The 60,948-nt window shown below is 40.9% G+C and overlaps 1 protein-coding gene and 1 long non-coding RNA gene across 2 annotated transcripts; one reads left to right on the top strand and one right to left on the bottom strand.

The window, feature by feature from the left end:
- The first annotated feature begins 19,430 nt into the window (after positions 1-19,430).
- On the top strand, positions 19,431-23,383 carry LOC116717720 (uncharacterized). The gene is made up of 2 exons (XR_004338794.1): positions 19,431-19,871; positions 22,195-23,383. It is a non-coding gene; the product is annotated as an uncharacterized LOC116717720 (long non-coding RNA).
- Positions 23,384-34,917: 11,534 nt separating this feature from the next.
- Positions 34,918-60,668, bottom strand: ube3d (ubiquitin protein ligase E3D). Its single transcript, XM_032559274.1, has 10 exons — positions 60,372-60,668; positions 57,352-57,563; positions 56,926-57,016; positions 54,043-54,265; positions 53,672-53,744; positions 53,492-53,570; positions 52,730-52,838; positions 52,061-52,227; positions 44,303-44,441; positions 34,918-35,283 (listed from the first exon to the last, which is right to left on the bottom strand). The coding sequence occupies exons 1-10, from the start codon at positions 60,446-60,448 to the stop codon at positions 35,263-35,265; spliced, it is 1,191 nt and encodes a 396-aa protein (XP_032415165.1). The 5' UTR covers positions 60,449-60,668; the 3' UTR covers positions 34,918-35,262.
- Positions 60,669-60,948: the final 280 nt, after the last annotated feature.

Here is a 60,948-nt window from a genome sequence, read left to right on the forward strand (position 1 = left end):
CCGTGTCCCCGAGTGCAGTTTATTTCCAATATTGCACTGTAAGGAGGAAATCCAATGACAAGAGAGGGAAATGTGTGATATACTGTACTTCAGTTCTGTTCATCATAGTTAGATCTGGGAACTTTACGCTATAGGGTATAAAAACTAAAGTGAGTTTTTGTTTGTTTGTTTTTTTTATTGCATACCCTGCGCATTTCTCTAAAGTTCCTCAGAGGAGGTGATCAATAACAAATCAACCAACGTGTCAAACCAAAGTTGCAAAGCAAAACTTGTGAAGCTTTTGCAGAAGGAGACCGGCAGTCAGTGAAGATTTCAGGGGAGGGGGGGAGGAAACGCGCACACAATCTTCATTATTCATCCTGCAGAGCCTGGGAGTTCCCCAGGTGGTTGATTTTTCTATTTGCAAGGCCACGCGGTCAGCAGGGAGTGATAATAAATGCTCGGTAATATGATGTAGATCAGCAGAGGGTGTCACGGTGAGTAATGACCTGCACTGGAAGCAGAGGCGGCCAGGAGGAGCTGGATCTCCACATCCTGCACTGCCTTCACGAGGTCGTGCAGTGTAAAACATCCTTTCAAAAACATGTAGCGTTTCTTCTTTTTGCCTCTAAATGAGAATGCCCAGCAGGCCTTGGGGGGGGGGAAAAAACAAAAAAAACACAGTGTAACAAGGTTCATGCTGAACATGACAGCAGGGTTCCTGCTATTAATCTGTTGGCATAAGAGGTGTTGAGGTGGACTGTGGGTTCCTCTCCTCAGGGAACGCCACATACACAGGAATTTAGATGAATTTATGGGGGGAGGGTTTCCATGGCCATTGAGCATTTTCGTAGATGTCTTCTCTGTTTAATTTTTCTGACATTCTCAGCACAGCATGTAAGAGGAGATATGAGCAGAGGCATCCCGCAGACTGAGACGGGCAGGGGACATACTTGATGTGGATTGTGAGCTATTTTAAGCACTCCTGATCATTTCCAACTTGGCATTCAGTCGGTACTTTAGGTTTATAAAAAGGTTATAAAACTCTGCAACAGTTGCATTTCAGGTACGACACTGACTCCAATCTGAGGCTAATCATTGTCCGTCTCTCCATGAATGGGCTTTGCTTCCCATTCATTTTAAGTCAGTGATAAGCATTGGCCACAATGACATTCTCCATTTGAGATAAGACTGAGCAAACACAAAAGCTGAGAGTCAGCTCCCCAGATCCTTGGCGCTAAGTTGTCATGAGCTTTATGCCAAGTGGTAGTTGTCGAAAGGTGTGAGAATATGATGAGAAATAAGTTGCGGTGGAGGGCAAGGTAACGTAAATGAGTGTTTTAATGCGGGCGAGAAGTCCAAAAACACACTCGAAAATAACAACAGAGCCCAACAGGAGCTAAACGGAGCACAACAACAACAACAAATAATCCAACAAAGAACTCAAGACACAAATGAGCTTAAATACATACAGGTGAAAACCAAGGAATGGGGAACAGGTGGATCCAATAACGGGCCATGACATGACACTTGGGGACTAAATTAACCAAAATACAGACATACTAACCAAGGATCATGACAGTAGTAGGATCTCCCATGACAAACAGATCCTAGGTGAAGGGTCAGGGTGTAGCCTGAAGACCCCTTATGATGAGCAACAATAATTAATGCAATGTTCCCTTGCCCAGATGTGAATCCTTCCTTGTAGACATGCCTGGTAGCCAGACTTTAACCAATGGAGCTCATCCCAAAGATAAAACATGAGTCCCCCTTCCTGTGGACTCACCACTTGTAGGCGGTGCCAAAGGAGTTGGTTTCCATGAAAGATGGGAGGTAACATAAGGCAGGGAACTTGACGGTTTGATCGTCATCTACAGAAGGAATGGAACGTCACTTCTCTGGTGGGGTAGAAGCCCGAGATGATGAGAGAGCTTGAGAGGTTAGAACAGTACAGAACAGGATACCCTTTATCGTCCCGTAATGGGAAAATTCAGGTACAACAGCAGAAAAAAAGGAAAAGAAATATTAAAAATAACATACTGTACAGTAGGGACAAAATTACAACATAAAATCCTCAGACGTTATCAAAAACAGGGCACTCTGATCAAAGGAATTACAACTGAGTTGGTAGGACTCGTTCTGCTGGGGGACTTCAATGCTCAGGAGAGCAAGGACAAATTGACTGTACTTCTACAGTGCAAAGTTACTTAAATTTATTGGGGTAGTATAATTGTTCACTGCACAATTGCTACAAATACCACTAATGGATCAAACGTTTGGAGATCACGTTCAGGTTGCATGTGTAAGTGCAAACGCTATGCTGGAGACCTCTCCTCGGAGTCAGAGTGATGGAAATGCACACGTTCACATTTCTCCAGTTACAATCTCGGCCTTCGGTTGTCAAGATCGTTGTTCCGCCCTTTTGCACTCCGGGCTGTCGTTTTTTATCCTCTGTATGAAACGAGATGAGCCTTTATGCCACCGAAGCACTCTGGCAGCAGCACTCGCGAGTAATGAAACAAGCCTCAGATACATGGTTAGACATTTCTCCGTGACAGATGACACTCGGCGCTCCTGAAGTGCTGTGTAACCTGAGCTTCATACGCAGATATCAGATAATAGTGGACAATACCTCAGTTACCCTTGTCAAGCCAGTGCTTTGAGCAATTAACATGTCTCCAGTTACCCTTCTGTACATAAGCCATTTGGAGATGAGAGGGATAAACAAAAACAAAACAAAAATCAATTAGCATATGGAAAGTCGTGGTCAGTCGGTACCAGCTCGCATATTCTGTACTTCTGAGTTAGCATCAGTTGCTAAGGCTTTTCTTGCTCTTCTTTGATTTTTTTTGAGTTAAAAATCCAGTCTTCGGATGAAACCTCGAGTTCTCACAGCCCAGTGAAGTATGCAGCAGAAACTGCTGCTTGAGAAGGATTATTTTACCCTGCTCTCCCCCAAATCCCTTCGACGGCGTTTGGGTAAACACAGACAGAGAACTTGATCTGACAACTGGTCCTGTGGTTTAGACATCCATGAGCGGGCAGTCAAAATAAGTGTCAGTCCAGTACCCTCACGGGTACGTTGTTAAGTCACAGCTTTCTCATCGTTCAGCATGCAGGAACTATAACAAAATGGACCGTTTCTTATGACGCCTTCTCTCAATACTCTACTCTCTGTTTTTTTTTAATCATTTCTTTGCCCTGCAGACATGCGATTCGTCGAAGAGACATTGATCTCAGATATACTGGTAGAAAACTGAAATATCTAGATAGGGACCAAAGCAGCAGCAGTTGTAAAATTATACCTGTGGGGCAACTGTAACGCCACAAATATCTCTTTCAAGATTTGATGGGTGGACTGTGAAGATTAAAGAAACGAGACCAGCCCGGTGTTGCTGTTTATTTTTTGTCCACTATGAAGCAACCAGGTTTCTCTGAGGGGACGCTATATCCACCAGTGGCCTCACAACGACCTTTGTCGACCTTTTCCTCCAAACATGGTGTTTCGCATGTGGACCCACAAATTCAGTTTTCATCTGAACAAATGGCATTTTGTGGTTGTCGTGTCTGTAGTTTAGGTTTCATTTGCGTTCCTGTTTTGATCATTTCTTTGTTCTTTACTTGCTTGTTTTATTCCATTGTGTTTATTCATTTATTCATCTGTGTTATCTTAGATTAGTATTTATCATTTCCCCGCTTTTGTTAGTTTCCCTTGTGCTCATTACTTCTCCCTTCGCCTTTCCATCAGTCTGCCAACTCACTTCCCCTCTCAGCTGTGTCAAGAAAATCCGAGCTCATCCCACTTCCCCATGCTGGAGATTTTAGTTTAACAGTAATAATAAATAAAGTTATCTTTAAAATGAATCACTCAAGTGACATCAAGGCCCAACAGTAGACTTAGGTGTCAATAAAATAAATCTGGTTGTGTGTGTTGTTTTTGTCTCCAGCAAACTTTGCTTTAATTCTACTTTTTTCTATCTAATCATAAGAAATCATAGTCAGACAGAGAGAGTCATGAAACAGGAAAAGCAGGTTTCCTGGAAAAAGAGGAAGTAAGTTTCCAGCCTGCAGATTTATAAAAATAGCTGAGACTATACCTTATTTCAAAGCATGAAAGTTTTAAAGAATGAAATCTAAACATTATTAGTAACTGGATAAGATTCAAAGTAAAATACTTATATTAATATTGGTTTACTTGTAATAATATTTACACGTACATTTGTGAGAACACTTACAAGAAAAACAAGTAACTGTAACTTTGGTATCAAATAATTAGAATCATGGATTATTCTTGGTTTCTTTTCAGAAAAACATCTGTAATAACTCACATTAAGATTATAATAAGTATAATTAATAAGTTATGGTTATAAAATCATAAATGAATGATAAATCAGAGAAGCTGAAGAAAATAAATGTGATATAAGTTATGGTTATAAAATTATAAATGAATGCTAGATCAGAGAAGCTAAAGAAAATAAATGTGATATAAATGTGATTTTGACATTGAACTTGAAATGGTGTAAAAGGTGTAACTGCAATTAAACATCACTGATATGTTGGAGGTAGAGAGTAGGTGAAAGGTGAAAGGCAAGGAACTAACAGGAGAGCAGAGATGATCAACGCCTTATTTAGGTGAAAGGTTGTGAAGACAATGGACATAGGAGGTTGAGCAACCCTGAGACATTAGCACAGACATCAGGACATAATGTCTGTAAGACAGTGATGGATATGAGATCATCTGTCTAAGCAGACAGCCAATGAAACAAGCCCAGCAACAGTGCTAGCCAAAGAAACCCTATAAAAGGTGAGTGCAAAAGAGGAACCGTTCGTTGGATCCTCCGGGCAGCTTCGAGCCAAGAGATGGACAAAGAACTCTGCAGCTGAAGAAGAGCCGGGGCCACAGAGCCGAAGACTGTCCTGCCATGAGGACCAACCCGTCAGGCCCACAACTTGTGGCTTCGAATCGCACTTCTCTCATCAGCTGGGTTCAGACCCCAAAGACAAAGATGAAGACAAAGGCAAAGACAAAGAAGAAGAACTGGTGCCTTTTTTCCTGCCAGCACCACATCCTGTGTGACCTCACCATCCATGCGGAGAGGAGGCTCATCAGACCTGCGGAGATCCCTGCCTTCATCGATCGGCGTCTTCCTCCTGCTGCAGCACCTTCTTCATCTTCAATCATCACAGAGATTCCTGCCTTCGCCGATCAACATCTTCCTCCTGCTGCAGCACCTTCTTCATCTTCAATCATCACAGAGATTCCTGCCTTCGCCGATCAACATCTTCCTCCTGCTGCAGCACCTTCTTCATCTTCAATCATCACAGAGATTCCTGCCTTCGCCGATCAACATCTTCCTCCTGCTGCAGCACCTTCTTCATCATCAAGCCAGGTCTGGGGTTCGAAACGTCAAACTCCGTCCGTCTCTCTCAAAGGTTCCTTTTTTTTAGTTTCAGTGTCAGCAGTAGGGAAAGACAGACTAGATGATTGATTTTACTTATTTGATTATTTCTGCTACTGAATTAAGCTGTACTGACCCTTGCAAAAATGCCTTACTAATAAAATATTTAGCATAAAGAAAATCTAAAAGATGTTGTGGACATTCAGTTAATGAGTCACCTTAAAGTTCTTTGATGGTTGTAAAATAGCTGTGATGTTTGATTCTGGAGAGGAAAAAGTTTAAAATGTTTTTAGGTTGCTGGTAGCCCAAATTTAAAACGTCATCCTTGGGACTCGCCCGAGTCACTAAAACCTACCTGGTTCAATAACAAATGCAAGTTGTAAAATAGAGAACGAGCGACCGTTAACAGGTGTGCTCTGTGAAACTAGTTGGCTGTAGGCTGCTCAGTCTGGCTAATTCACAGGGGGAAGAAGGGTGGGACACCTGGATGTAGGCCGTCAGAAAACCAGGCGAATCGTTTCTCGAAACCAGCTTAAACAGAGTTTACTTCAGTCCTGGACAGGGTAAATCCCGGCAGATTTAGGAAACTCAATTAACCCGTTAGAAGGAGAGCTGGTAGCACATCTCCCCTCTCAGAAGAGGAAGTAGAGAGTGAGACAGTAGAGACAGAAGGGGGGGGGGGGGGGGGTGTTGCGCAACAACAGCTGTTTTCCATCATTCAGGCTCATGATTGGCTCTTTTGTGAGGGAAATTTTGTCTCAGTTCTGCTCTTTTCCTGATGTTCCTCGTAATGCCGTTTCTGCTATTCACAGCTTTTTCCCCAGCCCAGAAAACGTTAGCTGGGGAACAGCTTTAGGGCTACAAATTACATTACAAGCAGAGCATAATTTAGCTAGGCTGTCATATTAGCGCTACCTCCCAACTGTTAAATGAGTTTGATGTTTAAACTTTAACAGAGACAGCTTTCACCATTTGGCACAGTTTTCTAAGGTCTTAAAGCACTTTGTATTGCCTTGCTGCTGAAAATGTGCTATATAAATAAAATTACCTTTACCTTAATTACATTTATGTGTCAAAATACTATTTAAAGATAGAGACAGCTCCCCTTTAAGCAGGAATTTGCACCTTTCTTTCACACCAGCCTTTTTGTAGGGTATGAGAGAGCTGCTTGTCTCTGCTGCCCTCATTTAAAGTTAATTAATGGTCTATTTATCTCTGCATTGAGGGCACTTTTGGAGGCTAGTGTAAAAGCAGCTGCTGAAAGCTGTGAAGAGTCAAAACAAAATGTTGGAACTTCTGACTGGAAATAACTACGTTAAAGAAGTTGGGGTCTAGACTTTTTAAAATAAATCCGTCCATTGAAAATGTTCTCATTTTCCACATATTACCTCCTTTTGTTGCTGAAAATGGCTATAACGGTCATCTATAGAAAATACAAGAACACACACACACCCATACAGCAACACGCGCACACACAACAGGCCAAGAAAGAAACACAACATTAAGGTGCACTGTTCTTTCAGCTGAACATTCTGGGTGTAATGTAAATGTGATCATGGGAATATTGTGTTCTTTACTTAAATTGAACCAAGGCCAATGAGTTGGAGTGGGAAGAAATAATTACTTCTATATATTTTATTACAATAAAAAGCAAAAACAGTGCCCACAGACCAAAACAGCTTATAAGGATTCAAAAAAATTCTGGTACTTAAAGGGGCAGTTTTACGTAAATGTGACTTTTTTTTGTTTTAATGTTATTCCTGCATCAAAGACATACGCGGAGTGTTGTTTTGATTCTGTCATGCATGTTTTAGACGTTCTTGAATTTCCCATGGCAACCATTCAGTGTTCAAAAACACGAGTTGTACATGATACTGTCCCTTTAATTCCCAGAGGCTGGTATGATTGCTGATTGTTGACGTTTCACTTCTGCAGCTATCCATTTCCTTTAAACACTTGGCAGCCATTTTGGATTTTCTTGAGAAGGAACGGCCATTGATTCTCAAAATTTAAAGTTGGCTAACTCCAACTCCTAAACAGATATGGAAGGTATGATTACTGTGAGGAGGATGAAAAATTCTTCTGAGTTTGAGAACATTGTGTTCTTCTCCCCGACGAATCTGAATAGATCAATTTCAGGCACAGTGTGATTATCTGCTCAATTGAGACACCTTTATGGGTTGAACGTTGCAATCTTTAGCCCTTCAGAAAGTTCCAGCAGTGTCCGATGGCGGACAAGTTTGTGCAGGGCTCTGCGTCACACTAATAAAAACTCCATTACAGAAGGAGGCGCTGAGCAAACAACCACCCAGAGAGATCAATCTTCTGACCAGAAACACAGCAACAACAACAGGGACGCTGGTTTTAAAGAAGGCCGCATCTCATTCCTGGTGATAAATTGCTCAAACTTCTTTTCCTCATTTGAACTTTCGACGATTCTGGAGGAGAATCTCTAAAACAGCGGCTCCACCAAACCAGAAATGAGGGTGTGGGAGAAAACAACGTCCGTTCAGGTTAAGCAAAAACAAGTGGCGGTCTTTTTGACCGACTGTCGGCAATTTCTACTGTAGTGTCGTAATCACATATTACTTCTCATGTGTACTTTCTAAGGTGGGCGCAGACACATTATAGGTGTCCCACTGTTAGAGATCACATCAGCCACACATGTGCAAACAGCTGTAAGATGCAGAAAATGCTGAATAGGAATAATCTTCATGCCATTGTTTTGGCGCCCACTCTAGCGCAGCACCCTTATGCGTAGCATCGAGTCTAGAACATTTCCCATTTTTTGCACCACTGCTTACTGTATATCTTATGATTATATAGGTAGCTGTATATTAAAGTTGTATTTAGTGATGAAGGAACATGTATGCTTAGCAGCATGTGCAGCATCAACCGGACAGCTGCGGCAGCAGCAGGATGAAACTTCGCCAGTATTCCCTGTGTGGGATTTTCTAACACCCTGTTCTCCTCAGCAGTAATTCTGAACAAGGTAGGCAGGGCTGCAGTGGGGCTCAGGACACAGACACCACCACAGTGGGACACTAATGTTACAAAGAGGGGTGTAAAATGTTAATGACCACAGACTGCGCATGCACGCACAGTGTAATCACATCACGATTCCCTCGGTTTCCAGTTAGACAAGTCAAGTTTATTCGCAAACAAGGCAGTTCAAAGTGTATTATATCATAAAAAAAACATAAAAAATATTGACAAAGTTTTACACACATTTGTAATGGAAACAAAATCACTGTTGCAGTAATCAATACGACTAGAGATAAATGCATGGATGTGTTTCTCTAGATCTTGCTGGGACATTAGTCATTTAATGCTGGAGATGTTCTTCAGGTGACAGAAGGTCGACTTTGTAGCTGCCTTTTTGTGTCCAGGTCAGAGTCCATCCCCACACTCAGATTTCGGCCTGATCTCTTGTAATACTTGTAATAACTGAAGCTGTGTACCTCAGTTATTACAAGTGCGCACAGTTAAATAAATTATTTCAGTTTTGGAGAATATCATGGCACATCTACGCATGGATTTGTACTGTCTTTTATGCAGTGGTTCCCAAAGTGTGGGGCGCGCCCCATAGGGACGGGCGGGGGTGGGTGGGGGGGGAAACCGTATGGATGAATGAAAAAAAAAACAGTTATACAAAAGTGTTTCACTATAAAGATGGTTTGTAGTTTGTTTTGTTGCAACCTGAAGTGTGAAATAAACGTCAGTGGAGTTTGAAAACAAAATATGTGTTTAGGTTTATGTCTGGTTGAACGATGTGTGCCCAGTAGATTTTTTCTCTTTTTTGGGGGGGATTTTATTGTAATCCATAGGGGGGCTCAGAAAATCTTTGGGAACCACTGCTTCAATGGCACATACCAGATTTGCTCTATAAATCTGTTATAATATTGAATATCGAACTGATAAAAGAAATCACTGGATAACACGCAGGGAATCTGAAAGACCAGAGGGAAAAAATCTGTCGTAATAACACTCCCCGTTTGAAGCCCTGACATCCCCGAGAGGCATCATTTAGCTGGATGAAAACAACAGAGAGCTCTATTTCTCTGGAGCTGCACATTTAGCTTGACTTCGGCTCACTCATGAAACGCTGCTGAGGTCAACTCGCTGTCAGAACCGTAGCACATTGGGTTTGCGGCTGGCTCTCTAAAAGCTTCACGGCACAAGCGCAAAGCCGTTCGAGCAGCAAATGAAACTAAAGGTGACAACTATGTTCTAAACTTTGCTTTTTTTCCTGATTTAACTAATTGTGTCAAAGCGGTTTATATGAACAGAAATCTCGTAACTATCTTTCGTGGCAGACTCCCTTTGAATAGGAAGAAACGTTGTGGGAGAGAAAACACTGAATGAGCGGTTTCTGCCTCTAGTGGACGGAGTGAAGCGACAGGAAGGATGAAAAAAGTTATCAAGAATAAAGACACAGCAGAAAACAATAAACGGAGAGAGGGCAGCTGGGTGAAAAAGTTTCCTAAACATTCTCCTTCAAAGCCAGAAACCACAGAACATTCAAAACACAAACTACAGGAAACACTGATTCAAGTCAGTGCAGCTGACTGCATTCTTACTGTGCTTCCTTTTGCCATGTTACAACCACAATTCATAACATGGAAGGAAAATGACATAAAGCAACTCTTTTTATAAAGTTATTTTTTTGAAGAAGTAAAGAAGGTCACACAATTTGCAGAACCATATTCACCTGAATGCACAAATGTCATTTTTTTTCTAAAAAAAAAAAAAAGAAAATAAAAACTATGACGATCAATAAAACCCTAAAGAGAAACTAGAAAGAAAGAAAATTGATTGCACATGCAGACTGGAGATGGTTTTTTTTCCTCCTGAGATTCACATTATTTTAATTGCTTAATGATGGAGATTATTATTTTATAAGAGGGGCTCATGTGAATATGTTAACTAAAACTACAAAAAACCCAAAGTATTGTTTGTTGACATACAAAAAAAAAGCTAAGTTTGGATTTAAATTTAGGTTTATATCAATGTGTGTCACTATCCACAAGTGACACACAAACACCCTCAAATACCACGGTCCATTCACCCATTCATTGCTATCCAGTCATCTGTAACAAACAGAAAAACAAGGGATCATAAATGGCTGTTGGATGTAGACAGACCTCAAGATTGAGAGCTTTGCTTCTTAACTCAGCTTAAGGTTGTTTTTCTTTTTTCTTTTACAATCGCAAACAGGATATGTGCCCACGTTGTTGCAGACACACCTTCAATCCAAAAACCGCTTAATATTTCTCAACTCTGTGCGACTGTGTTGCAACAAAGTTGGGATGCTCCTCAGTTGAATCACCAGAGCTACTGGATTTCCATGACACTCGCAAAGTCACAAATCAATGGCTTTCGAGGAAAACCTAACCACAGACACGATGGGTAGAAAACGGATCCGACAGATACAGCTGGGGCCGTCCTGTGCTCAGCTATTTATTACAAGTCCAAAATACGCACAACACAGCTATGCCGAGGATAGATAGATATGACAAAAATAACGACTGGTAAAATATTTGGAACATTAAAAAAAAAAAAAAAAAAGATGTCAAATATCCTCCAGCAAGGCCAATTTAGAGCAGCAGGACAACCTAATGGTTCCAGCGCGTCATCACGTTACGGCGCAGCAGCGCTATCTGGATGCTCTGGGTCTACAACCAAAAGGCGCAGATTATATTTGCTGTTCCATAAATTGTGCGGGAAAGAGACGTCTGATTGGATAACCAGCCAGACTGCTGACAATATGTTTGTGTGGCAACCTGGGGTGGATTTTCTTTATTTTGAAACCCAAATGTAAGATGTTAAAGTTTAAGATAAGGGAAACCGACAACGCCACCTGGAATAACTCCAGGAAAATAGAATAATAATAAGGACACAGGTACGTTCTACTGGGAATGAGACAAGATTCAGACAGTTCTACAAAAAATTTATTAAACTTTAATGGGTTGTTTAAATTCACAATAACCTGAAATTGAATAGTTAAAACAGTGAATGTCTTTTTAATAAAGTTGATTATAAAATGTTTAAATGTCAAAGGAAACTGAGGCTTACCAGTGGGGGGAGAGTAGTGAGGAAAGGGGCAACATCCAGTGAAGAAAAGGGATCACCCTGGACACTACAAAGACACGGCAAACACACACACACAAAAAGGGGTGTTCCAACAAAACACACAAGACAAGACACCGCCACCAAGGGTCACCACCGCCACCACAGAAGCCTCAGTCCCTAAAAGAAAGACAAAAAAATGAAACAATACGAGTAAAACAGTGATACAATAGCACTACAATATTGCTTTTTTTTATCCCGTTTGTGGTGCCATCAATACTCCCGGCAGCGGGGGAAAGTTCATACAAATCTTTTAAAACAATTCAACGTAGGCAAAACAGCAGCGAGTGTACATCCAAATAGAATAGTTGTCAGGGACTCGGCAGGAGGCTAAAAAAATAAAGTAGATTATTAATACAACTGCTGATAAAAACTATGACTTATGGTAGCTGCTTACCTGTAAATTACCACACGGCCAGATTAACAGATCCACAAGTTCACCTACGGAGCGCAGCTGTAACAGAATACTACATAAAGGCTTCGTTTACATGAGACGGATGTTACCTAGCCATGCTAGCGCTTACCTTACCGGCAGCAAACAACCGAACAAATTGGTCCAGGAGTTGGAGGCACAGCAAGGGAGGCTAAACAAATCAAACCAGCTTGCATTAATGGCTATGATAAAAGCTGACAAACAAAGAAACAGCCACGCTTACCCAGCACAGCTCAGCAAACAAACTAAGCAAAATGAGTTGACGTCATGACGCAAGTAGTCATGTGGCAGGTAGAGACCTGCTTATATGCAGCAGCTGAAATTGATCTTAAAGTGGCAGCGTACCATTTATGCTGCTACAATCTACCCCCCCAACTTGCATCGACGCCCCGACGACGACCCCAAAAACACTAGCACCAAGGTCTAAACAGTGCAGAAACAGCATTACAGTGTGGATCAGGAGAGTGTGCAGCCCCATGCACTAATCCCATTGGTCTTGGGAGATGGTGGACATTGGAGTGCTGACCTGCTGTTGAGCGTGTAGTTCTTCTCATTACCCTTGGAAGGCCCTGATCTTTACTCGAGCTGGCAACACTAGGAGCTTGAGATGCAGATGTTGAAGGAGCTTCATGAGGATATACCTCGGCAGACAAAGGAACCGTGTTGTTTCTGACCAGATGTGGGTTGGCTGGCGGAGAAGGCGGTGACTGGTGGACATTTACCCTCAAAAACAAATCAGGATCAGTTTCATCCTCAGAGGATGAATCAGTCAACAGTGGTTCCCCAATAGGGGATGCTGGAATGTCACTGCAAACAACTGGCTTCAGTAGAGACCGGTGGACCCTTTTAGTTTTGTTCAACTCATCTGCAGGAGCCACAGTGTAAACTGCTCCAGTATCACCCAGTACTTTTAGGACCTTATACACCTTGGAGCGCCACAGATCCTGAATCTTGTGTCTTCCTTGTTGACTGGTGTCTCGAAGTAGGACAAGTTGGCCTTCGTGCAGAGGAGAATCTTGAACATGCTGGTCATTATTTCTCTTTCTCCTATCTGCAGCAATCTTCAGCTTCTCCCTGGCTTCCTCAAAAGCCAGTTGCAAGCGCGTCTGGTGCTCTGCAACCCACTTGTCAACACCGCCAGCACTTGGTTCTGATACATGGCCAAGCAAAAAGTCTAAAGGAAGCCTAGGTTGTTGGCCAAACATCAGGAAGAAGGGACTTTCTCCAGTGCTTTGATGTGGTGTGGTGTTATAACAAAAGATAACTTGTGGCAAATAAGAGGTCCAGGCTCTTTTACTGGTGGTGGGGAGGGTACGCAACAGGTTATGAAGCGTACGATTAAACCTTTCACATTGTCCATTTCCAGCAGGGTGGTACGGTGTGGTCCTGGACTTCTTGATGCCATAGAATTGACAGAGCTGCTGGATGAGGGAACTTTCAAAATTACGCCCCTGGTCTGAGTGAACACGGGCTGGTACACCAAACTTTGAAAACCACTCTGTCACCAGGACATGAGCCACAGTAGAGGCACGTTGATCTCTGGTTGGTATGGCCAGGGTGTACTTGCTAAAAACATCAGTTAAGACGAGCACATTCTCCCGCCCATCTTGAGAAGGCTCCAGGATTGTGAAGTCCATGGCAAGGATCTCATTGGGTCGTGACGCTAACAAATGGCCCATATAGGTCCGTGCAAGAGGTCGAGTATCTTTTGCCACTTGGCATCGCTCACATGACCTGCACCAATCAACGACATCAGAGGACATTTTTGGCCAGTAACATCTTGTTCTCAGCAATGAGAGAGTCCTGTCCACACCTTGATGGCCATGGTCCTGGTGAGCCTGAGTCAGGACCTCCTCCTTCAAGGCTGTGGGCAGCAACAGCTGTAGCATCTCCTCAGCACCATCGGGACGAAAGGTCTTGCGGTGGAGGACACCATCCTTCTCCACCAGGCGATCCCACTGCCTCAGGAATGCCAACAGAGGTGCAGGTAAATTCTTTCGCTCTGTGCGGTCGGGTTGTTTCTTGCGAGCCCAAAAGGTCCAAAGTTCCTGCAAAACTGGGTCAGCATGTTGTAATACTTGCATATCCTTTGTAGTGCGTTCAGGGAGGACTGTGATGGCAGCTTGCGTAACTTCCCGTCTCTCCATCATCAACTGCAGAGATTCAGGCAGACTACTCCCTGGAACAAGAGCACCAACCTGTTCTCTAGTAGATGGATGTTTTCTGGAAAGAGCATCTGCGTTCCTGTTTGTACGCCCTGAGCGATACTGGATCTTGAAATCAAAGGAGGCAAGTTGTGCAGCCCATCGATGTTCAGTGGCACCCAGCTTGGCAGTACCAAGATAACTGAGGGGATTGTTATCAGTAAATACAAGACATTTATGGCCCAACAAGTACTCTCTGAATTTTTCAGTCATGGCCCATTTAAGGGCTAAAAATTCAAGTTTCATGGAGCTGTAGTTATCCATATTACGTTCAGTTGGCCTTAATCCTCGGCTGGCGTAGGCAATGGGACGCACCACCCCGTCCTGTTGTTGGGAGAGGACAGCCCCCAGACCACCATGGCTCGCATCAACCTCTAGGATAAAAGGCAGAGAAAAGTCAGCGTAGGCTAGCACAGGTGAAGTAGTTAGCCTCCTTTTCAATTCCTCAAAGCTCTGTTGGTGTTCTGCAGTCCAGCCCTCAGCGATGTCCTGTCTTAGCCGCTTCTTTGTTTTTGAACTGCTTAAACGTCCCACTAGTTGGTGAAGGGGCGCAGCCAGCTTGGCAAAGCCTGCAACAAACCGCCGATAGTAACTGGCGAACCCAAGGAAGGACCTCAGCTCTGTGGATGTGGTGGGGCGCTGCCAGTTAACCACTGCCTCAATCTTAGATGGATCAGTTGCAACACCTTTGCTAGAAATGACATGGCCTAAGTATTTAACTTCTCGTTGAAGAAAGGAGCACTTTGTCAGCTTTGCCTTGAGACCCTCTTTCTTCAGGCGTCCAAGCACCATCCCCAGGCGCTCCAAATGCTGTTCCACAGTGGAGGAAAACACAACTATGTCATCAAGATACAGCAGCAATGATTGATTCTGCTTATCAGAGAAAATGCGTTGCATAAGCCTCTGAAATGTACTGGGCGCATTACAAAGGCCAAATGGCATTCTATTCCACTCAAATAGACCAAATGGAGTACAGAACGCCGTTTTATGACGATCTGCTTCTGCAACAGGTACCTGGTTGTAACCACTTGCCAAGTCCAAGGTAGAGAACCAGCAAGCACCTGTAAGTGCATCCAAAGACTCCTCAATGCGTGGTAATGGAAAGGCATCTTTGCGGGTTTTGCTATTAAGCTGCCGATAGTCCACACACATCCTCAGGCTCCCATCCTTCTTTTTGACTAGCACAATGGGAGATGCATAGGGGCTGCAGCTCTCTCTGATCACATTAATACTAAGTAACTGATTGATGTGATCCTTTACTGCTTCATAGTCTGACGGTGGTATACGCCGGTAACGCTGGTTTACAGGGGTCTCATCAATAAGGGGTATGTCATGACTAATTATGGTTGTACACCCCAAATCACGGTCATTTTCTGCAAAAACTGATGAATAATCCCTAAGAAGGGTCCTCACCTGCCCCTGGTGTGTGCAGGGCAGTTGGGAGAGGTCAATGGCCTCAATTTGGTCCTGCACAGTTGGGAGTACAATCTGAGAGGACACCTTAGCTGTATATGATGGCTCTTCTTTAACACCGGCAGGCAGACTAACAACATTAACATGATGCAGAGTACCTACAACAGTACGTGGGTAAAGCAAGATATCTGTAGAGCCTACATTAACAATTGGTATGTAGGCTGTGCCCCGCACCACACGGATTAGGGCAGGGGAAGCAAGCAAACCTCCTGGCAGACCTGCCTCAGGAGGCTGGTATAGTACAGCCTGTGACAGCTGATCAGAGCATGTAGCAGCCACAAGCTTCATAACCCCACCTGGGACCCTGCATGCTGCACGACCCCGCACCTTTACCTTCCCCACATAGTCTAATGGGCCCTGCAAGCTTGCCTGATGGCACTTTTGCAATGCAGGCCAGATTTCATGAGGAGCCTGGGGGACATTGTCCTGACTGAACAACCCTGCGCCATGCTGCACAAAAAGCTCATGATAGCATTTTTGGATTACATTCATGCCTAAAACACCTGGCGTGGGAGCCACTGTGCCAGGAGGATCTTTTACAATTAAAACCCCGCAGTTTGGGATGTCTTTGCCGCAAAGCTCAACACTAAGCTCTATGTAGCCAAGGTACGGGATATTTAACCCATTTGCTGCCTTAAGCTGCAACCAGTGACAAGGGCGTAAACCATCAGGGCCACCAGACTTGAAATGATCCTTAAAGAAACTTTCTGTAAGGGTCGACACCATAGAACCAGTGTCAATTAGGCAGGGCACCTGAACACCTCCCAAACACACATCTAAATGAGGACACGATGCAACAAGCTTTGGCGTTTCCATACCATTATATGGTGCTGTGACTGAGCCAATAGTGGCCCCACCCGAACTGCGGCTCAACAATTCAGTGGGAACTAGTTTTCCGAGACCGCAGAATTATGAGGCAGGGAACTCGAGGGCTGCTGAGGGCCTCGAGTGTGAAAACGGGAAGGGACACGTACACCATCACATTCCCTAGCATAATGACCTGGCTGTTGGCACCGTCTACAGACTATAGGGACATTACGAGGGGGACGACTCTGTTGGTGAGTTTGACTAAGAGAGGCAATGCTCTGAGTGAGTTGATTTAATTGCTCTTGTTGTCGTGCCAACATATCATGCAGTGACCTCAATTCTGACCCCTGATCCCTTGGACTAATCTGAGAAGTGCCATGGACAGCATATTGAAATCCAAGTGATGGAACTGAAAGACTCCGAGCCCTACTACCGCCTGATGATCCCTCCAGTTCCCACCTAATAGCTTCAGCCCTGACATCAAGTATTGTAGCTGCAGGTTTCTCCCGTACAAACTGTTTCAATGCACGCCGCAGTGGACCATCTAAAACATGCTCCACAAACTGATCCCTCAACAATACAGCAGCATTAACCATGCTAGTGGGTGCACAAGCTTTAACCTTCTCCATTAATCCCATTAGTGCAAGGGAAAATTCTTGAAGGGTTTCACCCTCCTGCTGCTTTCTAGAAAAGAAAGCCTCTTGCAATGAGACATAGGAATCAGTACAACCATATACCTCTTTTAGCACTCTAATAATGCAAGCTGGATCAGTCCGTTCAGCACTAGGACGGTGTCTAAGTTCCTCTCGTGCCTCACCCTCCAGATGATCATACAAGTAAAAAGCCTGATCAACAGGTGATAAGTGACGTGCCCTCATACAGGCCTCAGCCTCCTCCAACCACTCATTTAACCCTATTCCTGATCTTCCCCGGAACATCGGACATTTCCGGTCACGAGGCACAAACACCAACCTCTCTGACACAGGGGGACCCAAGGCAGGCAAAGCACTCTGAGATGTGCTTGAAGTAGAAGGGGCAGTAGAAATACCTGGGGCCGAGCGTGACTGTTCCTGTCGTAATCGCTCGTTGTCTGCTTTCAATTGGGCAATCAAGTCCCGCATTTCTTGGATCTCCTCCTCCTCCATGACCTGGATCCTTTGTGATTAGATAGGCTCGCTGCTGTTTTGCCTGTACACACAACACAATTCTCTTCCAACGCAAAAAAAAAAAAATACGCCACTACACAAACCGGAAAAAAAACAACAAAACACAACAACAAACAAAAAAAGAGAAACAGCAGAAGAATCAAGTCTCACTTTACACAGCAGATCCTGCCGACAACGCCAATTTGTGGCAACCTGGGGTGGATTTTCTTTATTTTGAAACCCAAATGTAAGATGTTAAAGTTTAAGATAAGGGAAACCGACAACGCCACCTGGAATAACTCCAGGAAAATAGAATAATAATAAGGACACAGGTACGTTCTACTGGGAATGAGACAAGATTCAGACAGTTCTACAAAAAATTTATTAAACTTTAATGGGTTGTTTAAATTCACAATAACCTGAAATTGAATAGTTAAAACAGTGAATGTCTTTTTAATAAAGTTGATTATAAAATGTTTAAATGTCAAAGGAAACTGAGGCTTACCAGTGGGGGGAGAGTAGTGAGGAAAGGGGCAACATCCAGTGAAGAAAAGGGATCACCCTGGACACTACAAAGACACGGCAAACACACACACACAAAAAGGGGTGTTCCAACAAAACACACAAGACAAGACACCGCCACCAAGGGTCACCACCGCCACCACAGAAGCCTCAGTCCCTAAAAGAAAGACAAAAAAATGAAACAATACGAGTAAAACAGTGATACAATAGCACTACAATATTGCTTTTTTTTATCCCGTTTGTGGTGCCATCAATACTCCCGGCAGCGGGGGAAAGTTCATACAAATCTTTTAAAACAATTCAACGTAGGCAAAACAGCAGCGAGTGTACATCCAAATAGAATAGTTGTCAGGGACTCGGCAGGAGGCTAAAAAAATAAAGTAGATTATTAATACAACTGCTGATAAAAACTATGACTTATGGTAGCTGCTTACCTGTAAATTACCACACGGCCAGATTAACAGATCCACAAGTTCACCTACGGAGCGCAGCTGTAACAGAATACTACATAAAGGCTTCGTTTACATGAGACGGATGTTACCTAGCCATGCTAGCGCTTACCTTACCGGCAGCAAACAACCGAACAAATTGGTCCAGGAGTTGGAGGCACAGCAAGGGAGGCTAAACAAATCAAACCAGCTTGCATTAATGGCTATGATAAAAGCTGACAAACAAAGAAACAGCCACGCTTACCCAGCACAGCTCAGCAAACAAACTAAGCAAAATGAGTTGACGTCATGACGCAAGTAGTCATGTGGCAGGTAGAGACCTGCTTATATGCAGCAGCTGAAATTGATCTTAAAGTGGCAGCGTACCATTTATGCTGCTACATTTGCATTAAAAACAAAATGAAAAACCACCATGAATAAACTTTAACGTGCTTGTTATTTAGCAGACAAAAATGAATTTCAACAGCCAACAGAGACCCGAAAACCATCAGTAGCCATAAGCGTCGATGGCTACTGATTGCTGATTGGCTTTTGGAAGAGCAAAGAGGAAAAAGAAAAAAAAACAAAAAACAAATTCACGCAATTATTTTTCGACCTGAGCCAAAAATGATCTGCTCTGGGCAAAGTGGTGAGCATTTGGTCCGGACCGTTAACGGACATGGGCCCGATGTCTTCTTTTTCCCCCCATCCCAACGCCATTAGAAAGAAAACATCATCACAGTACTATAAATGGTAACAAATACAGAAATCTCATTTCATTTTTAGGCAGAATTGGTTCAGACCTGCCTAAAAAAGTCTGACGCCTTTTTTTTTTTTTTTTTTTTTTTGTGGAAATTCAGCGCAGATAAAGCGGTTCTGCTATGGATGAAAGACGGCGCTACTCTGCGGTAATTACAAAAACGCCCCCTGATGAAAACGTCCTCATTAACTTTTGCAGATAATTGCACCGAGGAACAATCAAAGCTGGGACGAACGCATCTCCCCTGCCCTCCCTCGCGTCGGCGGAGAAATGATATTGAACGCAGCATATCGTGACCATGACTCACCCTCTCTCCGTACAGCGGAGAACTGTACAACAAATGTAGCCCTCGGCGGTCTGAAGTGAATCATTCCTTAACTTTGTTACAGAAGCTATTAAAGTCGACACGCTGCGCCGCAGCTGGAGACGTAGCGAGTAGATGAAATGCTATGGAGACAGGACTCTGTTTTCCCACAGCTGAGACTCCCGCTGAAGAGGCACAAGAAAATGCGAAGACACCCAAAATCCGCGAGGTGTAACAAGGGGGTAGCCTTCCTGCCCTGGGGAAGGAGAGAAGAGCTAGTATGAGTAGGTGAGCGTTGTTTCATTTTTTTTTATTTTATTTAATGTGTGTACAGGGAGTTCACATTTCCTCAAAAAGTCTTACATTTATGCATCCAAAATGAAGGTTTGAAAATGGCTGTAATTTTTTTTTAAAGTAAGCTGGCCTTAAATACGTCAGTCACAAGTCTTAAATTTTGCCTAACAGGAATTTTTAATGGTGTATTTTACTTTTTTCTTTTTTTTTTTTTTTCTCGAGGGACTTTTCTGTCAGGCAAAAGTTTGGGTTGCACTCAGACATCCATTTGTTCCGTGACTCGTGACGGTTGGAGGCTGCCGCTAATTATCTTGCTAATTGCTGGGTTTCAGATGACGTAGCACCGACGTCACCCAGTGCAGATGGAGGGCCGGAAGTAAATGCAGCCCATTTATTTCTGTTGATCCAGCATCAAAATGTCTAAAGCCTGTGTCCTGTACGGCTGTTCCAACCGTCCTAATAGAGAGAAAGATAAACGTTATTTTTGTGTTTCGAAGGTAGTGCGGAAACTAACAACGCCAGAGTTTGCAGTGCCCACCTTCTAACAGGCAACGATCGCATCGTTATTGTATTTCCAGATGTTTTATTGGACAGTTACTTAGAAAGACAAGCATTCATTTGTAAGGTAAGATAGATTTTTATGCCCTAGCTTGGTTGTCCACAGAGTGCTAATGTTGCTAGCAGTTTGCTCAGTGCCGAGTCCCGGAAAGAAAATATAATGTTTATTCAGTGGGATTTTCATGCAGAAAAAAAAAAAAAAGCTAAATGAATTAAATATAACCTACCCAGCCATACAGTCACAGTGAGTTGTGACTATTATTTCCCCACATGATTTGTTACTGGCCAGACATGAACACGGGGTTTCTGTAGATCGCTGCGAATAGTTGACCTACGTTAGACCCGGATCCGCCGTCCTACAATGACTCAACATTAACGTCCAACTCCAGCAAGAATTTGGGTTTACAGAAGCTAAATAAATTATTTGCCATGAGATCCAAGCTCATAGAAACAACATGCATTAGTTCGTTGTTAGCGATAGCACTGTTATCATAGACCAATTACTTAAAATAGCACAATTCACTACTCACCAGAAACAAGTTGACAGTCATTTAATGCTTCTTTTGAACCTAAATGCTTGACCCAACTTGAAACTAAATGATTGTATTCTCCAGGCTTTTGAAAGCTTTCTTCTGGCTCATGTTATAATATGAGGTCTGCAGCTCCAGTTAGTTACGTGGGTCGCCTCGATGCCGGGTAAATCCTCAAGATTATAAGAGAAGTCTTTTTTTACCGAGATAATACAGATCATATCCTAAATATACGCGTATTTTATTCGAGCTGCCTGGTCTGTTCCAGCCTATTTAGGGCATTAGCGTACTCGTTGTGATCAATTTTTCTTTGTTTTGAACTAGAGAAATCCCCTTCCGGCCCGCCATCTGAATTCCGCGCGTCATCCGGGTCACGTGACTGAAACCCAGCAATATACCCTTGCTAGCTAGGTAGCTTTTTGGCCTCTATCATGGGAAAGCACAAATTTATCACCAGCTGGCAGGATGAAGTTTGTACATTTCTACTGAGTTATAGGTCTTAAATTGCATTCAGAATGGTCTTAAGAACATTCAAATATGAGTTGGTGAAACCTGCGAAAACCCTGGTGTAAAAACATCCATTTTCAACAAATTATTAAAGCTTAAGTATGTAACTTGTATTTTAAGAAATATGTTGTTTTTTTACATAGGCTTAGATATTAAAATTATCATTATGTTGTGACATGATAATAGAGAATTGGTGAAACATTGAGCTCTTCTGCCTTCTCCCAATACAAACTACAGAAATACGCATTCAGTCAGAAACAACCAATCAGAGTCAAGAGGAGAGTCTTAGCTCCGCCAATCACTCTGGTGCTCTTCACCCTCTCCCTACTACGTTACAGCTGGTTTACCACAACGTAGCCTGCCTAGAATGCTACGGTTAGTTAGCATAGCCATTGAAGATGGCGGATAAACAGCTTTTCTGTAACGGTAAGTTATTTTTCCATTATAAGCATATTGAGCAGCGAACAGGAGGATGATTGACTGCGCTAAGACCGTCCTCCTGGCTCTGATTGGTTGCTTTTTACAATTTTTGCAGACTGCAAGAGTAAAGCTGGGAGGAGGAACTCCATTTTTTTTCACAGATTATGTGTCTCTTATTACATTGTCACAACATGGTGAAAGTTTTAATAAATGTGGAAAAAAACTATTTTTGTAAAAGTACATACTGCAGCTTGGAAACTTCTCTTGAAATGATTACCACCAGCTGTTTTCATTCTGCTCAGTTATTTTGGGAAGTTCTGAGGTTTCGATCCGGGCAGAGCCAAAGAGGGGAGGATATTTCAGCGAGAAAGCAGAGGCCTTCAGCTGGTCAGAACCTGCCTCCCTCCTCCTGTTGCCTCTGTGGGACACAGAGCGTCTTTGTTCTGCCTCACCGGTGAACCATTCAGTGAAGAAAAGCTTCCGTCTCGTGGAATGGGCCACGTAGGACACCTGTGTTTAGAGGGAGCTGTAATTTGGGAGAAACTCCAACAGACTCTTGGACTCTAAAACCTGAAAATAGTGAGCATGCGCGGCTCTGGAACAATTCAGAGAACGGGAGCAGCAGTCACGAAGAATCCCATCTAAAGATAGATTCATGGAAATATGTTGGAGAAGACAAAAGGGCTCAGCTTGGCAGGAAGCGACGGGGTAACACACAAGCTGGCAGTGATGCGTGCACAGAAACGGTGGCGATCGTCCTGCTTGGCCAGCAGAATGTGTGTCTGCCTGTCGTTTGCCTCAGTTCCAGGATTTTTGATTTGTTTTTGTGTGTGCTATGGAGGTTATGGAAGCATGGGGGGTTATCCGATGAAGGATGTGTTGCTGCAGGGCTCTTAAGGTTAGGTCTGCTACACAAACAGGCGGCCTCTGTAACCCACGGCCACAATCGGCTTAAAAAGAGAGGAGGAGGTGAACAGACGAGAAATGATCTGAGCAATATTGCAATTTAGCGCGGAGCATATTGTCTTCCTCCCTCCCTGGCTGAAGTATTTCTCATGTTGTTGGAGAGAAAGTTGGTTTTTTGAGCATATGGGAAATAAAATCTCCACTAAATGAAAATGATTTGTTTAAGATAACTCTGCCGAAGCAATAAACTGTTTAATATTCCAATACCAAAATGTGTGTTTAATGGAAGTTGGGGGTTTTCTTCTTAAACGCGACTGCAACCGGATGACCTTATTACATGATTTTTGCGTATACTTTGTGAATTCACCACCAGCTTAATGTTGGACACTGAAGATCTTATGATACATAATTTAGTTATACTAAAATTACATACGCACTTATTGTCAGATGAAGTTTTGTCTCAAAAAGCATGTGTGGAAGTAAGTCTGAGGGATAATAAAGAGCCACTCTTGAAAGTGTGAATTTTAGAGTAATAAAAAAAAATGTGCCACTGTCCTAACAACTGAACTATTGTATATATATATATATATATATATATATAAAAGCCACATAGAAAACTTTAAAAGGAAGCTTAAAAAAAACTCCTGAGTTTCTGGATATAGTGAACATCTGGGCCACCTGATGTCACACGTGGAGTCATAAAGCCGAGCAAAAACTCATCAATTCAGCCTTCTGTTACGAAAACATCTCCAGAAAATAGCAACCGAGTAACAGGCAAAATCCTAATTATTTGTTAGCACTGTGAGAATACAACAGTTTGCGGGCTGTTAGCTGCTAACGAGGCTAATGTTAGCATCTTCTTCAGATCTTGTCTAAACGAAAGGACTAATTCACAGTTCCTTTTGAATCGGGACTGCATTGACTTATTTCTCCTTCAAAATAAAAAAAAAATTAGAATAATCAAAACTGAGCTGGACCGTTCCACACCAAATGGAAATCTTTTCAACACATTTTGCTATGATTTGTTGTCATTTTTTCTTATTGAGGTGTTTCAAACACCTCAAAACTGTAATGTACTCTTTAGTTTCTTTTAGGCAATGGTTACCATTTTGTTTTTGGTTGTCTCTCGTTTTGTTTAGATTTTTAATTATTTAATCTTCTTTTCCTTTTGTTTTTGGGTAGTACTCACTCTCACATTGGTTTGTACTCTCTCTGGTGTCTGGGAGTTTCTTAGATCCTTGTGTATTCCTCCTTTTCACTTTCTCCCAGTCATGTCTCCCTAACAGCAAACTAAATTAGGGGAGGAAGAGTAATCACTCCTCCTCCCCTATATATAATCACTTAGTTTTCTGTCATTCCCTGCTGGCTTCCTGTATTGTAAACCCATGCATTCTGTTTTTTTTTTTAAAGCTTCTTACTCTTTGTTTCTGTCATGATTTGTGAGACGAGGTGAGGATCAAATCGCAGAAAATGGCAAACATATGACGATTTAACGATGAAACCCAAAACACTTACAGGACAACTCAAGAAGCACCGGAGGACACAAAGGAGTACTGTAGACGTGAGAAAAAGTAGACGTGAGAATCTGGGGACACGAGCGCAAACAGGCGTAATCAGGAGAATGATGAACACCTGAGGGCAATTCCTGGGGAAGAGGGAGGCTGAAATGTAGCTGAAGGAGAAATAGTATGATCCGAAACGCTAATCAAATACTCAAACGCAAAAAATAAAACCTATAAATAACAGGCAAAGAAACTAAATGGCAAAGGAAGGAACTAGAAACACCCTAGAATTGTGACAGTTTCACTTCTGTATCGGCAACTTTTAGGGTTGGACACGTTTTATTTGTGTAAACACTTCATTGAGGTTTCTTAGTTTTGCGGAAATCCCGTTTCATTTTTATGAACCCATTATCCTACATCACATCATTTTATAAGACGAACGAATCTCTACACCTGTTTGCAACGTCGATGCTGTTCTACAAGATTCCCAGAGTCACATACACGGGACGAAAAACCAGGTTGAGGGAGTGAACACTTGCGAACTTCATTAGTTCCCGCCAATAAACAGCTGTTGACAGGCTGCTGGTTCCAGTTTCTCTGTGCCAGAAACTGCTGTAAAGGAATCATGAGGGGGGGAATAAGAAGGAAAAGCGGTGGTGGGGGATTGTGGTTCTAATTAGCATTTGACTCCCACAACAAAATGGGTGACCCACAAATGCGGGTCACCCATTTACAAGAAAGAGCTGCGGCTGACTGAATATGTATTTGTGGAAAACACATTAATCACGATAGGACGGTAAATTTGCCACCATTGGTCACTCTGGCTCATTATTCTGCAGATCTGTGGAACCCTCCCGACTCCTTAAGCTGCTTTTAATGGAGACTAAAGCTGCAGCCTGCAGAAATGGAGAGAAATGTTCACACTCTCCAATTGCATGCTTTTCTCCAGGTTCAACTGTGTCCTCCCACAGTCCAAAAATACCCCATTTAGGGCAATTTGCATCACTTAATAGACCCCAGATTCAAGTTTAGTTATTTGTCTTGTGTCTTTTTGTACTGACTCAAAGTACCGGCGACAGATCTTACCTCTCACCCTATGACAGTTTGGGGCTTCAGAGACACTCAACCAATCAGGCACAGAAAACGGATGAATAAACATAGAGAAGAAAAGATAATAAGTGACATGATGTCAACATTTTTAAAGTAGTGCTTACATACACCGAAACAGGTATTTTGAGAGCTGTTAACTTTTCAATTCTCCTAACTAAGGCGGTTGTACAACAAGATCCTGACTGCTAACAGAGGCTCCATAGAAGCCCCATTTCAAAAGGTTAGTCTTCTGATAAACTCAAAGTAAATCCATCTGCTGCGTTAGCCTCGTTCTGGAAACCTGTCAGAACCTGCTACGGTTTAGTTTTTTCCTTTCAGGTCCGGACAAATCCTTCTAACAAGCCGGATCTCGACCTCACAAACAGCCGCAGAGAAATTATCTGCTGGGTTTTAATTGCTCTTCCTCTGACTTCATATGTGTGAGGAAACTTTGACAGGGAACATGGTACTGATCAGTTGCAGTTCTGTAATAAAAAAAACAACCTTTTAGTTACAATCCAAAACGCTAAATTTTGAAGTCCAACGTTCAAAAGAAAGTGTAAAAGCAAAACAAAAACAGCTGAGACTGAGCCAATTTAGGTTTGGTAATGAGGCAGAAAAATGATAATGATGGTATTTCAAACAGGCAACGTCAACATCTGCCTTTCACCGTGTTTTGGCCCACATGCTAGTTCCTTGGTGGAATCAACACGAAGAAGATTCCAGTTTTGTAACAAAAGTTCCAAACACATTTATTTCATGTTAAAAGGATTCTACTAAATAAAGTAAATGTTCTTGATTGCATTGTAGTAAGAAACTCCTTTTGTATCCACAGCAAAAAAAAAAAAAAAAAAAGAAAAGAAAAAACCCATTACAGTACAACGTTACAATCACAAGGGTTATTCAAAACTTCAGCATGCAGAGCAGAAGCTTCCTGCAAACCTCGACATTTTAGGCATCTGAGCTAAAAAGTCACACACTGGAAATGATCAAACAAATCAGAATTCATGAAACTTTAGTCAAAAGAAAGGGATGCCTTTCTTTTGCATGTGACCAAAACTGAATGGATCATTTCTGACTGGTTTCAGAAATGAAAACCAAATCATAGTTGTTGTTTTTTTTTATAACTCCTGGATGACAACATTAGTACAGAGACACTAAAATATAAAACCTCTTTTTTTGGTCCAAACTACAAAGACTGTTAGAGAGTAGAGAAAACATGCTTCTTGCAGTGACAACTATTCGCCAGCAGAGTGTGCATGAAGAAGTTTAAAATGCACAAAAAATGTGACTATAAAAACCTTCTACTGTCGCAAACTTTAAGATAATTCACAATAATTATGTAAAAAAAAAACCCGTTAAGCTTTGCTGCTAACCTGGCAGCGTCTTACTGTGCAAAATGTTACAATGCAGGAATCAATTTCCGTTTATCACAAATTGCACAAACTCAAAGCTGCGGTACCATTTTGATAGTAACAATAGTCACCGACTCTCCTGCCATCAACAAAGAGGTATCCAGCGAACAGTTTCTCCATTCGTGGATTTGCATGGGTTTTGATAAGAGCAATATGGTTTACACCCAGGGCATTATGGAGTTGAGGGGCGGCACCTGTACTCAAAGGGGTACTACTTTAACTGTGAATTAGTGTGTTTAGTGACTCCCAACACTCCCTTGTGTTGTGCAAAGTGCTACAACTGTCACATAATCTGCCCCTATGCCCAACTTTAGACATCTCTTTAAAAAATGTTTTATAATGTTCATTCATTTATGTCGAACATATCTTTTTTTGTTTTCTTCTCGCTACTATATTGCTTTTTCCAGATCTGTTTTTGCATTTGTGTGTGTTTGGCTGTGGGTGGGTGTGTGGGCGTGTGTGTGTGCGTGTGTGTGTGTGTGTGTGTGGGTGTGTGTGTGTGTGTGGAGGCAGAAGGAGGAGCTTCCCCTAGAAACCGTTCATGCAGGAACTGCGACAGCCTCAAGCTGTTTGACTTTCAAACACTCTGGAACCAAATTGAAAATTAACACTCTGAATGCATTTCTTTACTCCGTTTCCACTCGCTCTGTTTGCGCGTCCGCTGCATTGTTTTGCACCTCAATGAGACGACATATGTTACTGGGTCCTGCTCTGGCTCTGTTTTGATTGCCTGAACAGCCTTATGTAATAATCTTCTTGCAGTGTCTGCATATATTTGCACTATGCATTAGCGTGCAGTAAGTAGCGTTGCATTATGCGTATTTCCACATCTCTTTGTATTTTTTCTTCTTTATCACACAGCAGAGCCTTCAGGACGTCTTATGGCTTTTTTCCCCCCCAATAGTTCCTCTCTTTGTGCCACTCTTCCACACAGGCCAGATTTGTGAAATGTACGACCAACAGCATAAAGCTAAGCAATCGATAGCATTCCTCTTGGGGTTTTCTGCTCTCTTTTTTTATATTATTATTTGTTTTGTTGCAGAAACATATTTCTTCAAATCTGAGCAAGCAATTCAGTTTAGAAATTTACCGACGTAATTCCAGTTTGCTCAACTACGCGATCAACGGAAATGCAGCTACTGATACGAGAACATGACCGGAATAGTCCAGAGGGAGGGGGGGAAAAATGATCAGGAGTTGAGAATAAACTGCGAAATATGACAAAACCTGATGAGCAAGGCGTAAAAGGAACTGACAGAATATGAAAAGACTAAAACTAGAATAAAATCAAAAAAACGGAATAATGCACCAACAGGAACAACCCAGAGAAACTACTCAGGAAGGCCTCAGAATAGCTAAGTTTATATGGAAACACTAGAGTCTAAAGGACTTCTAAATTAATTTTTTTGCGCTGCATGTTATTTACTGGCACCGAATTAAAGGAGGTTGAACACAAAGGGGCGCCACATTTTGAGAAAATGTGAAAAGTCCAAGTGGTAAGGGCATTTCTTTTAGAATAGATTTTATTTTAAAAAAGGAGAGATTTAAATTTTTTTATATACATATATATTAATGAAATGACAATAATAAAAAAAAAACCTCTAACAAATATTGATGAAAAAGTTGATGAAACAAGTAGAATATGTTTTAAACTGAGCTGCATGTGCAGATTTGAAGAATTATTTTTGCTCCAGCAAAAACAAATAAACAGAAAGGATCAGAAATCCACACGAGGCGTTCAATGAGGTCGTTAATTCTGTTCCCAAGTCTGTCCATCACTCAGTTTAATCCCTGCAGAACGGGGCATAGAAAACCCTTATAGCTTTTATCGGAGAGGAACACATTTCTTAAAATATTTGAAAAATGTCACAAAAACAACAATTAATCAGATGTTATTTATTAAGCACTTCTTAACAGAATTTGAGATAATCCTAGCTGCTGATAATCTCTTTGCCCTTTAAAAGGTCTAGTGTCTTCACCCTGAACAGCAGCCAGCCAAATCATCTTTCCTCAGGCCAGAGAAAATTTCAGGCTTCAGCAGCATAAAAAAAAAGGGGCTTCTTAACACCACCGAACCCTCCGCCCCGTTTTCTTTCCAGCAGCGGGGCCTCCATCCGCCGCTGTCAACTGTCAGCTCCAGACCTCTCCCGCCTGTCGCGCCGCAACTTTCGACTCAATCTCCCTGCCCACCTACCGCCGCGCTCTCTCACCGTCCAAAGATAGAATCGAGGTTTAACGAAGCTGCCGAGAATCAAAAGCTCATGTGTCTCCTGGAATGTGGACAACAGAAATATTGCTGAGCCGTTTGGCAAGTTTCATTCCCACCGCTGCACATTCTCGCACACCGGATTCCTGACAGTAAGCAGTCCCCCCCCCCGGCCCTCCTCCGTCTGTCACTGCGCTGTCACAGGCTGTACACGTTAGTCCGAAAAAGTGCTTTCTAGATTTCTGTTTTGAGTTGTTTTTGCCTCATACTTGCTGAGGCAGCTGTGACATTCTTCCCCGGGAAGCGGGCTGACTTGGGCCTTCCTCTGCTCGAAGGCTTGAAGTGGGTCGGCCCCACGGTTGAAACTGAAGCTCGTTGAGTCCAATGGACAAACTAATGAGCCCCTGAAGGCTTGTGGATATGCCCAATGGTCTTGTTAGAATACCAAGATGGCAGCAGCATGGGTGTAGGGGGAGGGGTGGTTGTTAAGAGTAATGGGGAAGGAAGGGGACGCCGGAGGGAAAGATGGTTGTGGCTTGGAATTTGGGAGAGCAGTCGGGAAGCTGCGGTCTCGCCACAGGCTGTTTAGAACCGTTAATTTGGCACTGAAGAGGTTTAAAATGAAAAACGCTCAGCGACATTAGCAGGGTTTAAGTGACAGCTTCTTATTCGGGCACGGCAAAAAAAAAAAAACCCAAAAAACTAGCATTTGACCCTCACACGTTTGCTGCTAATTAGCACTTAACCGTGAAGAGGGGCTGTGAACAAATTAGCACAGTTCCAACTTTGGTCAGAGTCTAAATCTTAACGGAACAAAATGGCAACCCAGATTACACGGATCAAGTAAATAATTATGACAGTGAAAGCCTAATAAAGTTAGAATTTCTGACAGCAAAACTTAAGGCAGTGGTTCCCAAAGATTTTCTATGGATTACAATAAAATCCCCCCCCAAAAAAATAAAAATAAAAAATCAACTGGGCACACACATCGTTCAACCAGACACAAACCTATACACATATTTTGTTTTCAAACTCCACTGAAGTTTATTTCACACTTCAGGTTGCAACAAAACAAACTACAAACCATCTTTACAGTGAAACACTTTTGTGTAACTGTTTTTTTTTTTTTTTTCATTCAACATACCGCTCCCCCCCCCCCCCCCCCCCCTCTCCCCCGCCCCCCACCTCCAATGGCCCTGGACATCCATCTAGCGGACGGTTCCCTGGAGTTCAGTATGACGAGATGGAGATGGAAGTTTGCAAGTTGTTGATTTGGATACATAATCTTGGTTTAACAAATGACATGTCTTAGTTGCTCTGCATTTCATTGAGGTGATAAATAAGACCTGCTATTTACATGAGAACAAAGTACATTTTCAGTGGAACATCGGTGCTTATTTACTTGGGATAAAAAAAAATAAACAATGAAAGTTTGTCTAAAAACATAACTCCTGCACTGATATCTCATGACTATGGGTGAGAATATAGAAATGTAGATGAATTAATAAGTCGAGAGCTTTTATTTTGTAGCTAAGGTCTTCCTTCACACCATCAAACCGGGATGGCGTCCAGAGTGGACAAGACCCTTGCGGCTACAACGTAGCAACTAGCTACCATCAGCGTGTGAATGTGTGAATGTATGAATGACTGAATGTAGTGTAAATCTCTGGTCCTCTGGACTAGATAAAGTGCTATTTACCATTAAACCTGATGGATGGAGTCCTTACCTTTTAACAACTGTAAAATCATTCATGGCCCTAAACTCAGCAGAGACTCTCAGCCCAAGCACTTCCTGAGTATGAGATTACTCAAAATCCTTTTAAGCATAATAGAGTTGATTGATTTCTAAACTTTAAAAGGCCATTACAATAATAATAAAAAAAAACTGACTATGAAAGGGCATAGTCAAAATGAGGCATTAACTATAACATGATTATTACCCTTTGAACCCTTTTTAAAAGCTGGCGTGCGAAAACTCGAGACTCTTTCGGAAAGATTTTTTTTCTTATTTGCCAGGAAAAAACAAGAGCAAACATTTTGTGATCCGTCTTTCTCAAAATGACTCCAAGATCCTCAGGATAGATGACCCATTAGGATTGGGTGACTAAAACAGGAACTCAATCTAATGCCTCATTTCCTCCCTGAGATGAGACAAGCTTTATGGCTTGACCTCTGCCAACAGGATCTCTTTGCTTCTACGCTGGCCACGTTGTAATCTCACACATCGCTGTCTCGCTTAATCCAAAAATAATGCCAAATACATTAGTAAAAGCAAAGGGCTGGAAAATCCAATTTGAAAATCATACTGTGTGCTCATAGACTTGATCATTCCACATTTGTGGTGTCAAGTGTGGTTTCCTGAAACATTTATCTCAGATGGAGGCGTAGGGGGGAAACGTGACACAGGGAAACAGGTGAAAGCAGGAACTCAAGTCAAATATTTTGTTTCCAGTCTGAGCACTGGAGTAGTAGAAAGTTTGCCTCTCGGAAGTAGATTAAGGAGCAATGAAAATCTTTTCCAGTCGACCAACCGTATCACTTCCCGTAAAAAAAACTCTCCTAGGAACCTGTGAAATATGTTTGCTGTTGACAGCTTATTTAATTTTCAGAGCAAAGTTATTAGCCCCTCCAGCTCCAAGAATCTCATTGCTGGTTTGGCGGTTGGTTCACTGATTGGGTTGGGACTGAGAGGATGGAGTGACTGGATGGCATGCAATGCATTTTTACACAGACATCGGCAGTTCCTCGGAGTATATAGCTTACTGACCTTGGTGGTACTCTCACTTCTTGTCATGCAACACTCGAACACATAAATGTTTGGCTCATTTGGCAATTCGCTGCAGGCCTTTGTAGTTTTCAGAGGATGATGGCGTAAATGTCCTCACAGTGTCCTGCCTCAGTGTTTTAACAAGTTTAGGCTTACATGGATGTTGACTGTAAGATTTTATTTTTAAGTCCTAGGTTTATTTACTTTGCAAAGGAGAATACCATGAGACTGTGAGATTACAACAGACAAGCAATCTTTGAGATGGTCACTGTAGCTTGAAGGCCTTGACTAGTTGGCATCCTTTAGCTCTAAACTAACTGCTGAGCTTCTGTAAAACGCCGGTGAAGGTGAGTGTTATAAGCGCCTGTTGCTTGAAGGTAGGTTGGTGCATAAAGAAAAGGTTAAAGTCATCGGCCTGGATCTGCACTGTGACAAGTACTTCACGCAATCACACGGCGAATTAACTAGGCGACCATTGAATTCAGATAAAAACATGCAAAACGTCTGAAGCACAAATAGTTCACCTCTGGTTGGATTGGAGATTTATCGCTGGTCTCCGCAAAAAACATCCGCAGATTCAAACCAATGTCACTGCTGTCTTGCAACACACAAATTTGCAAGGGCTTAAACATAAAGTGCAGCCAATACAATACAGTTGGCTTACATGGTAAAATGTCCTCAGCTGGCTGCCACAGGAAGAGCATTAGCACCGACTTAGCACAACCTCCATGTTGGTGGACAGGAAATTTGCTAATGTCATTTGTTAAAGCACATAGTGTAGCTACTTATTAGTTCCTATTGAAGACATTTTATCACAATATGTTGCAGTACTAATATAGAAATAATGATAGAAGTTATTTATAAATTCATCTGTCTTTTTGGCAATATGTAAGAGGCCTGCAACCAACCACCAGCATATCAGATCCATAAAATAGTTTAATAGTACCACCAAAACATCTAGCTGTTTTTTTTTTGTTTTTGTTTTTTTTTAGGAATACATGATTATTTATTGATGCTACAATTCAATCCACAGAGGAAAAGTAATGTGCATTGTTGACCTTATTGATTAAAGTGGTAATAGCTTTGAGTGAGATGAAAACATCTTCAGAAATCGACGTTACAGGCAACTGAACTAGTTATACTGATTTTTTTTAAAACTGTTATTTTTGGTCAAACAAACCCGCAGCATTCCTAGCTTTGTGTTTGTGGTTCACAATCTTAGCTTGCACAGTTAGTTTGAGGATGTTTTAGCATGCACCATTAATAAGCTAGCAGTTAACTGTATGTGCTGCTGTCTTTAAAACAGAATGGCTACATTTGTGTCCATTCAAACGTAAGAGTCAAAGGAAAAAAAACCCTTGAAAATCTATTCAAATGGTACTTTGCTCTTATAAATCTTTTTGCAATACGCTGCACAGCGGTCTATCACCACTCTGCTGCTTTTGCACATCCGCCAAATGTGTAAAAGAAGGGCAAGCAAAAAAAAAAATAAAAAATTCTCTTCCAAGCATGAAGGAGTAATTATTTAGGCAGGATGTGTAGTAGACCTTTACTCAGGCTGAAATTTTTCATTAGAGTACTGCATGAAAAGGCTAATGAGCCGCACGGTGTCGGCAGATGGCAGCGTGCTGGTCAAAAACTTTTAATTTGACGCTTCTGGTGTCTATCATGAAAGGGAAGAAGACAAAGAGGGCCTGCAACTGGAGAAGCCTTCAGGGTGACTGCGTCTGCCAGTGTGTTCAACACACCAGCAGCCAGTAATGTGGCGCTGCTCCTCCTGCTCAGCCGACTTGAAACAAATGGGTTATTTAGAGCCTACTTCATTTGCACTTGTGGAGAAAGGGCCGAGAGGAAATGCGAAGCCCCTGACGGTTCGGCGTTAGATGTAGTTAATTAGCCAATTCACTCTGTGCTTTGCCGCCTCGGTGGTCGCTCCACCGCTTTGTGTTTTTACACGTAATTGTCACTTGCTGCATCAGCATTCAGCAGATCCAGGCACGCCGTCAAGTAGTAGACGTTTCCCCGCTCGCTCCTACCAGGACCTTGTAAAAATAGACGTGCGGGCAGATATTACGCCGTGCTGCTTTTCCGAGGAGAACTGTTCGCACTGGATGCTGTGTTCCTGGGGTGTTTTGGCAGTGGGAGATCCAGCCGTGTGTCTAACAGACCTGTGAGCTTTTTCTCAGCTGGCGTGACTTTTTTTGCAGCCAATGCAATGATAAACAAGTGGTCACATTTTGGTTGGCATCCAGAAAATCTAGCAAAAGGACTTTGAAGGTGCAGTATTATATGAAATCAACTTTTTTGAGCTTTACATCGTGTTATGTCATTCCCTCATCAAAAACATACCAGGAGTGTTGCCCTGATTCTGTTATACTGATTCTGTTAGACACAAATTAAAGGAGATTAATCCTTTAATTTCCTGTGGCAACCATTCAGCAGTGCAGAACGCTTGGGGGGGACTTAGCTCCGCCTTCGAGGACAAAACTCCTCCTCAGAGCTGCAGTTTCCTAGCTTCCGCCTCACAGAGCGGCCCTTCCCCACTCACCTCCTTCAGACTAGCCAGTACACACCTGATGGGCCTTCTCATCTACTGAGCTCAATATACGAGCTACTTCTCAGTGCAACGCTGGTAAAAACATTAATAGAGGAGCAATGTTGTGATGTCTACCTGAAGATGGAGTTTCCTAAAGAAACAGAGGCTTTCTTAAAGAGACAGAGGCCCAAAACACAGTTTGTTTAAATCAAAGGCTAAAAACCCACCTGCTTATAGTTGCCTTTGATTACGGTAACAATAACTGCGGCATTGATCAGTATATTTGATGTACATATCCTTGATTATTTTTTTATGATTTTGAGTTGAGAAAATGTAATGTTCATTGTTTCACAATTGGTTACTGTATTAAGTTTTTAACATGTAAAGCACTTTGAACTACCTTGTCAAAAGGTGCTATAAAAATAGATGTGGCCTGACTTAAATAATGTCTGTTCAGCATTAATCATGTACTTCTACATGCATGTTGGAAAAAAAACCCGTCAACTCCCAGACTGATCTGCCTGTACAAGAAACTTTAACAGCCGAGTAAAATAACAAAGTTCCACACAGACACCAGCATTCCTTTCTAGCAAATCAAAAACAATTTTTTGTGGTAAAAAAGAGGTTATGTTTATTATAATGGTAAAAGAACAATTATTGTACATACACGTTAAACAAATATTAACTACAGTGAAATGATGAATTCTCCAAAAACTCAGGTCTTTCAAGTTTTACCACTGCCGGGATGTTAGTCTTGGAATCGTCATGTCTCAGCATGAAAACCACGCTGTGCTCAGGATATCTCATACCTTCTGCATTCCACACTGAGCTGAATCCGTACAGAAAAACAGGAGACTGACTGAAGCTCAGAAGTTCCTTTGTCAGTTGCAGCAGGGCATCTTCAAAAACACTCAGTAGAGTTGCCAGGCTCTAGGTGTGCCCTCAGATCTCATAGTCTCAGGTACGCCACCTATGGAAGAAGTTCACAAGACAGAAATCTCTTTAGATCTCAGAAAGCCAAATAAAAATAAAAATGCTTCCTGAACACCTCCCTTAAAGCTCAACAGTACAGCATCTCTCTCCTCTACTTATAGGACAGCAACAAAATATCTGAATTGACTCGTTTTCAGAAATAATAAAAAAAAACAGATGGTAGCGATCTAACCAACTACAAAAAAACACATTCACATAAACTAAGGCGAGAAAAATAAACGGGCTCAGCGCCGTCCTCTCCCTCCATCTGCTCTTCCTGGGTGTTTGCCTGCTGCAGACAATGGCTGCGCTCCACTGAGGGCTCTATATTGGGATGATGGATGAGGGCATTTGCCACACTCAAGGCCCTGTCTTCTCCGTCCCTGTGCCAGTGCCTGCTCACCGCTCAGGCGCATCCGCCGTAATTCATACAAATGATACAAAATGGCAACTTAGAGGTGAAGTGGACAGAGGGAGTCTATGAGAGCCGGTGACCGCCAGACCAGAGGCCCGGGAGTCTGGGCAGCAGAGAGGTGGGAGGTACCGGCAGGAGAGAGTTGATCCATTAAAAGATGAAAAACTGGATTTAAAATGGGAAAGCTGTGAGAATAAATAAAAAATTAAAATCCTTCAATAAGACGACCTGCAACAAAAGACACTGTTTTATGAAGTGAGGAAGTGGCAAAGACCAATGTCATCCAGCTAAATGTCCATAAATTTGTACCTAAACCACGATAGAGGCAAAAAATGGCTTGCTAGCTAGCAAGGGTATATTAGCAACATGTAACCAGTAGCCTTAACCTCCTCAAATCACAGACCACAGTGAAAATGTCTGTGTGAAACTCAAACTTTTCCCTAACAAAAAAGTCCCACAAAAAATTTTATAAAAACTACAATAGACTAAGCTAGTCTAGCTAGGCTAACGACCCATTACTAGAGCAGATCGAAGGCTAGGTTATGCTAGGCTAACAGGTCATTACTAGAGTAAATGGAAGGCCAGGTTAGGCTAATTGCTCCTTGGTAGAGCAGAGGGGCTAGGCTAACAGGTTCTGTTCTGACTAGACCTTGAAATTGTGGCAAAGTTTATAAATCCGGTAGGAGCTTGATATTTGCTTTTAGTTACCGAGAAGACAAAATTCTTTATTTTTATATCTTGAGATAAAAACAGTTGTTTTATCGTGGTAGTAGGCTTTCTCGGCAGGTTAATACGAGATTAAATAATCCAGCCACGACAATATTTTAGGTTTGTAATTAATGTATTAAAAGGCCAAATTAAATTTTTTTGTTTTAGATACATGAATTTAAAACTTTTTAAGACATCTTAAGGATGCACAGACACCCTGTTGTAGCTCTGAGACTGGACAGCAAACCTCAAATCTTCTTTAGCCTCTCCAACTTTTTCCCCTTCGAAATACAAGAATTGACATCTTCTCAAGAACCGACCCGCATCTCTGCTCTCTCCCACATCATGACAATGCCACTACCGTGTGTAATTAGGGGGATGGTGTGTTCAGAGTCACAAGCACCTGATTATGTCAACTTTGCAAGACACTGTGGCTGATTTCAAAACTGATCTCGCTGACGAAACATCTCAGAACGATCCGGAGAAACAGTCAGACAATGCTTTTCATTCTGAGGTGGCAAATTTCCTACGTTTCACATAGTCATGGGATTTTGAAATTAATTTGTGGAAAACGAGATGGAGGGCCAGATTTGGACCGAAAGTTATTGTTGCTATAAACACAAACTGAAAAGATCAGAAGCCGGGTGACTGGTTAAAGCTAATTCTTCTTACAGTCCGCCTCTCCCGCCCCCTTCTTGTTGATCAATGAGAGTCTTATGAGAAGATGCACAAAAAGTCTTCTCAGATGGATTTACAACTGTGAAATACAAACTTTGAGCTCTTTCATGGCTTCTGGCTGTAGGTCAGCCTATTAAAATGAACATTATATGCTTCAGGGTGCTCTGGATCTTTGATTTGATCAAATATGAAACACCAGTAAAATGTTGGGGGTAAGACAACAAGTTGTTAGGGCAGATTGTGTTTGCTACTTTAATTTTCCATCTGTACAAAACCTCCTCAGTTGATGCCTTCTTCCTCCAAGCGGGAGGTGGTTATTTAATGTCTGAGGTATTAAAGGTGTTGAGACAGTGACAAAGGGCTGCTGGTAAAGGGAGTTGAGCGATCCCAGACTTTGATGCTAGGTGCTTATCAAACAAAACACTTCAACCTTGGCAGGCAGCATGGAGAATGTTTCCTTCCATGTGAAGAAACAGACCGAGACGGGCGAGGACTAGCAGAACCCGATTAAAGGAACAGGGGAAGAGGACTTTCAAACGGATAATAAGGCTGCTGGCCTATATAATTACATGATGCTACTTTGTTGTATTGATGGGTGTGTCTGCACCACGCGGAGCTGAAAATATGAGCTAAACTCCCTTTTTACCAGCTACTGACATTAGCTACAGAAATAAATATAGTGGTTTTTGTGCAAAAAATGTACCAAAAAGAAAAAAAAAAACCTAACAAATTTGAACAAATATGTTCTGCGCATTAAAAAATATATTCATACGAGAACCGCAAAACAGAAAAATGGAAAGTAGTTGTGGGAGACAAATAAAGGGGTCAGAAATTGGAAAGTTATTGGGAGGAGAATAAATCTACAGCAATTTTAAAAAGTAATACATTTTAAAGAATGTACAACGCTGTGGAAAAAAACAAAAATGAATATTATCACCTTCCTAAAGTAATGGCCTAGGTCATTTCTTCCCAAATGTAATTTTTTCCCCCCCTTTATGTCATCTTTTGGCAAAAAAGTACTTAAGCCATTACTTTAGGAAGATGACAATATATCAAAATTAAAAACAAGAAATTAAAAGAAAAAGGATTAACTATAAAATTCAAATATTAATTTAATTTTATGCCATACAGTTTATGCCATTTTCCAAACTCTTTTAGCGTTCAGCTTCTCTGCACCAGAAATCTGGAACAACCTTCCAGAAAACTGCAAAACAGCTGAAACACCGAGTTCCTTTAAATCAAGGCTAAAAACCCACCTGCTTTGAACCATAAAAAAATGGAACACTGACCAACATATTTGACGTGGACTGATGATTCTGATGATGTCACTTGACAAAATGCAGTATTTGTTACTGGTTTTGTCAACTGGTGACTGTAGCATGTTTTAATGACTTTTTGTTTTTGTTGTTTTTTTGATGTAAAGCACTCTGAGTTGCCCGTTTCCTGCCTTCATGCAATCAAAGTTGATTGATTGATAGTACGGTATTTTTTATTTTTTTTACATCTTACTTTCTTCGGCTGAGCCTTTAATTTATTTCTATGCTTATTCCTAACTGGGGCCATAATTCTCATCTTGGTCGTTATTTCTCACACGATCAACAACCCTGAGTTTTATTTTTTGATGTTGAATGGACGGGGAAAATATATAATCGGTAAATATTGTTTATCAGCCATAATGGCAACATGAAAATCGGATATTACCATTGGCCCAAATTTTCATATAGGTGCATCACCAGTTTGAATAAAACTGTATTGAATCTAGATAGACTTCGCTGTGCTTGGCTGAGGTAGCACGATGGTGCATGCCGGAGAATCTGCTATTGTTTCCACGGAAACATGAAAGAACTGAGCCATCATTATTAACATCTGTTTCACCACTCCATCTGCTGCAGCGACGAGGCCCGTGTGCCAAGAAACCGTTCCGACGTAAAGTTGGTGATAAAACGCTGCGATATCAGGTGACAGATTAACATCTTCAACAGCTTCTACTTTCCCATCAGGAATGCAAACGAAGTCATGCAAAGCGGTGCAGTGGCCGGGGCTTCAAATGTTGACGGACGCGTCGGGTCCAAAAACCGATGTGACACAGGACGGCGTCAAACACCCACGGCTCAGTTGATGAATTCCTGTTAGACGTTGCCGCGTGAACAATCGTTCTAGATGCCAGCAGGTTGGGGGAGGTCATTTATTAAAAAAAAGAAAAAAGAATCAAAGAAGCTGTGGATGCACCTGCTCATCTCTTTAATGCAAATCACCCGGTTTCTAACATCTCCGTGGGAGTGATGAGGAGATTAATGGAGGAGTGAGTGTGGGTGGAGGAAGAAGACAGGCACCGTTCTTTTTTTCCCCCTGACCAGAAGAGCGACGCTCTTGAACTGGATCTACTTTGCAGCCCATTACGCCGGCGGTGGCGAGAGGAGAGCAGGAACCCAGACGTTCCGCAGGCCGGGTTGTGACACCGACTGGTGCTGAAATTACACTAAAAACGCACCGACTCACACAGGTCAGCGTTTTTCTCGTCGCTGTGAGGGGACAGGCTGTGGTGGGTGGCTTCTGTAGCTTTTCAGAGAAAATAGTGAAGAATTGCTGTGGATGTTTATCGAAGCATGTACAGTTTTTAATACTTACAACAAAAAAAGGATATTAAAGTAACATTAGATTCATATATTAAAGGATTGATCTTTTTCAGGCTGCAGGACTCATTTGAAACATTCTGATTCACCACAGGAATGATGACAAACATGTTTCTGATGGGAACAATGGCTACATACTGTTAAATGAACACGCTCACGAGTTTTGGAGAGGCACAGTTCAAACAGCAGACACTAAGACTAGTCATGATGAAAGTGGTACCAACATCACTGGGTATGGCTCTGGTTGGTTGTCATAGCGCCTCAGTGAGCCCTAAATGGATGATAATATAGTTGCGGTTTCTAACTTTGGCCTTTCATTTTGGAGTGTAGAAAAGCTTCTAAGTCTTTTTTGTGACACATCATAACATTCATGATTACGAGTAATTAAGAGTTGCTTCCATTGACCATGTAACTGCGCAAATTGGAATTACAAAGATAAAATTGCTTACTTCAAACAGCAATTTCGACATGTTTTTGCGCAAGGATGAGGTGGGTTTTTTTTTGACTATCAATTTAGTGTATTTTGTAAAGCTGCAATGGAAACACTTTCTCACATCACAAAAGTAACGTGATCAACAACTGTCTGTTACTACTAACAGAAAATGAAGAAAACGGCATGGAAGGGGTAAGAGGACGATGGTGCGGCATGTTTCTAATGACTTGTAGCGTGAATACATTTATTCATGTGTGATTTTAATTGCGTCTCTTTTTTAATGGTTAGACCGCAATTGCAAAATTGTGATTTTTCAACATTATCAGAATATCAACAGTTTTGTGCACATTTGTAATGGAAACACAGCTACTCATGTTATCTGGGTTAAAATTTACAGTGTTGCTTTGAATACAGACAGCATTTTGAAAGTTGCCATGATGCTACCGCCGTGCTCGATGGTGTAGTTTTGTTTTTAACACCAGTGATGATGCTGCATCATATCTCAGAGGTAAATGTGAGGTCAGCAATGAGATTGTCAAGATTCATTCTAGACATCTTACCAAGCAATTCGTGTGTATGGCAACATGTCAACTAAAAAGAAAAACCAAAACAACATGATCCTAGGTCAACCTTCACTAGTACAGACAGTGTTTGCATAGGTTAGCATGAGACAATGTACTGTTTTTACGTAAATGCTTTCTACTTTTAAAGTTCTTAAGTTTAGGTATGATGTATACTAGGGGTGCATGGTATTAGAAAATCTTGTGATGGCGATAAAATCAGTAAATATTACAATGATATCAAGTCCAATATATTCCCGTTCTCTTTTTTATCCTCTTTCTAATCCGTGCTTCCTAGTCTAAGTGACTCTTAAGTTTTTTGGCAATGTCATTAATGTCTAATGTGACTTTTGCTCCTGTGGCTAAATGTTGGATAGAAGGAAAAATACAACTTCAGGACTCATAAAACATATTAGCCAATAATTATTGCTCTCCAAACAGTCCTGGTGATCATATATTCACAATACATTGTGCAGAACCAATCAAGCAGTGGTATTTTTTATAATTTCCAAGAAAACTGTGGCAATTTGATGTTGCTGGAGATCACTTATTTTAGAGTATTGCTTAATATGAGGCATGTAACTATACAATCGGCTCAAAAGGCAGCACAGCATACATAATTCATGAGCAGATTTTATGTGAAAAATTTAATTTTTTAAAAATGTCCCAGGTTTTTATGTTTACAGAAAGAAATGTTTGACAAATCACAAATTTTTTACCTCGTTTTAGACATATCGGGTCCTGATGCCAAAACGGTACTTAAAAGGTTCCTGTTTTAAATTTCACACAAAAAGTAAGAGGTCATGAATCTTCATAAAGCTTTAAATATATATATGTATCTGTTCAGTGTGGAGGAATCCAGTTCAAGCAGTACCAGTATTGACTAGGATCCCAAATGCTGCCAAGAAAACTATGTAAAAGTGGAAAGAACGTCTTAAGTGCTTATGTAATAAAACAAACTGTCAGCAAGAGTGTTCTGTAAATGTTGACTCAACACAGCAGGGCAACTCAGAGCAACTTTGATTAACACTTCAACAAAAAAAGAAAAAAGTCTCAGACATAAATATAGGCTTTTGCACCAAAAACACTCTATTTTGACATAGTTCACCATGCTGAAAAAAAAACTTGGTAATGCTTTGTGAGCCAGCCTTTAGTTAAAAATAAATAAATGAAGCCTGTTGGTGTTTTAGTCTGATATCTCGTTACAGCTTCAGAAAAGAAATGATGCGATGCCATTTTCTTACAACCATAACTCTTAATAAGTCAAACCTTTCTATTTCAACTGTAATAAAACTATTATTTCAGATTAATGTTCCCTTCTTCATATCCATGTTGACGATATATAGAGAATAATAAGTTTCTAAAATGTTGGAAATACAAAGAAGCCGAGCATATTTTAATTGGATTACGTTAAAAACAGCTTTAAAATGCTTTTCGACTACTCAGCCTCTTTATATCCAGACATCAGCTACTCCATCTTCTTGTCAGCCTCATCCTCCACCTCTGTCACCCAGGAGTTTGAAGCACTTTCTTAACAGCATCTCTCACGACACTTCCTGTCCATCTCAGGCTACAATCTGGCTTCTAGATTACTGCATGCAGCTCCTATCAGGAAGTGCTGAATTGCATCAGTTCACCTCTCACTGTTTCTCAGTCAACACTGTGTCGTGTTGCATCTCTGCTTTTCTATCGTTTTAGGGAGGAGAAGCCCCCGTCCCCTGCATAAAAAACAAAAACACAGTTTTGTGAAGTAGCAAATGGGAGCTAGTTTTACCCGAACAGCAAAAAATGACAATAATAATAAAACAAAGGTTCTTCTTTTCTAGACTAATTAAACAACATAGATCAGAAGTAGCAGACTTGGCACCGACAGGGACCTGGTCAGCCCCAGAGACTACATCAGTTCCCCTATTTGCTGATTTGTATTGCTTTTGAAAAAATAACTTCTTCATTTATGTAAATTTGAAAAAAGACATTACTGAATCTAAAAATTGGAAAGCAGACATGTCAAGCTGTAAGATGAGAGCTAAAATTTGAGGGCAAGCCAGCCCTCGCTAAATGCCGAGGTAGCTGATGAGGCAGCAAGTTTGAGGAAGAACAGTTTGGTACTTCCAAAGAAGTAACAAGCAGAATAGTGAGGAATTTTATTTATTTATTTACAAATCTTTGTCTCATTTGTGGAGTGACTGCGGCAATGATGTCTGAAAAGAAAATATCATGGAAACTGCAAAAGTGCTTTCTCCGATGTCTCCAAAATAGCTAGAAGAGTATTTTCTACATCAGAGAACTTTACAGACAAACTGAACCAGGATCTGGGTTAGTTTAGCATCAGTGTCCAACTAGTTTGTTGACATCAGCAGTATATCGGAGTTCATGATGTAGCAGAATACTGTTTGACGATTTCTATGGGTGACGATCATTTCTTTTCAGGCTCAATCATTGATAGTTATTGTTAGGAAGCTTTAACATATAAGGAGAGATATTTGTCCCTTTACAAATATAAGCATAGCTCAAATTTTATGCACTTCATCTTTGTCAGATGATGCCCAAATACCATACGGTACCATAACAATGACAATAAATATTGATTATGTTTTGTGAATATGTAAATGGAAGAAAATGTGTGGCTTTTTATTGAAAAAGGGCATAAAATTCTGAATGTGAATGTTTTCCAACACAATATGGAAAAATTAGGAAATTTTAATAAGGGGTGAAAAAAATGAATCGACCACACTTTCCTTAATTTCGGGTAATCAGCCGATACTTACATGTGAAACTGATCTAATCTTATGTAGATCAACCTATCAGGTCACAACTGCACATGAGCAATTAACAACAGTCACCCCACTGTTGCCAACTTAGCAACTTTCCCAACAAAAGAAATCGGTTTTGGCCAAAATCGGAATCGGCAGGTCAAGCTTTTTAAAAATCGGCGATTGCTGAGGTAACTGCAATCTGTCCAGCCTCAGTTATAACTGCATTATGAAGCTAGTCACAAGTCTTCATTCCACCTTTTATATTCAGCAGAAAGGAAACTTTAAAGCGTAGGAGTTACTTTCCTCACATTGTGAGCAGGAAGTTGAGGATAATAAGTGTTAATTACCTTCCCGTTACTAAGCTAAAAACAGCTTTGAGAGCAGAGATGTCAGCAAACTGCACAACTATTATCAAGTCAAAAGGGGTCTTCTTTGCAACTCTGGGTAACTCAACATATGTTGCACAATTGCAAGCGTACAGAAGGTGAAATAAGTAAAAACTCACAGTTGTTCCACTTAATCCGCAAAGCAAAACTGCAAAGTGAAAGTTCTGAATCATGAAATTAATTAAGGCAGGATGAAAACATTGTCAGGCACCACTGAGTACAGAAAACAACAAGTTGCCGGAGGTTGAAACAGAGCGAGTAAGTGACTGCTGTCAGCTAAAACCAGATTTTTTTTTTACAGAAGGATAAAGATCAATGAGACGACCTGGAGCGTCTCTTTGGATTCAAAACACCGATTCGCTACAAAAGCTTTGAGAAGATTAAAAGAAATCCTTGATAATGCTGCAGTCATTATCGGCGGCTTCGCAAGATACTGTAGATGCCTCACCTCGTAGCACCTCATGCAGCGCATGGAGGCAGGAAGCGTGGAATTGCTTTCATCCATCACCTCCAGCAGCTCCTCACACACCTGCAGCGGCAGGACCAAGGGGTGTCCGATGGAGTTGACCTCCCAACTAGTAACAATCCTGAAAATAAACATACAGAGGAGCTGGGATTTACTGTGAGTGCATCAGCATTACACAAGATGAAGCACAGAAGTCTCAATCAGTCTGCTAGTTCAACTTTGTAAGTTTACACAGAGAAAAATGAGGCATAATTAGAATTTGCACTAATGTGGATAGTGGAGGATAAAAACCTAACCCCTGACCCCAGAACGATAGGATTCAACCTTCACTAGTACAGACAGTGTGTTTGCATAGAGTAGCATGAGGTAATGTACTATTATTACTGGGTAGATGATTTCTACTTTTATAGCAATTGAGTTTTCATGAGATACATTCATGTTATAGCTTTCAAGAAGTGGAATATTTTATAATTACAAATGAAACGGTGGCTGTTTGATGTTGTTGGAGATCACGTACAGTAGATTATCAGTTAATCTTAGGCGTGTAACAAGACAATCAGCTCAAAGAACAACATAGTTGTTGGGCAGACAATCGGGTTTATCTGTATAGCACATTTCATCAACAAGGCAGCTCAAAGTGCTTTCAATCATAGAAACACAAAAAGAAAAAGTCACATAAACATTCTAGAGTCACCAATTTGAGAACAAACATTAACATTACATTTTATCGAGTGCCATTGTCAAAAACATCAATACAATTCACATATGTTAGTCAATGTTTCATTAATTATGGCTCAACAGCACCTCTAGACAGGTGGGATATTAGTCTTGATTTAAAGGAACTCGGTGTTTCAGCTGTTTTGCAGTTTTCTGAAAGTTTGTTCTAGATTTGTGGTACATAGTAGCTCAATGTTGCTTCATGTTTATTTCTGGTTACACATCATTTTCATCCTCATCTTAGACACACCGACTGCGTTTCTACTGACCATATAATTGCGCAAATTTGGAATTACAAAATACATTTGCTTAATACAAACATGCCAATTCAGAAAAAAAAAAGTTATTATTTTTTTGCTCCTTAGACCTAGCTTGATTATGGTTTAGGCATAACTTCATCCCAATGCTGCCAATTTTCCTGGGTTGCCAGGTTGCTGTTTATTCACCAATAAAGTTTTTTGTGTTTTAAGTTTTTTTTCTTAAATTCACCATTACAAGCTAATTTGTGTAGGAACATCAACTAAAATGCTCCCAAAATACAAGAAATTTGTGGATGCAATTGTTAGAGAATGTGAAGAAGCTTATCAGGTATGAATACTTTTGCAAGGCGCTAAAAGACGACGACAACACACACTTCACTCAGCCCTCCTCGAGCCTCTACCATAGGTGACAAGAGTAATCCACTTAGGCCCCGGCTCACTGATTCTCCAGCCAATTATTGGCAGTTTAAACAAGACGTACTGTAACCCCCAGCTGCAGCCGACTGCATCCGACTGTATCCCAAATAGGAAGGCCGTCATCACCGGGGGAATTCAGCTCCCCAGGCATAACATTTAATTTAAACTGTCAGAGGTGAGTGATGAAGGATGCTAGTAAATTATGTAGAGGGGAAATGGAAGAGTCAGTTATACCTGCAGGAAAGTGGGAGAAGAAGGTGACATTTAGGAAAAGTTTGGGGTGAAATGATGATGTCTTGAGTAATGTAGGGGTTGTTGTAATCCGGAGATGTGGCCATCAATCGACTCCACGTTCTTACGCTGGTTTTATATATCAAAACACTCGAGCGCTGAAGAAAAGCTCCTGCGCATGTCCGACGTGCAACGCAATAAGAAAGAATTCACACCGCTTCACTTTTCCACACATTATATGTTACAGCCTTATTCCAAATTGCATTAAATTAATCCCTTATCAGAAAATTCTGCACAAAATTAGGACAAAGTGGAAACTTTTGTTGTGCGTTTTGGAAATGTGTTAAAAAGGGAAAGCCAAGAAATCACATGAAATCCCCGTTGTATTTTTAGGATGGAATTATTCCAAGCCAATTGCAGTAAACGTTAAAGCAGAACGTCATGTGAACATGTTTGAATTTATTACAGATATTGTGTAATCCATAAAAGTCCCTTACCAATTCTCAGCTTCGACAATTTTTTAAGTCTGTATACTCCAGTCAACGATTAATCAATTACTTAATTCATTGACGATTATTTCAATGAGGAATTCATTCGATTAATCATTTCAACCCTACATGGTCTATAGTCTTTTAAAAATAAAAATAAATCAGACAACAGCTTAAATGTATCACCTACTGATTTACTCTGAGTAAGAAAACCCTTTGGTAAGTTTGGTAGACGGACAACTCGCAGTCAGGTGAGGGAGAGAAAACATGTGTTATTGTTACCCTCTGCAAATCAAGACAGCCATGTTTCTTTTAAACACATAAACACACCGTCGCACTCGAGTGATCGACACCTGAGCAGCTACTTACAAGACACTGAGCTGCAAATATGAGCATTTCTTTTTCTGTGAGGAGCTGGAGCACGAAGGTGAAAAGCTAGCATGTCAAAGTTTGACTGCAACAGCCGTACATCTCCCAGCATCCAGCACGCTCACATTCCCATGCGCCACTCGACTCTTACAGTAAATCACATCACTCAACGTGAGGCGCGCCGCTTTGCCTGAGAAGACCGCTTTCTCTTTTAGCGAACTTTTGTCTCCCAGTAATTACACGTTCTGTCAGTCAGCCGGTGGGCTTGTCAAAACGGAGGAAACAACAAAACCTCCGTGTTCTGTCTTCACGCCTGCTGGCTGCAGGGAAGATGAGGACGATGAGAGAGAGACGGAGGAGAGGGGGTGGAGGGGGGGGATGTTAAGTGCTGATTCAGTTGAAAATAATGAGGGAGGAAGCATCTTCTAGTGGGGTAATTCTCAACTGATCCTGCAAAATTCATCTACACATCCGAGGAGGGCAAGCAAAATGCTGGAGCAGTGATGGTAATGTAATAGTTGTCACTAGACTTCATTTTCCACCATGGTACTTGGAATACAGAGGGAAAGAATCCTAATTTAAGAAGCTATTTTTAAATGATATTTTTAATTATTGCATTTCGAAATGTTACATTCAATTAAAAGACAAAAAGGTTGAATAGTTCATGATAAAACATTGCTACACATTAGTAAATACAGATCTCCCAATATTCATCAAACTAAATAAATTAGCAGTCGGGCGTTTCTCTTTATTACACGTTTCTCAGAGACGCAGTCAAGCCGAAAGGAAATATTAACAAGCTGAACTGAAGGATGATTTTGTTAACAGACTGATTTATTAAGTCAGCTTTAATGGGACAGTGTTTTTCCACATACGATTCATTGTGCCTGCACACTAATCAATCTGAACCGACACGCACCACAACCAAACACCAGTTTGCACCAACAACCCCACTCCTCAGTGTGGAGACTGTTGCTGCAATGTTAGCCGTTTTTGGTATTAGTCATGTGGTTAAAATGATGTCAGAAGGAAGACAGCTGTTCATTCAGACTGCTAAAACAGAGAAGTTTGTACTTTTGCTGTTTCGGTCATCTTAGTTTCAACCTTTTAAAGTCCACAAAGGACCCTTATGCTGACAGTATTGAAAATATTGGTCCAATGAGCAAAACTGAGCCAATATTAGCAATTTTGCATCTTGTTGTCATCTTGTGTTTCAGGAGGAAGAGTGGAACAGGATGTCCATGGAGTATTTGTTTGGCCATGTGATGGAGATGCAGCACAGGATTATGGGAATGTAAACCGAAGCAGAAAAGAAATATAGGTGGTGGTGTAACTTTTATACAGTGTCAAATGTGTAGGGAAATATATACAATATAGATAAATATCAGTTTTAGCAATATTGATATCGGAAATAGATATAGGCCCAAATTTTCAAATGGGTCCATCCCTAATTTACATCTCTGCTAGACTTGTAAATGTTAGCAACCTTTTTGGAAATCTCTTGAGTTAATGTATCTTCCAACACACACAGACTGTTGTTTTTATTTGTGATGCTAACTTGCAGTATGGCTCTCTAAGGATTGTTTAAAATGTCAATTTTGCCATTGTTTAAAATTAAAACTGTGTTTTTTCAGGGATTTCTCTCTTTATCACACACAGAGGGATGTCATCTCTACTTCTAGCAGAAAAAAATTACCTCTGACTTACAACAGAAAAGCTAACAAACATTTTGAACGTTGTCAACTTTATTTCTTAAAGAAAAATCCAGATTTTTAAACTCCATTTAACTTTATAAAGTTGGCCCCAAAATCTGCTGGGTTCATCTTTATCACAAGGTGATTCTTGGCTTTAAAAAAAACTGCTATGAGAGCTGCAGCAGCTGCTCAGTAGTCTGTCTTAAGTGTCTGTGGTCGAGTCTGCAGAAATGTTTCGCCCAAAAATGTCAGACAAACTGAGCAGTGCTCATTTCTTCGCAACATCTTGCCCTTATAAAATGGTCTTACTGTAAATTAGCAAACCAGAACGGATTTGGAATGGATCCCACAACTATTAATTCTCACAAACACACAACATTAGTCTCACGGGAGGGTCTGAAAAATGAACCGACATAACAAAGGGCCGGACGAGAGAAGGCAGCAAACCCCGCAGTTTTAACTGCATTCAGTGTTGGGTAACAAAAGATTCCCAGAACATATGGGGAAAATATTTAATCTAATCAGTTGATGGATGATGTTTAAAAGGAACATTGCTAAGGCTACTGTACCTGCCAACTCATGACAACACTAATTGTCTGACCACCGTGGTGCCTACTAGTGGTTCGGATGTACAGTTATCAGGCAGAAAGTGCAGCCAGAAAGTAATTAACTCCTTCAGACCCCTTGCCCACTGGAACAGACATGATATTTTTCTGGGATAAAACCAATAAAACAATTAAGGAATTTGTTATTTGTATGATGGATTGTTTAATAAGACAGATCGGTGTCTTATTAAACAAAAACAATAAAGTTTAGACTCTTAACTTGATACTAGTGAGTTTCAGGCATCAGACAAAATGAGCATTTGTATGAAACAAGAGACAGGGAGAAGTAAGCATCTGTTTTCCATCAAAAATATTAATTTATGTTCATAGCAGCTTAAAAAAATTACTCTCAGTATAATTTTAAGTATTTCCAGTCATAGTATTTGAAGGTATTTTGAATTTTATCGTCTATCATGAAATTATAGGATCTTTTTAAAAACTGAGTGTCCATCCCAGTGGACATCAGGAGTTTGTGTATGTTGTACAACCCTTAATTATTCAGAGTTGCCGTGCAAAGAAAGAAGCATATCTGAGCATTTCATAGCCATTTTGTGATTTGTTAATGATATTATGTTATTTTATTTTTTCAATGATGGAGTTTAAACTCCCAGACTTTCTTGAACTGACTGTACATTGAAATATATTTGATCTTGAGTGCTTGCATATAGGAAATAAGCCACGTGCGAATAGGAATTAGATGGTAAATTGAGAAGTAAAGCAGTCAAAGTTTTTCAAAGTGTCTCATCCAGAGGTGTTCACATTATACAGTGAATCATTGGGTGGTGGTGTCCTGATAGATGAAATTATCAGTCTATTCCACACAAAAATCTGGAAAAAAAGTCAGTACCCAGCAGATGCAAGAAGCCATACTACAGAGGAAAAAAACGCATTTCTACTGTAACACATGTAAAATCCAGCTGTGTTTTGTGCCACACTGAAACTGCTTGAAGGGTGTTCATCAAAGATGAGAGATTACATGAAAATACCCAGCAAGCTGATGCTTTGTCAACAGTTTGGTAACTGTGTAATCTGTTTACATTACTACAAATAACATGCCAACGCATTTGACACATTACTGTATTATATATATTTGTATTATATATTCTCTATTCAAACATGCACACTGATAAACAAAAAAGCAGACATCCAGTTTAAAAGGTTGAGATCATGCCTAATTAGATATTGCATGAAACTCTATGGGAAAAGTATAGAAAGTTTCAAGACATTCTACGCTTACTTAGTCGAGAAGTCCATTACAATGGACATAAAAAATAAAAAAAGAAGATAAAATGTCTCTTTTTCCCTTTATTTCTAAGCTTAAAAATTAGCCGAGTAAAATTTTTTTTGGTCCACTAGAAAAAATTCAGGCCTGAGGGGGTTAATGTCATTATACACACATTGAACACCAAGAACTGCTTTGTGTTCCCTCTTCACTGACCTTTCGAAGGCCTCTGACACGGTTAATCTTGGCCTGACACATTGTACTCTCCAGCTCGTTCATTTTTTATCTGTATAATCAAAAGCAGAGTGTTAAAGTTAATGAATCTCTTTCTGGCCTTTTGGATATGGTTGGTACCTCAAGGGTCAGTTTCAGGACACACACTATTCACTAAATTTATAAATAACATAAACGGACAGACACAAACGCATCTGTCCGTTTTTACGCCGATGATACTGTCAACAGTTGCACAGGCTTTTGAGCATTTGAACTCTGCTTTTGACCACATAAAGCTACAATTGCAACAACTCTGCAACGAAAACTAAGGTGTTTTCCCACAGAAAGAAAGTTCCTGCTGTTCTACTCTGTAGTTAATCCTCAAAATGTTCTTCTATTGAGATTGTGTCTTCCTACAAACATTGATACAGCTGGTAAAGTTGATAAACAATATAAGGTTGTTATATTGTAACACAATATAAGTGTTTCACATCAGTCCATATTAATAATTATTAGTCTTTTGTTTTAAATATGTGAAATACTGCCAAACTGGTGTCATTATTTTCTTTTTTTATCCACAGCTTTCACCCAATAGTGTTGTGTTTTTTTATTTTTCAGCAGTTATGACAGAAGATGGCAAAACTTGAAACTGCTGCTGTGCAGCTTACTTAAGTTGTTGCTAGGTAACAGAAGAGTGAGTGAATTAGTTGATGCCTCCCACCTAGCTTAGTTCTCTGTGAGAGGTTGAGTATGAATTTTCCCCTCTGCCTACATTACCCAGAATGCTGTGCGGAATTTTGATTGGAATTTTGTGAAATTACAGAAAATTGATATAGATCCCACGTGTCTATCGAGATATATATTTTGTTGCTGATGTAATGCCCAGATCTACTTGCAATTGATGAAAACATAACTTTTAACATTGATGTCAAGAATCTTTTGGAAAAAACAGATAATTTTCTAAAAGTTAACAGATTAACAAACACTAAATCTATATTAAGAAGGATATTATAGCTATAATTTTGGTATGTTTTAGTTAATTTTATAAACGTATGATATAGTTTCAGATAGTTATATTTTTTTCCCCATTAACTGCCGCTTTTATTCATGTCAGGTAATGAAAATGTTTTCTTAATTTCACTTTTCGTTAGTTTTAGTTAACTATGATAACGTTCCTCCTTGCGTAAATCTCCCATCTAAGGTTGTTGAAATTGGTTTTGTGTCTTTTTGTTATAAAGGGGGAATAAAAAGAGCTTTTAATGATACTAGTTCGAGCCAAATAATAAAAAAAGAGAATAGGAGGTTTTGATGGCAAGCGCTTCTGTAAAAAGTAATAGATGCTATAATGAACAGGGAACGGCAGCGAAGGGTGTTGCATTAGGAAATAAAATCTGTTCACCTGCGATCTTTCATCTGGTGACAGGTAAAGACGGAGCAGGTGATCCAGAAGGCGAAGAGCCGTGATTAAGAAGAGGAAACAAAGATTCAATGAGGCCTGAGGACGTCTTAAACATCCTCACTTACTCTCCCTGCTGGGTGCTGGCGCCGGAGCAGCTGATGTAGAGGAGCTTCAGGGCTCTGGCAGCTCTGAGTGATGGACTGAGAGGAGTGGGGGGGCCGCTGGATCCCCCCTCCCTGACGCACGTCTCTGGGACCGAGGCGATGATGGAGTCTGCGTTCAGCAGCCAGAGCTGAAGGAAGGAGCACAGCATGTGACTCACAAAGCAGACTAAATTCAAGAGAATGTATAGAATACGATAAAATATAACAGTATAAGTTGGCTCTTTATTGTAGTGTGTTGTAGCAACTCTCTCAAACTTTTTCTGGGATTCAGAGAAACCCATAAAGCTACAACATATTCCTTTTATTGTAAAAAGATCTGCTCCGTACTGATCCAATTTCACACCAGATTGATTATAGTGCTACTGGTCGCCTGAGTCTCAGGGCGCTTTTATGACTCGCTGTCAGCCAGCAACGCATTTGTAAAGCAGGTCAAACTGAATGAACAGACATTACAATCTGGAAACGCTCTGGCAGCGGCGGGTCCCTTTCTAGTTTTATTCCCTGATAAAGTCTGCTTGCTCAGCACACTGAACCCCGTTATGTGGTCAGAGCTGAGCCGCTTGATGGTATACTGGAACTGACCAATTCTACTGCCACTGACAATATGCCTCATTCTGTCCACCATCTTACCAGTAAGACGACTTTCCCATCAGGCGTCTGAAGAGAAAAGTGGAAGGAGCTGAGTGAGCTGGACAGATCCAGCAGACGGGCTGCAACCGTCTTCTCTAAGAAGAAAGATCTACATAAAATACACACACAAGTTCATTCATTTCCATCAGTCCTACTATTTTATATTTGTCAGCCATGTGAGCATAAGGAAGAAAGAGGGGAAGGGAAGGAGGGATGAAGGAGGAAAAGAGAGAGAGAAAGACAGAATGCAGGTGAACAATAGGAAGGAAGGTAGGAAGAAAATATGGAAGGAAGGAAGTAAATGAAGGAAAGGTTAATGGAAGAAGCGAAGGAAAGAAGAAGTAAGGGAAGAAAGAAAGGATGAAAGAATGGAAGGAAAGAAAGAAAGGCACAAAGGACAGAAGAATAGAAGTAAGGAAAGGAAAGAAGGAAGAAAAGACTGATGGGAGAAAGACAAGATGGAAGGTAGGAAACATTAAAGGGAAGGAAGGAACGGTGAATGGTGTGGGGAGAGAAGGAAGGAACGAATGAAAGAAAGGAAGGAAAGGAATAGTGAATGAATATATCTCAGTAATATTTTCTGTTTTCATATCCATCCAGACCTTCAAAGTGCTTCAATAAAACTCCATCATTTCCAGACTGTGTAGGAAGTCTGTTCGTCTTCCTAAGATAACAGACCTTTTGTTTCGTTGTATTTTCCTAACCAGTTTCTAAAGTGTCACCATGAAGAAGGGAGATAAAAAACAAAAAGCAGCAGCGTGCCTGTTCAGTGAAGCGTCAGGCCTTCCATCTCCCACAGCGGGCTGCACCACCACCTGGGTGATGTACAGCTTCAGCGTCCCTGGAAGATACAGCGACGTAAACAAAAAACTCTCTGACGCACCGCCGAAAGGCCTTTTTATTTTAAAAAATAAATATAAAACCAGCAGGAGTGGTGCAGACCTGGCGCGATGGCCTCTCCCAGCACTGACGAACAGCTCGCGCAGGAGACAAGGGCCAAACGGTGACAAGGTTTCTGCGCACACAAACAAAATCACAAGTGAGCTGCTGCTTTCCGAACGAGAGAAAGGACGACACGAGACAGACACTGAAACTACTTTCCAGCTCCTTTCAGCTGCAGTCACGCAGAGTGCGAGTCGTGCGAGGAATGACTAATGGAAGAAAGAGGAGATCAATCTTCATCTGGAGCTGGAGTTGGACTATACTGCCGGAGCAGTCTGAGGAGATCGTGCCTGTGAAGACGACAGGCATGAACCGCCCCAACTTTTCCATTTTGCTGCCCTCAAAAACAAAGAGGTTCAATGCCATCTCACCTTTGGATCTTGACCATCGGCACTGCCGACAGAGGTCACTTCTTGTGTCAGAGTGTGGTCACAGCCGGCGTCACGGGCCAGCAGGACGAAGGTGTCCCCCAGCAGACAGTCCTCGACTCGTGGCAGCAGCTTCTTGTTGGCGAACGGATCCGGGTGGCAACACCAGTCGTCCACGATGGCGTTCCAATTGCCGTTGGGGAGAGGGAGAACTCGTGAGAACATTCTGGAGGAAAGGAAACGAGAAAAACCGAGAGAGTCAGACGCTCAATGGACTGATTCTGGTTTTATCGTTTGACATCACGACTGCTTCAGGAGGCATGAAACTTAATACTAAGAATTAATGTTTGCAGTTTAAAACAAAGTATGAACGTTACAGAAAAAGACACATGACCTGCTCAGATGAGGCTAAATTTGAATCAAGTTTGAACACACCATCCACACAGTGAAACAGAGCAGAGGCAACATCATGCTGTGGGGAACGTTTTCTGTAATTACAAGAGAAAGGGGAAGATAAGGCACCGACTGTCGTTTTCTGGCCGATTGCTGATCTTTAAAAAGCCTGAGCCTCCGATTCTGATTTTGGCTGATAACAATTTTTTATTTTGCCTGTATGGTTGATAAACATAGCAAGAAATTGCAAAGTTATCAATAGTGGGGTGACTATTGTTACATGACCTGAGCCTAACCCTCTTTCATGACAGTGGTTAATTTTCAGACCTTTGAGAATCAGTTTCACATCCAAGAATCGGCCGATCGCCAATCTCCCAAAATTGGTAAAAAATAGGGACTGATTTATTGGTGAACCGCTTATCCTGATACATGGCAATACTGGAAGATCTTGCAAGATGTCGCCTAAAACTTGAGTTTGGGGTGAAGGTTAAGCTTCCAGCAGGACAACCGCCATAAATGAACTACTGCTCAGTTCATCCCATCTGGACTTTTTCTTTTTAAACATGACTGGACAAAAATGTTGGTTTCAAGATGTGAAAGCTGGTAGAGATAATCCCAAAAGGTTTGCGGCTGTAATTACATAGTTGGGTAGTTGAAAAAGCCATTTCTAAAAGAATAAACCGATGAAGTTTTAATACTTAGTTACTATCTATTTCACAGATCCTATGATCACATAAGCCTGATATAAATCCATTAAAATTTGTGGTGGTACAGAGACTAAATGTGAAAATGTTTGTGAATACTTTCGCAAGGCCTCATAATCAGTAAATTAAGTTAGCTAAACATCTGACTGCATCGTGTCTTCTATTAAAATTCTTTTGGAGGGCAGAATATTAGTGAATTAGCTCGGAGCCAGTGAAAACAGCACACTGAATATGATATAGTTTACGTCTTTGTGAGCACATGATTTTTTTTTTTTTTTTTACCTCTCCAGGGGGTCTTTTGTGGGCTCTAGTGTCCCTTATATGACAGTAGGCTGACAAGAAACGGGGAAGGAGAGGGGGGAAGACATGCGGCAAATATTGTTGGGTCTGGGAGTCGAACCCGCGACGGCCGCGTCGAGGACTGAAGGCCTCCAAATATGGGTCGCGCTACGCCCTACGCCACCACGGCACGCCCTAACGAGCACATGATTTTTAACTGATATATTTTCCACACTCCATCGGAAGCACGACTGTCTCAAAATGTATATTTTTCAAATATTTTTAGTATTCAGCAGCTGAGAGACATAGACAGAAGGCAGACATTTTCATCTCAGGTTGCTGTAACAACACCAGGGTCCATGTAAACTCCCAAAAGGTAAAACAAACAAATAAACAAAAAAAAAAAATAGAGGTGCACCGATTGCAGTTCTCTGGCTACTCAACCAATTTTTGAAAAGTCTGATTTGTCAATTCTGATTTTGATGGATAACTATTTTTTTGCCAGAAGAGTTGCTAAGTAACATTGTTTTCACATTTAAATATCTCAAAATTAAGAAAATTGGGCCAATTTATCAGTGGACCTCTAATCCAAAAACATTTCAATACTGGAAGATTTTGCAAGATGTTGCAAATGACTTGAGACTAGGGTGAAACTTCACCATCCAGCAGAAAAACCACTGTAGATAGATTGCTGTTAATTCAACATGGACTTTTTCAAACATGACTGGGCAAATATTTCGGTTTCAAGATTTGAAAAAGAAAACCGGTTAGTGGGAAGATGGCTGGATCCTGGTTAGGGATGCACCGATTGTTGATTTCTGGCCGATAACTGATCTTTAAAAAGCCAGAGCTGCTGATTCCTAGTAGCTAAATTGGCAACAGTGGGGTGACTGTTGTTAGCAGCGCACATTTAAGCCTGTCACAATAAGCAATTAATCGCATGATAAATTAACAAACTTAATTTTGATTCTGATGATTCACGTTTTTGAAGGTCAATTTTGCTTAAAGAGACATCATAATCCATTGTATTGATAGTTTTGGTTATAAGTGGTTCTTCTTCCTGTTTCAATTACCGTTTTTTGCTGTTGTGTTTAATTTGGATATTTGAAACATTTTCCATATCAAGTTACAAAATTTAAGTTTCTTGGTTTTTTTCAGATCGATACTGCATTATTATGCCATTATCAATATATTACTGAAAAATGGTCTCAAAACAACATTGTAATTTATCACGATCATTATCGGGGACAATATATCGATACACCCCTACAAAAAACCGGCTAGTTTTTAACTGGCGGTGCAGCCGTCTACGTCACACACACTCCATGACTCCAGCTCAGCCAGGCCAACAACACCCCCCAGAAGCCATCCATCAATTTTGCTCTCCCAGTCTATCGCTTCTGAGGGCGGGCCGCATCATCCATAAAGAACCGGTCCTCTTCTTGCTGAGGAGGCTGTAAATAAAAATGGAAAAAAATAGAAAATCCCCCATCTCCGCCGTCTCCCTCACCTGTCCTCCAGCAGCCGGGTGGTGCAGCCCTGGCAGTGGAAGCTGTACGTCTCTTTCGCTTTGAGAGTCTCCATCATGCTGGTGGGTCCCTCTGCGAAGGCGGCAAGCAAACAAATAGGGCACTTATTTCGAAAACTTGGAATGGTGCTAACATTCCGCTACTGAGCACAAAATCAATGAGATAGCAGGTAGTTGGAGGAGGGGAGAGACTCCTCTACAAGACTGCGGAATCAATCTGATGGTCTGTTGCTGTAACTTTCTCCTGCCTTGTTAGAGCAACAAAAAACTCTAGTTTAAGAACTTCAGATAATGTCACTTAGAAGGAAATTCACCCAAGATTTGTATTTTAATTGCTACAGGTTTGTTAGCGATCTGCTCCACTGGTTCAGGAAGAAGTGCTGATGCCGGAGCCGCCCTGAAGTGTACCTCGCTCGCTCCGCTCAATCATGATTCGCAGCCTGAAGTGCAGCTCCTCTCCGCCAGGTTCACCCACAGGTGTGTGAATGCAGGACCCCGTCTCGAAGGCGACCCCTGCTGGCAGAGCGAGGCTCAGATCTCCTCTGGGAGTCCGGACGAGGAGAGAGGAATCTCCTCCGCGGGAGACGGCCACGTCTGCAGGACCTGCGGCCACATTTGTCCTGGAGTGGGGGAAGCGCCGATGTTTAGATAATCATTAGTGGACCCGTTTTGATTGTTCATTTCTCACTATTCTCAACATTTTAAAATCCAAAGACAAATAAAATGTCACCGAATGGATCAGAGTGAAATCTTTGCAATCGTTCTGTGACTGATCTTTTTTGGGGGGGATTATTATGAATTAATATAATTTATTACTACTTTAACATATGTCAGCCTTGACTATGTAGTCATAGTCTGACTATATTGTTTGTGACATTTTGTTTGCGATTGTTGAGCAATTAATTAAATTATGATTTTCATTAATTAGCTCAGTATTAACACTTATAATCTTCACTCTGTGCTTCTTATATTTTCTATATTTCTCAATAGTGTTTCCTTATCCTCTTCCTCATAAACGTAATTCCTTTTAACTCCTTCAGTCCAACCTGACCTTTATTAACTACACTTTTTTGTACAGCAACATTTTTTCCCCCTTGTTGCCGTTTGGTTTTCAGTTAGTTGTCCTCGTATCTGAAAAGTGCTCCATCAATGAAGGCTGATCGATAACCACATCACTGAATATTGCTTCTGAGCTTCTACGACTTATAATCATGTTGAATGACACTTTCTATAAATATCTGACCTTGGACTTGACAAATCAGGCGTCCTCCCAACAAGACTTTGAGGAGCTCTGTGCCTTCTTACTCCAAGGAATGATTGTGATGGTAAATAAAAGCAGTGTACACACATTACAAGCACATGAAAAACCTCAACTGTACAAAATTTTTATAAAATTAGCTCAAAGAGGGCAGGGGGAGAAAAAGAATGCAACATTTGTTCAAAACATCCGAGCAGAGATTTCTGCAAATAAGATCAAGTGGAAATCTTGTCCAGATCAATTACATTCCAGATTGTTTACCCTCTGCTGATGACCTTTCTAGTAGAGAGGACATGCCTTCATCTCTCAATACCAAACACTGCACCCTTGTTATTTAAATATAAATAATAAATCCATAGTTAATTTTTTTTATGCTGTAGCTATACATTATATTCTTCCGTACACTGTACAACTACAACAAATCTCACTACTGAGCACCTAACTGTACTATAGCTACACATTCATAGAAAGAGGCAAAACCAAGCGGCTCACTTTGCTTCTCTTTAAATCCCAACGGCACCATCTAGTGGCATTTTTGCGCACTACAAGAACAATTTCTCAAACTCCTTACCTACGATTGAAAATAAAAACCTAGCCAGTTGAGAACTAGAGCGTTGTCAACTAGCATTATTAGTGAAAGAAAGGAACATTAAGTCAAATATGGTTTCTGTTTGAATTTTCAAACAGTCATTTTATTTCTAATAGAGTGAGATTACAATGATGCATTACCAACGACATTGTGAATTTTAAGGTAAAGTTCCTTGAAAAGTATCTATGTACTTTTCTATATTTTGACTCAAACACAAACTTCATTGTATGTTATGGTGTTTGGGTTTTTTTTAAAACCTACATTCAAAATGCAATAAGTGACACACACACACACACACTAAAGATGCACTTTAACGATGGTGGCAGCGAAATGTTGTGAGAGGTGTTTCATTCAAATAGGGGCAGAGGTTCACCTTAAAACAGGATGGTGACTGGAAACGTGAAGCAAAAGCTTCGATATTTATGGTTAGAATGGCCGAGTCAAAGTCGATGCTGAAATTTGACTGAATCTCTGGGATCACACCCAAACACAAAGCATAAACACATCTGGATATTATTAAAGTAGATAAAACTTTACAAGACAAGTTAGTTGATTGACTAATGTGAGGCACAAATGACATAAAAGCGAATATATATATGTATAAGAACACAATCAATTGAGATCTCAATTCAGCCTAAGTGACGCAAATTTTCACAGAATATAGTGCGATTATGATATTTTCTAACAGGTGAAAGCAGATTACGCTTCTAGTATAATTGCAAATCAAGTTATTACAACATGTCCAGTAGGTGTCTTCATAAACGTTTTCTAAATTTAATTGAATAGCTTTTGTTGAACATGAATCCAAGACAGACTTCAAGGTGAAATTCTTTATGTATCTGGTGTGAAGTCACATATTGTAAAAGTGTAGTCACACATATGTTAAACCTTTATTATTAGAGGTTTACATGTATAAAAACATGGAAAGAGCTGGACTTGAACTGTGAAACTCTGGATGCATCTACAACAACCACACACTTCTATACGCGACGGATGACGAGGGTCGGATATTATGAATTATGCTTAGCAGTTCACGTTTTAGCTCGATGAAAACCACCACAATATTTCCCTGCACATTTATATTATGTCTTCATAAAGTTTTAAAAACATCGGAATTCATCCTGAAATAAATAATATTGTAATTTCCTTGTAAAAACTTTTCGAGTGTTTCACTTTAAGTCAAAGGTTAGACCACCTGTCAGGTTTGCTGCCCTGTTCCAACACACCTGAATCAAAGGAAGGGCTAATTAGCAGGCCGACAAAGAAACTGATGAGGAGATAATGCAGCATGTATCCGTATGGAAACTGCAGGGCAGCAACTCTACAGCACTGAAGTAAACTTAGACCGAGGTTTAAATAAGAATTATGTGTTGACTTAATATTTATCACGTCCAAATAAGGTCTTCCTGTAGTCTTAAGGTTGAAATAATCTACAATATCGCTCAGAGAGTCCTTTCTGGTCTGTTTCTTTGTCATGCTAGGTTAGCTAACGCCAGCTAGCCCAGCTGCAAAGAACATGGTAACTTAATAAAACCCAACACTTCCTGATAATATGTTAAAAAATATTTACTATTCCTTTACCCAACAACGAGAAGTCCACTTTGAAGCCTTTTCCTCAGCTCTAAGAAGACTCCGAGTCCATGTGTTTTCACCGACATGTCTTTAGCTATTCAGAAGGTTAACGTCCAGGGAGAAATTAATGATAATAGTAATAGATTACTATTATCTATTATAGATTCGGTGCCTAATTAAAGCGGCTATGATTCAGAAAATTCTAAGAAAAATAAATAAACACGCAATAACGGCTTGGAAAGCCGTACTTTCTATCCTCTCGGTCAAAGCGTGACAACAGTGGACTGTTCGTTGGCAGTCTGCCGGCGAGCGATCCGGACAGCATTAGTGAGAAAGCTGAGTGGGTGGAGTTTTCCTCTTCAATGGAAGAAGGACCAGACAGATCGATGATATTTTACTATGTCACTAACTACTGAAAAGGTAAATGAACAGTAATGATCAGCTGGAAATCACAATATTCTATAGGCACACTGATACATTAGAGTCATGCATTTTTACCAGTTATATAGTCAAATTGAACATGAACTCTTGAAAGTGGAACTGATTCTGGTTATTTGAAGTAAATACAAGTCTATTTTTACATTTT

This window comes from Xiphophorus hellerii, chromosome 3 (genome assembly GCF_003331165.1).
Source record: "Xiphophorus hellerii strain 12219 chromosome 3, Xiphophorus_hellerii-4.1, whole genome shotgun sequence".
In the NCBI taxonomy this organism is placed as follows: domain Eukaryota; kingdom Metazoa; phylum Chordata; class Actinopteri; order Cyprinodontiformes; family Poeciliidae; genus Xiphophorus; species Xiphophorus hellerii.

What these genes read in the sequence shown, in the direction of transcription:
- ube3d (XM_032559274.1), bottom strand. Translation starts at nt 60,448, where the DNA reads ATGTCGGTGAAAACACATGGACTCGGAGTCTTCTTAGAGCTGAGGAAA. An exon ending in ACCCGGCTGCTGGAGGACAG is followed by an intron (nt 54,266 to 56,925) that starts GTGAGGGAGACG and finishes CCTTTCCTCCAG; the next exon opens with AATGTTCTCACGAGTTCTCC. An exon ending in CCTGACGCTTCACTGAACAG is followed by an intron (nt 52,839 to 53,491) that starts GCACGCTGCTGC and finishes TATTTTATGTAG; the next exon opens with ATCTTTCTTCTTAGAGAAGA.